This window comes from Schistocerca gregaria, chromosome 4 (genome assembly GCF_023897955.1).
Source record: "Schistocerca gregaria isolate iqSchGreg1 chromosome 4, iqSchGreg1.2, whole genome shotgun sequence".
In the NCBI taxonomy this organism is placed as follows: Eukaryota; Metazoa; Arthropoda; class Insecta; order Orthoptera; family Acrididae; genus Schistocerca; species Schistocerca gregaria.
Window position 1 is genome coordinate 48,326,965 of NC_064923.1, and position 72,089 is coordinate 48,399,053.

Here is a 72,089-nt window from a genome sequence, read left to right on the forward strand (position 1 = left end):
TAATGACATCACTTGACTAGAGTGGCCAGCATGTTCTCCAGACAAAAATCCTATCGAACATGCCTGGGATAGATTTAAAAGGGCTGTTTATGGACAACGTAACCCACAAACCACTCTGAGGGATCTACACCAAACCACCACATTGAGGAGTGTGACAATACGGACCAACAGTGCCTTGATGAACTTTTGGATAGTATGCCATGACTAATACAAGCACGCATCAACAGAAGAGAACGTGCTACTGGGTATTACAGGTTCCCGTGTGTACAGCAATTTGGACCACCACCTCTCAAGGTCTCATTGTATGGTGGTACAACATGTAATGTGTGCTTTTCATGCGCAATAAAAAGGGCGGAAATGATGTTTATCTTGATCTCTATTCCAATTTTCTGTACAAGTTCCAGAGCTCTTGGAATTGAGGTGATGCAAAACTTTTTTTGATGTGTGTATAATCTGCATCAGATCACTTTTCTTAATCTTGCATGTGGAAAGTTTCTGTCGCATTCAGAAAAGCAATCATCTGAGTAATTTCCCAGTCTCTTTGTCAGCATATACTTCACAACAGGACCATAATCATTCCTTCACTGTCAAAAAGCTGGCCACCTCACAATAACATTCAGAAAGTGTACTTTTACAACTTAAAACACTGAAAGTAGATGGTCATCATTGTATAAACTCATTCAAAACAGTTCATAAAATTGTTTTTAATCTGAAGAGAGATATGTACAATAATATGCAATAATTTACTGTATAAATTAGTACATTATATATTAAGAGTTCTCTACATTTTGTTTGATCTTTTCCTGAATGAGGTTTGCAACAGCTGCTGATGGGTCCTTTTTAAAACTGGGGTCGTGAAGCAGCCTCTTAAAACTGGCAACATCTTGTAACCTGTAAGTAAAATGTTGTAACACTATTATTACTTGAAGAGTAATATCATAGGATATACACTGTCTACTTCAAATCTCCAGAAACCAACTTCTTATCCAGAATGTATATTACATTAACTATTCAGTGGCAACCTTCACCTGCAAGCATACTTGTAACTGTGTCATCTATACCCAGTCCGTAAAAACACACACACACACACACACACACACACACACACACACACACACGGTACCAAAAAAATCACCAACAACACCTTTAGTACGTTTTGTGGTAAGTCACAATGACCAGTTTTCAAGAAAAGGAACTCCATCTTCAGAAACGCACGGCTTGGGTGCTGGAGAGCGTCGAAGCCTGAGCTAGATATGCCTGAGATAGATAAGTAATGTGGAACACCACACTACTTTAATAAACTCAATATGAGTAGCACATCGCACTGTCTACATTACAAATGGGCTTCAAACTACATACCTCCTATGTCAACACAGAGCGAGCCTACATTGGCGGTCCTGAGCCTCATGCACATGAGATAATGTGTGTGATTGTCTTTGAAGTATTTCAATAACTCTGCAGACTTGAGCAATAAGATCCTCTGCTGTTTTTCAGGTGTCGTACACCATATTCTTCACACTACACCACAGAAAATAATCAAGAGGTATCAGATCTGGTGACCATGGTGGCCATGGACCTGGTCTAACTCTACCAAGCGATTAATTGGGAGATGCAGTGCTGGGGTGATTCTGTACATCGACATCAGTGTGCGTTGAAGCTACATTGTGTTGCAGCCATATGACCATATTAATATTTAGTGGCACTACATGCAACTGCATAGGCAAAACATCTCTTATACAAATGAGGTACATCTGTCTTGTTAGCCTTTTTGGCAGCAGATATGGCTCAATGATATGGTCAATAATTATCTTGGCCAAAATATTAATACCAAACCTGTGTTACTGGTTTTGAATCAACCTTGCATGTGGATTTTCATCCAGTAAAATATGCATGTTTAATATGCTGTCTCTAGTAAACGTGCATTCATCAGTGAATAGCACCAACCAAGGGAATTGTGGCTGGAGTATGCATCATTGTAAATATCAGTGCGCAAACTGTACCTGTCGTGGGCAGTCCTCCTCCTGTAATGCCTGGACTTTCTGCAGTGATATGGATGGAGTCATTGTTCATGGACAACATGCCACTTGGTACTTTTAACTGTGTGCACCACCTGTGCCAGCTGCCTGGTGCTGGTGGTTTGGACTTCTTTGAATATTGTCAGCACATCCTACTCCAGCTGTAGTGATTGAGCCAAGAGTTGACAACCCACATCACATTTCCGCACCTACCAGGGGACAAACAGTACACTGGGGTGGGGTACATCTTTTTCGAAAGTGTTTCATGTACAATCTTGCAGCAGCTCACCAATCGCAATCCACTTTGTCTTATGCAAGCATAGCAGTTATTTCTGTAGCTGTGTACTGGTACATGTCACACTGTTGTTAATAACATTACTGCATTGGCAGACCAAACAAGGTCCACAGTAGGCTGCACACAAGGGCTGTGTGGAGGAATGTAGCACATGCGCAGAAATGTTATTAGGCTCATGTTATCCATCCACAGAACACACATGGCTAGAGTGCTGCATACTTTCTGCATTAAGACACCAAAAATAAATCAGAACAAACCATACCAAAATTAATCAGAACAAACCATCACAATCACTCATTCTCAGACTCTGACACTACCTATCACCCAAACCCTGCGTTTCCAGATACAGACTCTTTCTTGAAAACCAACCAGTTTTCCTTCCTGCGCAACATACTAAGCACTGTCAAATCCTCTAGCTTACATACATTTTAGCCTGTCCTATCTGCCTATGTGTTCACAATTTGGAGAGGGGGAGGGGGGGGGGGGGGGGGGGGAGCAAGAGGAGGCCCCTCCCTACAAGAAAATGTGCAGAGGTGTTTTTATTTATTTGTTACAGAATTTTCACAAATTTATAGCAGCGATTATCTGTGACTCCACTATACTGCAGATATAACACAGCTGAGCACAGGGCGAAGTACAGTGCCTTCAGCAATCACAATAAGTCTTATTTTTTATTGGTTGTCACATTGACGACAGGAAATTATGCCAGTTCCTAGGTACAAAAATAGTTTCAGTGTCCTTCTGCAATCAGGATTGTTGAAAATCTTTGCAGAACTGTGCCTATATAGTGACCTCAATTTTTTTCTGTCTCTCCTTTGTACAGCCCTTACTGAGCTGCAGGAAGGTAGCTGTTCGGCACCCTGATGCAGAAGATGCATAGCACACTAAATGCTTAAATGATAATTACTGATCATTTGACATACAATGATTTTTATGTAATTATTCTCAAATTTAGTTTGTGAGTTGTGACACATTTTCAAACTAACCAAATCAGTTATATCAAGAATGGCAATTTTAGAATCTTGTCCATTCTTACAAAAATGTCTATAGATACTCATCCTTTCTTCTATCAGCCCAAAATTGTTATAGACAGTTGCCTAGCAATTACCGTTATGTGGAGATCACACTCAAATTTCATTCTTCAGGTTTTAACTGATTCTGAGATATTATTTCAGTTTTGTGGTGACAACCGTGTATTAGCCGTATTTTGCATGTGCAATGCTTGCCACCAAGCCACTTATTAAACAGCAAGATGGGGAGGACCCATCCCTGCTCAACAAGGCCAATAAACTTCCATGTGTGTCAGATGGTCCTGAGGCAGCTTCACAACTAGCAAAGAGCACAGTCACAATTACATCCACCACTGAAAATGAACATCACCAGCAAAAGAAAGGAGGCATTGCTAAAAATTTCTATGGATAGTATAATGCTTGCCCTTACAATGTACTAACTGAAAGCGCACATAAAGAGAGAATCAATGAGAGATTACCTCTTATGGCTACAGGTTGGCTGATATATGTATAAACTAGATCTTCAGAACTCTTAACATTAGTGTTATGTAAATTACGTAATCGTGTTGAAAACAAATTAATGACAGCAGCAGTTACTCATTATATGATTCACAATAGGGAACTACAAAAGAAGTCATCACTGAATTGTCAAAAGAAGAAATAAAGGAGGCCTTTTGTGTCCATTGCTCAGGAGGGCATCTGTCTAATTCTACAGTGACTCCAGAGCAACGACATGAAACGACTAAACAAGTCAGACCCTACAACAAACGATGCATGTTTTACCAATGTCACAAAGTTATCACATTTTTAACAATTCAAGAGGCAATACTGAGGAAAATAGGACCCCAGTGGAGACAGTAGTGTACAAGAGTACATTTGGTACCAGTTAATATGTACAAAAGAACTCCAGTGGGAAATAACTCATGGCCAAAACAGCCCCACAGGCTTCAGAAGGGGCCAATTATTCTGAACAGCATAACAAAAGCTATTTATCATATAGTAATACACGTACTAAGATAGATAGTGGGTATTAAAACTACTACTTGAAAAGCTGTCAAGTTGCAATGAGAAATATCCTTCATTAATGGTAACTAGTTCCAGATACAACATCCTCAATCAAACCATTGCATACAAACAAATTACAATAAATATTTCAAACTTTCATTTAAAATTAACATTTACACAACCAGAGGATACAGTTAATGCTTTTATAAACAAACAGTCATGTACCTTAATCGTTAACTACTGAAATGCAATAGCCATAACCAGCAATCGTAAGTAATGTGTACATATTATCTACAACACATGAGCAATGTTACTTGTCAACTGCACCAGGACAACTGATACCTGAAAAAGCAGCTCTCAAAGGTAAGCTTGTCAGAGGTCGCTTGTCAAAGGTCGCTAAACGTGGCATGAGAACACATGCATGCCCTGAGGTACTCTCTGCTGACTTCCCTTACAATGATATTATAACATGACGTTAATCGCATAATAGATTTTTGCTTTTGAAACCTACTACCAATTACAATCTACAAATAAATCACAATTATTCATCACACACAAAATATATTACAAGCAATAGTTGGCTAGAGTTTACAGTGCCATACTATGGCACAACTGTAACCACACAATAAATGTTAAAAACAAAATGTCATTAGCAATGGGAAACAAACACAGACCTCCACATTACAGTGTAATCTGTATCCTAAATATAAGTATTATAAAAACCAAGAGTCAATTTACGTACACAGCGGCATAGTACGGCGTGACTAAACTGACGTACCAAAATGCTTAGAACTTACTAGATAAGAATGAAATCATAAAACAGCAAAAATCTTTCACTTACAAAAAGTCATTGAAATGAGCCACACCTACGGTGCCCTACAGTTTGGCATGTTCAAAATCTCAGAAATTCATTATTCATATTAAAGCTCATGATCAATCATAATTAAAGTGGGAATACTTCCTATAGTGAGTCAAGTTTATGTATGTACACCATAATGTCCTAATGATCCAGATTTAACAAAAATAAAATAACAAAATAAAACCTCCAACCACTGTTAAGCAGTGTTACATTACAATCAAAAGCAGTGGTCATACGACACAGATCTAATGAAAACTGTACATACATCCTACTTTCATTTTTTATTTTTCACTCTTTTTTTTATACAGGTACACTTGTATGCTTCTTATATGTATTCACTTGAACAGTGAGTCATCAAAAGTTCAATTTCACGTAGCTGCTCTCATGGATATGATGTACAATCAAAATTATCCTTAAAACAGATGACATTGGCCATGAGCAAAATGTAGAACAAGAACAGACTTGTAGAATAAAGCTTCCAACACGGGTAAGCAGGGCTACTACAAGAATTTTATTACACGGGTATTAAATAGCAATGGTCATACGACATGAACCTAATGGGAATTGACCATACAATCTATTTCTTTTTTACTTGTTATTTTTTCTTCTTTATTATTACATATTTCTGACTTCACCCCTCTGAACCATTATCCCCTCAATTCCTTCCAATACTAAACTGGCAATGCTTTGATGTCTCAGAATGTGTCCTATCAAATAGGGGTAACACAGAATCCATTTAATAATGAATAAGAAGAGAGGAATGCAGGTAAGCTGCTATGAACAACATAGTGAACACACTATCATACCCAAGACAGAAGCAAAGCCAACACCCACCACAGTAGTATAAGTTTATAGCCAATTAGCTACACAGGTGATGGAGAGATTTAAGAAACGTCTGATCAGATAAAAGAAATTACTCAGATAGTGAAGTTTAAGAATGAAAGTTGTATACGTGCGAGAGCCCTGGAGACACCAGATGTTTCAGATTGATTATATAATGGTAAGACAGAGATTTTGGAACTGGATTTTAAATTGTCAGACATTTCCAGTGGCAGATGTGGATTCCAACCACAATTTATTGGTTATGAATTGTATGTTAAAACTAAAGAAATTGCAAAAAGGTACGAAAGTAAGGAGGTAGGATCTGTATAAGTTGAAATAACCAGATGCTGTTGAGAGTTTCACGCTGACTAGAACGAGAGAAAGAAATACAGTACAAGATGAATGGGTAGCTTCGAGAGATGAAATAGTGAACATCACACAGGATCAAATAAGTAAACAGTCAAGGCCTAATAAAAATCTCTGGATAATACAAGAGATACTGAATTTAATTGATGAAAGAACAAAAAATTTACACTTATATAAACAAAAGACTATGGAGATGAACTAAAAGTGTTGTACATGCATGCACTCGAAATGACCACACAGCCATTCCGTATCACATGCACTCTCACATAACTAAAACCAATTAGGAGGGAAGAGAGCTAATCAAGGAATTACAACACAGAGAAAACAAAACACAGAAGAACTAAAAGAAAAGCACAGGGAAATGCGGTTGGCTGACCACTTACAAAAATCTAGGATGAGCCAGCCACCTTTTGATACATTAAGAACATCTCCCTAAAATCTTGTTAAAAATGTTGGACACTCTACAATACTTTAAAACCCTAATCACAGTTATTTGGTCATTACATAAAATAGACAGCAGATCAACCAGTACATCTACCGCAGTCCACTGATCAGCAAATAAAATGCAGTCCAGCCACTCGTCTTCCCATCGACATACAACTTTGTACCTCAACAGCAAGCTGATGACATGCAGGGGGATAGCGCACCGAAATACCAGAGGATCACGACATGCGTCCTTGGCTGTTCAATCTGCCCTGTCATTCCCCACAATTCCAATGTGCCCAGTTACCCACCAGGAAGACGTCTCCTTCCCCCAGTCATTGTAGCTGTTGGAGGGCATCATGGATATTTTGGGTTACTGTATCTGCTGGGTACAAAAGTTGGAGAGAGTAAAGGGCACTTAGAGAATCTAAGCAGACGAGAAATCTAACAGCAGGAGAATGTCTCATCTGCTCCAGTGCTTGCAAGATCGCATAAAATTCTGTGTCGAAGATGGTAAATTCTGGAGGTAGTCTGACCTTGAGGAAACGATCCGGGAAAACAACAGAGCAACCAAAGCTACATGGTCCTGGTACTCAGATAAAATACAGAGAATATCGCATTAAAAACAGAAGCAGGAGTGCTCTCTCTCCTGTACTGCACCAAATCTAAAATCACTCTGGGCCTCTCCAGTAACCAGGGTGGCAGGCAGTTAAAACCCTGGATTTGGGGTCGTACTGGCTCCACATCAAGTGACTCCAACAAATGCTGCACATGGATCCCAAATGGCATCATGGCTCGTGGACAGTTGGAAAAAGGGTGTTTCAGAGGTGCATGAGCAACAGTATGGTGTGTGGGTGATGTCGGAGCTGCAAGGAACTTACAAGCCTGACACACCATGAGGAGCTGGCGCCAGATGGTAAGTGGCCATTCCCCCGCCTCAGCACAGATACCTATATGGGACTGGTCCGATAAGCACTCGTGGCCAGCCGAATCCCCTCATGATGGACAGTGCCAATAGCATGCAAGTAAGAGAGCCTCACTGACCCATACAACGTGCAACCATAGTCCAGCCGCGAATGAACAAATGACCGATAAAACTGAAGGTGATGTGCCCTGTCCACTGCCCAAGACCTGTGGTTAAGGTACTCGATGATGTCCAGTGCCAGGGTTCTGGCTTTAAGGTCCCACAGGTGTGCTAACCACGACAACATGGAGTCAAAAATGAGACCCAGAAACTGCAACGTTTGTCTAAAATGTATGATGATGTACCCATATTCAAGGCAGGCAAATTAAAAAGACAACAAGAACGATTTAAATGATATCACACACACACACACACACACACACACACACACACACACTTATCTTCAGAAAACTGAAAACCTGTCCACTCCTCTAACTGCTGCACTGTAAATTGCAACTGAAGCCTCGTTGCAACACTGGAGGAGGAACAGAAAACAGAAAAGTCTTCTACAAATAAGGAGCACTGTACAGGACTCCTTATCAAAGATGTGATGCTGTTGATGGCTATCGCAAAGAGAGTAACACTTTAAACACTGTCCTGAGGAACACCATTCCCTTGCTCAAATCCATCACACAGTGTGTCGCCAACTCGGGTCCTAAAAAACTGCTGAGACAGAAAAGACAGTGTGAAGGCGAGGAGGTGGCCATGAAAGCCCCATTGGTGCAGTTGTGCAAGAATACAGTGTCTCCAAGTAGTATCACATTTCGGGGTGCAATCAGCCTCATGATTCCAATTGAGGAGATACTCGACCGAATAGTAATGGCTCTCGTCACAGAAAACCACCATAATGACAGAGAGAGTGGTGTGCAGACTACGTGCCCATCCTATCCGCATCCTCAGCTGAGAATGACATGGCGGTCAGGTGGTCCCGATGGGCCACTTGTGACCTGACGATGGAGTGCTAAGTAGTATCGTATGCCTTACTTATATCAAAGAATATGCTGATACAGTGATGCTTACAGAGGAAATCCTGTTTAATAGCCGCCTCTAGGAGGAGCAGATTGTCGACAGTGGACCGAAATCTTTGGAATCCACACTGGAGAGGCTAAGGAGTTGCCTGGTCTGTAACAACCAGAACAGATGATGGTTAACCATTTGCTCCAGGGTCTTTCGTACACAGTTCATTAAGCTATACTACAATAACTACTGAGCCATGTGTAGTCCTTTCATGGTTTAAGGAGAGGGATCACAAAATTGCCTCCCTCCAAGAGTTGGGGAAGTTGCCTGACTGCCATATTAGATTATAATATTCAAGGAGGATTTCATTTGGTGCCACCGGCAAATGTCAAAGTATGCAGTACTGGATTTGGTCATGACTGGGTGCAGTGTCACAAATCTCAGTCAGTGCCAATTCAAGCTCCCACATGGAGAAAGGGGAGTTGCAGGCCTCAGAACTGTTGGACCTGAAGTCCAACTTTTCTCTCTCTATAGTCACACGAAAGCGACAAAACACCGGATACTGGCTTGCATTGGCAGTAGTTTACACAAAATGTTTGGACAGCATCTAATCAATGTCTCTGGGTGTTGTTTGGAGGCACCCATGTTTCAGCACTGCTGCTATCAGTAAACGGCTGTCTTTACCAGAAATCGTCTCGCCATACTTTTATAGAAAAAGTGGAATGATTGATGGAGTCCAGGAACCATTGCCATGACCTTTTCTTACCCTTCCTAATGACACGACGAGTCTTGGCCCTTGCAACTCGAAAGGCCCTAAGTTTGTCTGCTGTCTGTCGGCATATGAAATGTCAAAGAGCCACACACCTTTCTCGGATCATGGAATGGCACTCATCTGTCCACAATGGTACTGGTCGCCTCCTAAGATGACCTTCGAAGATTAGGCGGAAAGTGGGTGTCGAGAGGCACTCTGCTTTTCTTGTACCTTCTGGATGCTCGCTCTGGAATTGTCGTTTGTCTTTCCTGGTGCAGCTGCCTGGATTGCTTTTTCCTTACTCTTTCTCTTTTGTCATGTACATGTGCATGTAGAGGTGCTTGTGGTGGATACAGGCACACTAGGCATCATCTGTGTCGAAGTGTCTGCCTTGGAAATATGTTTTAGCACCATGGAAGACTATGAGATGGTAAAGATGGGTGGGGGGATTTCATCACCTTATATATTCTTTTTTGGCTTCAGCATAGGACTCTGCTTGGTCACTTATATCCTGTATTTTGTGTTCTTCAGCAAAAACAAGGCAGTTTTGGCTCCAGACTGGGTAGTTCCCAGAGCAGTTGATGCAGATCGCCGCAGATGGGCAGTCAGTCCCAGAGTCATGAGCGGCTTTACCACTGTTCTCCCTGGTAGCTTCACCTTCACAACTTTTGGTTGTATGGCTAAAACACTGGTATTTATAGCACTGCATAGGGTTTGGAATGTAAGGCCAAAGCAACCCTGCCATAAGATGTTCAGGCATTGTCAAAGAACTGAATGTGACAATGAAAGTGGCAGTCTTTTCAGTTGCTCCATTATTCCTCTGAGTTTGTTGCATCACATCAACGATTCCCTGGGATGCCCATTCGTGCTTCAGTTCTGCTATGTCCATGTCCATGATATCTCAACATGTGACAACGCCCTTAGTGGAGTTGAGAGAGGTGTGCATCTCAACAATCACATCATAGTCACCCAGTTTCAGTGATTTCTTAGGAAGGTCTTCCTACTTTGACCTGTTAGTTTCAACCAACAATGAGCTGTTATGCAATCGTTTTATAGATTTTAATGTTTCAGCAATGCCTTCCAAACCCTTATGGATATAAAAGGGGGACACTTTTTCAAATGTCCCCTCCTTCCTCTTTACCACCAGAAACACATTGTTATTCATTACTAATGAGCCCTGTTACTGCAGTCCAAAGTATTCTTATTATCAGGAGGACTAGCCTCTCTCATTCTTTTGGATGAATGCCTGTGAAAACTCCCAGGCGGTACACCCTCCCCACTGGGAGGAGATCATGATTCCTAGGGTTCCATCTCGTTCCTACGAGCAGCTAGGGAAATAAGGGTCCACTCAGACAGAGCCACGCGTGTCTTAGTAAGCCTTATACAACTGAGGTGCGGCAGTTTGCCTAAGAGGTTGCCTGCTAATGACTGTTCCATAACAACAGCCATGCATCCCATCAGCACGCAGCACACCTTGAGATCGAGGGGCTCTTTATAGAGGTTTATCCCGTCCTCACCATCTGGGCAGTCACGCCAACATCTCTGTTCCTTGAGACACACAATGTTCCTCTGCCAAACTATGTGGTGGTTGCTGAAGCTTGCCTAGAACTTACAGTGATGGGGGACTGGTGGTGCTTACTAGTCCCCAGCTCAGGAAACCCAGGGTTACCAACCCCGTACCCAGCAAATCAATGCTGAGCCCCTGAGGGGTCTAAAAAATTAGACTGACAGATAGTGCAAAATGGCTAAGCAGGAATGGGTAGAGAACATGGAATATTTCACTAAGGGAAACACAGATACCACCTATTGGAAAATTAAAAAGGTCTTTGAGGAAAAGAGACACAGCCGTATGAATATCAAGACCTCAGGTGGAAAACCAGTCCTAAGCAAAGAAGAGACAGGTGAAAAGTGGAAGGAGTACATAGAGGGTCTATACAAGAGAGGTGAACTTGACGGTAATATTACAGAAATGGTAGAGGTCGTAGATGAAGATGAGATGGGAGATATGATACTGTGAGAAGAATTTGACAGTGCACTGAAAGACCTAAGTTGAAACAAAGCTCTGGGGGTAAACGATATGCCATCAGAATTTGTCCTTGGAAGAGTCAGACATGACAAAACTCTTCCAACTCGTGTGCAAGATGTACGAGACAGGTGAAACACCCTCAACTTCAAGAAGAATATAGTAATTCCATTGCCAAAGAAAACAGATGTTGACAGGTGTGAAATTACCGAACTATCAGTTTAATAAGTCATGGTTGCATTTTACTGATACAAATTCTTACAAAAGAATGGAAAAATTAGTAGACGTTGACCTCAGGGAAAATAAGTTTGGATTCTGAAGAAATGTGGGAACACACAAGGCAATACTGAAACTCCAACATATTGTAGAATATAGGTTAAAGAAAGGCTGGGGGGTTGGGGTTGATTTCGGGGAAGAGACCAAACAGCGAGGTCATTGGTCTCATCGGATTTGGGAAGGAAGTCAGTTGTGCCTGTCAAAGGAACCATCCCGGCATTTGCCTTAAGCAATTTAGGGAAATTACGGAAAACCTAAATCAGAATGGCTGGACATGGGATTGAACCGTTGTCTTCCTGAATGCAAGTCCAGTGTGCTAACCACTGTGCCACCTCACTCCATAAAAAAGGTAAGAAAGGCAAACCTATGTTTCTAGCATTTGTAGATTTAGAGAAAGATTTTTACGATGTTGACTGAAATACTCTTTGAAATTCTGAGGGTAGCACAGGTAAAATAAAGTGTGCGAAAGGCTATTTACAACTTACACAAAAACCAAATAGCAATTATAAGATTTGATGGGCATGAAATGGAAGCAGTGGTTGAGGCAGGTGTGTGACAGGGTTGTAGCCCAACCCCAGTGAAACTTCCAGGCAGATTAAAACTGTCTGCTGGACTGAGACTCGAACTCGGGACATTTGCCATTTGCGGGCAAGTGCTCTACCAATTGAGCTACCCAAGCACGACTCACGCCCCCTCCTCAGTTGGTAGAGCACTTGCCTGCGAAAGGCAAAGGTCCCAAGTTCGAGTCTCAGTCTGGCACACAGTTTTAATCTGCCAGGAAGTTACATATCAGCGCACACTCTGCTGCAGGGTGAAAATCTCATTCTAGGCCCAACCCCGGTGTTATTCAATCTGCACCTTGAGCAAGCAGTAAAGGAAATAAAAGAAAAATTTGGAGTGAGAATTGCAGCTCAGGGAGAAGAAATAAAAACCTTGAAGTTTTCTGATGACATCATTATTCTATCAGAGACAGCAAAAGACTTCGAAGAGCAGTTAAACGCAATGGACAGTGTATTGAAAAGAGGGTATAAGATGAACATCAACAAAAGCAAAAGAATGGTAATGGAATGTAGCCAAATTAAATTGGGTGGTGCGGAAGAATTGGATTAGAAAATGACAAACTTAAAGAAGCAGATGAGTTTTGTTATTTGGGCAGCAAAAATAAAGGGTGATGGCCAAACTAAAGAGGATATAAAATGTACACTGGCTCTGGTAAGAGAAGCATTTCTGAAGAGGAGAAATTTGTTAACACCAAATTTAGATTCAAGTTTTCAGAAATCGTTTCTGAAAGTATTTGTATGGAGTGTATCTATATATGGGAGTGAAATATGGCCGATAAACAGTTTAGACCAAAATTTCTGACCAAAACTAACTAAAAGAAGGGGCCGTTGACAAGACACATTCTGAGGCATTAGGGGATCACCAGTTTATTATTGGAGGAAGTGTAGCACGTAAAAACCATAGAGGGAGACCAAGAGATAAGTACAGTAAGCAGATTCTAAGCAGATTCAGAAGAACGGAAGTTGTAGGTGTTATATGAGGATGACTAGGCTTGCACCAGGGTAGAGTCGCACTGAGAGCTGCATCAAACCAGTGTTTGGACGGAGACCACAACAATATTTTTCACTTTTCACTTATGCAAGTATGCAGGATGACAATCCATATTTCATTTTCATATATTCTTCACAGTGAGTCATCAGAAGGCTAACTATATATACATTGGCACTTACGTACAGAAGGACATACAACACAGCTGGTCACTAAACCCAGAAGATATGGCTATGTTAGAATTCTTTTTTGAAGAAAGTGAAATATGCGCCATATTCAAATCAGACAGCTCTTTAACCAGTTTACCCACTTCTTCAATCTTACTCTTAGAGATCTCAAATTCCTCCACAGTGTTTATCTTTAAGGCCTTAGGGGCACCATGCAATCTCTTCATCATCTTATGCTAGCTAAGCGACACTCATAACACAAATGTTGACCATAACTGTTAGCAGAGGCAACATGTTCCCCAAACCTAGCTGTGAAACATCTTCCCATGACCGATGTAAAATTTATTGCAGGTTTCATACTTCAATGCAATACTTAGATGCAATATACATCATATTTCTTCACATTACTATTCCTTCCCTTCTTTCCCAATCTATTGTTTAACCTATACTTCAAAAGCCCACCCATTTGAAACACTATCTGAAATCTCTTCTGAAAAGCTAATATAATTTTTCCTGTTAGAGGCCCACAGCAGTGTAGTGTCAAAATTTTTCTCCCCTTGTGGAACTTTAGCCTGTTTATGTCTCCAATATATTTGCATGACAAGATTACTCATATAACAATTGCCCACTGCTACCTGTCTGATAATACCAAGTCGATTCTGTGCTTCATTCTCTTTAAGAAGTAGCTTGCAAAGACAGGTATCTATCACATGAAAAAAGCCTTTTTTGTGTGGCACCAGATGGTTAGAATCATTCCTAACTATTCCATCAGTGTGAGTCTGGGTTTGCAAGATGTTGTGAAACCTAATCCATATCCCTCCCTAGTCACAGTCAAATGAAAAATAAATTATTTTATTATTATTTTCCCTCTTGAGCATATATTTTATGTCAGTGTGCTGCTGGTTAAGAATAGAATGTAAGGCATATATGATTAGAAGAAAAGTGCCATTCCCATACCATTTATAAAAGAATATCTGTCACACCAACCATGGATTGTTCACGAATACCTTCATTTCCATGTCATTTATGAAAATATCAGCCAACAAAACAAAAAGGAAATTTATTATTGCAGGCCCTTCTCTCTGCTGGTAAACTTTCTCACCAAACTCAAAGAAAATTTACTCTAAACTGACTTCGAGGAGATCAAGAAATTCAACAAGTTCCCCCATACCCACAGAGGCGTTACATGTTAAGTTTTAATAAAACAATTACACGTATCTGTTACTCTTTTATTTCACCCCACAATACATTTTCAGAGCTTATGCTCTCGTCTTCAGGTGGAGCAATGATATTGCATAACATATTTGCTAGCTTCGTTATGTTTCACCTTGCTACAAAAACGTATAACAGGCTTTATTAGCATAACATGGCACTAAGATTATAAATTTTAAATGGTGAAAGAGTTACTTACAATCTGTTCCAGTGCACAGAACCCTGTGTTTCATCAAAAATGTACATTTTAACTTAAGTTTTCTCACAGAAAACAAACCAATAACCTAAACAAATGAAAGATCATAACAATGTAAAGATACAGTGTCTTGCCTCAGAGATCATTCATCACTAGCTTACACTGAGGACAACAGATGTGTTTAACAATTATAAAATTGTTTAATTCCTTACAACAATTTGTTAAAAGTATTACTACTGCAAATACATGGCGCAATGACAAATAATAGTAGCCACAAAGAATGTAGCAGATACAGCTAAGCACAAAAGGTAAATAGTTTATTAGAAAGAGAACTCAATGGCACTAAACACAGTATTTTTAAAGCCAATAACGGCAGAAAAACAGTCAAAATGATTAACAGTGAACTAACATAACACAAAGTAATGGCAAAAAAAGCAGACAAGGGCCATACATGTGACTACATGAACAAAATCATCTTGAGAAAGAAAACATTATAATTCTTTAACAAAAACAATTTTAAATAGACAAAGAAAGACCCAACAGACAAATTGCAAGCTCAGCTCAAGGTACTCTTAAAGAAAATTGACTTCTTATTTACTGAGAAGCACATATACAGACTTATATACATGAACCCAAATGCACCACAACTGAGATCACAGTTAAAGCCTCTCAAGAATGACAGAACCTGTGAGACCTAGTGTTAACTCTAGAAACAGTCTAGGCTATAGGTTGACACACAAACTAAATTAGATTCTGACGCAAAGCTACACATTTGAAATAAACTACTGCTACAGCAAGAACAAACTCGATTTATGGAACACAGTATTTTATACAGCAACACTTAAGATACAATGAAGCACAGGTTGTGTGTAGTGCTGAACACACTGACTGGACAATAGTAATGCAGGTTACAGAATAGGTCGAGCATTCACTTGTGATAACTTAAATAACACTGTTTCTTTGGTGGCTCATCAGAGCATGCCATGATTGCTGACCAAGGTGGTCTCTATAAGTGGACCTAAGAACAATCTCTGAAATCATGAGCATCATGAGTGAAGGTACATCAACTACTCTACTGGAAACAGTTATACTTTCGAACACAAGCTACTAAACACTCCTCCTATTCCTGACAAGTGTCAGATGTTATCACTTCATGTCACCAATTCATACACAAACACTGCCATGGATGAAGCAGTGGAGGTTATTTAAAAAACTTATAAAACACAAAAAGCTATCAGTAGTTGAAATAGTTGAATTCATTGATATGCTTCAACTGGTACTTAATTACAACTATTTCTCTTTCAATAACAAAGTATACAGACAACCAAATGGTCAAGCAATAGGATCCAGCATATCAGGGACCACAGCTAACATATTCATTAACCATATTGAGCAAAAATTATTCAGTAGCAACAGCCCATGTATATAAGACATTAAGTTTTACAAAAGATGGGGATAACACATTACTAATAACAGAAAGAGAAAACAAACAAGGTGTTGAAGCAATAATTCAAGCATTCAACAGCAAGCACAAGAACATTCAGTTCACATGTGAATATGAAAGTCAGAAGTCTATAGACTTTTTGGACCTCACCATCGCCAGAAAAAATATTTATATTTACAGCAAACCCAAAACTTCAGATGTAAATACCCATGCTTCTTCATGCCACCTGCACACACACAGATTGGCAGCTTACAGATCCATGTTGCACATGGCACACAAAATGCCATCAAGAAATGAAATGCTCCAAGTTTAAAGTGAAGTCATCTGACAGGTAACAGCAACAAATGGTTTTCAACCTACACTCGCAGAAAAAAATTTAGAAGAAAGTTAAGAAAGAAACAGACATAAGCATGAATGAAAACAACAAGCAGGCAGACACCAAGAAAGTACACCTTCCCTACTTTCGTACTGTTTCACAAAAAATTGCTAATGTATTGACACCATACAATGTAAGAGTTGCTTTCTCCACCAACAATAAATTAGGTAATAGACTGCCACACAATACAAAAAAACAGTGAAGATAAATTCTCCAGCTCAGGTGTATACAAAATAAAATGCAATCAATGCCCTGTATAGTACATTAGTTAGACAGCTACAAACTGGATTCACAGAACACATTAATGCATTCAGATAAATCACACTCAATAAATCTGCCTTAGCTATGCACATTCAGGTCACAGGGCATTCCTTTGATTACAGAGGAAAATCTAATAATACTTCACAAAATAAATAAAGGCCACAAACTCAGCCTTTATGAAGAACTGGAAGTTTTCATTCACAGTAGAAAACATGGACAGAACACACTGCAAGAAATAGCTGAAACAATGGCAGCGAGCTTCTTTAATAGCTTCACAGATATATTCGATGATGCACTTTTTCCACTTTCAACTTAGTGAGTGACCTTAATGAAAGATAATTCCCAAACAGCAAAAATTAGATTATGCTGATACTAAGACTGCATTTTTTTTTATTTGTGTCTTTACTGTCATTTATTTGCAACAGTAATACTTTTAACACACTGTTATAAAGAATGAAACAATTTTATAACTATCATATGTACCTACGGGCCACAATGTAAGTTAGTAATGAATGGTCTCTAAGCTAAGACACTGTATCTTTACATTGTTATGAACTTTGGTTTGTTTATGTCATTGGTTTGTGATCTGTGCAAAAAATTAAGTTAAAATCTATATTTATGATGAGCCGCAGAGTTCTGTGCTCTGCAACAGATTGTAAGTAATTCTTTCACCATTTAAAATTTATAATCTTAGTGCAATATTATGTAACAAGTGCCCGTTAATGTTTTGGTACAAAATGGAACCATAACTCACTGCGTCGAGCTAGCAAATATATAATACAATATAATTTTTCCACCTGAAGACGAATGTGTAAAATCTTCCAAACACATTGTGGAATGAAATAAAAACAGTGACTGACATAAATAATTGTTTTATTTGAACAATGGAAAATCCAGGATGGAGCATAACAATATTACAAGAAGGATAGTTGCTACTCTCCATATAGCAGAGATGCTAAGTCGCAGATAGGCAGAACGAAAAGACTGTCACAAATGACCTTTCAAGCAACAAGGTCCTTGTCAAAAATAGACAAAACACACACACACACACACACACACACACACACACACACAAGCACATTCTCTGGCAGCAAAAGCCAGACTACGAGCAGCAGGGTGGGGTTAAGGAGGAAGCTGCGGTGGTGGTTAGTGTTTAACGTCCCGCCGACAATGAGGTCATTAGAGACGGAGCGCAAGCTCAGGTTAGGGAAGGATTGAGAAGGAAATCGGCCGTGCCCTTTCAATGGAACCAGCTCGGCATTTGCCTGAAACGATTTAGGGAAATCACGGAAAACCTAAATCAGGATGGCCGGAGACGGGATTGAACCGTCGTCCTCCCGAATGCGAGTCAGGAAGCTGCGGTGGGGAGGTGGATGGGTATTAGGGCAGGCATGGGGTACGGTAAAGTGCTGGTAGTCGGAGCGTGCAGGTACAAGATGGAGAGAGGGTAGGGCAGCTAGGTGCAGTCAGGAGGTTAGATGGAGGGTGGTGGAGAGGGGGCATGGGGGGCGGGGGGTAGCAGAAAAGGAGAGAAGTAAAAAGACCAGGAGCATGTTTGGAAAAGAGGGCTGTGAAGTTCTCATATGGGTACAAGGAAGGAGCTAAATGGGTAAGAACAATGACTAATGAGGGTTAAGGCCAGGAGAGTTGTGGGAACATAGGATATATTGCAGGGAGAGTTCCCACTTGCAAATCTCGAAAAGCTGGTGTTGGTGGGAAGGATCTACATCTACATGGATACTATGGAAATCAAAATTAAGTGCCTGGCAGAGGGTTCATCGAACCACTTTCACAATTCTCTATTATTCCAATCTCGTATAGCACGCAGAAAGAGTGAACACATATATCTTTCCGTATGAGCTCTGATTTCCCCTGTTTTATCGTGGTGATCGTTCCTCCCTATGTAGGTTGGTGTCAACAAAATATTTTTGCATTCAGAGGAGAAAGTTGGTGTTTGGAATTTTGTGAGAAGATTCCGTCACAACAAAAAACGCGTTTCTTTTAATGATTTCCAGCCCAAATCCTGTATCATTTCTGTGACACTCTCTCACCTATTTCGCTATAATACAAAATGTGCTGCCTTCTTTGAACTTTTTCGAAGTACTCTGTCAGTCCTGTCTGGTAAGCATCAAACACCGCACAACAGTACTCTAATAGAGAACGGACAAGCGTAGTGTAGGCAGTCTCCTTAGTAGGTCTGTTACATTTTCTAAGAGTCCTGCCAATAAAACGCACCCTTTGGTTAGACTTCCCCACAACATCTTCTGTGTGTTCTTTCCAATTTAAGTTGTTCGTAATCATAATACCTAGGTATTTAGTTGAATTTATGGCCTTTAGATTACACTAATTTATCGTGTAACTGAAGTTTAATTAGTTCCTTTTAGCACTCATGTGGATGACCTCACACTTTTCATTATTTAGGGTCAATCGCCACTTTTTGCACCATTCAGATATCTTTTCTAAATCGTTTTGCAGTTTGTTTTGATCTTCTGATGACTTTATTAGTCGATAAATGACAGCATCATCTGCATACAACTGAAGACGGTTGCTGAGATTGTCTCCCAAATCGTTTATATAGATAAGGAACAGCAAAGGGCCTATAACACTACCTTGGGGAATGCCTGAAATCACTTCTGATTTACTCAATGACTTTCCGTCAATTACTACGAACTGTGACCTCTCTGACAAGAATTCACAAATCCAGTCACATAACTGAGACGATATTCCATAAGCACCCAATTTCACTACGAGCCGCTTGTGTGGTACAGAGTCCTGCCAATAAAATGCACCCTTTGGTTAGACTTCCCCACAAAATTCCGGAAATCCAGGAATACGGAATCGATCTGAAATCCCTTGTCAATAGCACTAAGCACTTCATGTGAATAAAGAGCTAGTTGTGTTTCACAAGAACGATGTTTTCTAAATCCATGTTGACTGTGTGTCAATAGACCGTTTCCTTCGAGGTAATTCATAATGTTCGAACACAATATATGTTCTAAAATACTGCTGCATATCGATGTTAATGATATGGGCCTGTAATTTAGTGGATTACTCCTACTACCTTTCTTGAATATTGGTGTGACCTGTGCAACTTTCCAGTCTTTGGGTACGGATCTTTCGTCGAGCGAACAGTTGTATATGATTGTTAAGTATAGAGCTAATGCATCAGCATACTCGGAAAGGAACCTAACTGGTATACAGTCTGGACCAGAAGACTTGCTTTTATTAACTGATTTGAGTTGCTTCACTACTCCAAGGATATTTACTTCTACGTTACTCATGTTGGCAGCTGTTCTCAATTAGAATTCTGGAATATTTACTTCGTCTTCTTTTGTGAAGGCATTTCGGAAGGCTGTGTTTAGTAACTCTGCTGTGGCAGCACTGTCTTCGACAGTATCTCCATTGTTCTCATGCAGAGAAGGCATTGATTGTTTCTTGCCGCTAACATACTTCACATACGACCAGTATCTCTTTGGATTTTCTGTCAGGTTTTGAGACAAAGTTTCATTGTGGAAACTGTTATAGGCATCTTGCATTGAACTCCACACTAAATTTCGAGCTTCTGTAAAGAACCGCCAATCTTGGGGATTTTGCTTCTGTTTAAATTTGGCATGTTTGTTTCGTTGTTTCTGCAACAGTGTTCTAGCCCGTTCTGTCTACCAATTAGGATCAGCTCCGTCATTTGTTAGTTTATTTGGTATAAATGTCTCAATAGCTGCCGGTACTACTTCTTTGAATTTAAGCCACATCTGGTCTACACTTATATTATTAATTTAGAATGGGTGGAGATTCTCTCTTAGGAAGGTGTCAAGTGAATTTTTATCTGCTTTTTAGAATAGGTATATTTTTTTGCTTATTTTTGAGGATTTGGTGATTGCAATATTCAATCTCGCTACGACAACTCTGAGTTCACTAATCCATCTATTAGTTTTGATGCTCGTTATTAACTCACGATTATTTGTTGCTAGGAGGTCAAGAGTGTTTTCACAACCGTTTACTATCCACGTGGGCTCATGAACTAACTGCTCAAAATAATTTTCAGAGAATACGTTCAGCACAATTTTGGATGATATTTTATGCATACCTCCAGAATTAAACATGTATTTTCTCCAACATATTGAGGATAATTTAAAGTCACCACCAACTATTATCCACCAGATGGCAAAGGCTGTGAAGGAGTCACTGAAATGTAGAATGTTGTGTTAGGCAGTGTGCTCGGCAACAGGGTAGTCCAGTAGTTTCTTGGCTACAGTTTGTTGGTAGCCATTCACATAGACAGTCAGTTTGTTGGTTGTCACGCCCACATAGAATGTAGCACAGTGGTTGCAGTTTATCTTGTAGATCACACGACTGGTTTCACAGATAGCCCTGACTTTGATGGGATAGGTGATGTTTGTGACTGGACTGTGGTATGTGGTGATGGGAGGCTGAATGGGACAGGTCTTGTATATAGGTCTATTAGGTGGATATGAGATATGAGGCAAGCAGTTGGGAGCAGGGATTGTTTAAGGATGGATGAGGATATTGTGTAGGTTCAGTGAGCAGTGGAATACCACAGTGGGATGGGCAGGAGGGATACTGGATGGGATACCTCTCATTTCAGGGCACAACGAGAAGTAGTCGAAACCCTGGTGGAGAATATAATTCAGTTGCTCCAGTTCTCAGTGGTACTCAGTCTTGAGGGGAATGCTCATCTATCGCTGGATGGTGGGACTTTGAAAAGTGGTGGGTATCTGGAAAGCTAAGGCACTGGACATCTGTTTCTGTACAACGTTGGGAGGGTAATTACAGTCTGTAAAGGCCTCACTGACACCCTTGATTTATTTCAAGAAGGCTGCTTGTCACTACAGATGTGATGGCTACAGATGGCTGGGCTGCATGGAAGGAACTTCTTGGTACTGAATTTGTGACAGCTGTCGCAGTGGAGGTATTGCTGGCGGTTGGTAGGTTTGATGTGGGCACCGGTACTGATATAACCATCTTTGAGATGGAGGTCAACATCAAGGAAGGCTTGTTGAGTTGAGTAGGACCAGGTGACGGTGTTGAGTTTTTGGAGGAATGTGTGTAGGTCCCTCGATCCAGATTATGAAGATGTCATCAATGAATGCCAGCTGCCAGAGACTGTGGTCATGTGTGTGTGAGTTGAATATCTCTCTCTCTCTCTCTCTCTCTCTCTCTCTCTCTGTCTGTCTGTGTGTGTTTCCACAAAGGTGTTGTTGGCTGAAAGCTCATTTTGTGACAGCCTTTTTGCTGTGCCTATCTGTGACTCCACATGTCCATTATATGCTGAGTAGCAACTATCCTTTCTCATAACTTTTTTTATTTGAACTATTATTGTCATCAGTGACAGTTCTTTAGGACAGTCCAACACAGACGACATAAGGTGTTAAGTTTTCTCAAATTACAGTTATAGAGTTCTCAATGGGGACGTTTGTGCTAAATTTTACAATGTCAAATGTGGCCAGTAGCATGTCACTAGTAATTTGGATTTCTTTGGTCTCATTCACAAAAATCACACTGCTTACCATGCAGTAGTTAAACTGAATCTTGGATGCAACTTTCAGCTTTCTATACAAAAGTCTGTTTAGCTCTACCATAGGAGCATTGCTCCCTTTCACTATAATACACATACTTCTGCTTTCCTTGTGTGGCATATTAGGGGCATTCAACAGAGGCATAGTAATAAATCTATGTTACTCAAATAGGAGCAATAGGAATTGGATACCTTCTACTTTCTTTTCAAGAGATACTTGGAAAAATTTAGTGGGGTCTTCATCTGCAATGTTTTTGTTATTTTCACTGATATATTGCAATACTCCTCTACAACAACTAATGTATTCCCTTTATCCACAATAATTACCATTACTTCAATCTCCTGTCATTTTCTATTAATCCTATCTGTACGTGATAATCATTAATTTCTTCCCTGCATGTACTTTACATTTGACAACAGTCTCTGAGCCCTGACAGCCACCTTTGCCTCCTCTGTACCAGTTAATCTTTCTTACACACATACAGTCTTAATTTCAGCTATTACATCCGCTACATCACTGTTAGAGACGAGGTAGCACAAGCAAACTGCATGCCTTTATTAAGTAATTCTGTTTCCTCCTCTATGAATTTTACATTGGTTGGATTTACAACCTTATCAAAAAGAGTGGACTTCCATCACCTTCTCAGTATTATTATTACTACAAGTGATCCTTTAACAAGAACAGCTCCTTGCCTAACTTGGTTACAGCCTCATCCACTTTCTTGTTAAAACACAAAATTGTACAAATGCCATTTTTAAGTGCAAGAACTCTCAAATGAAGCTTACACATGCATTTGTATGTGTGTATATTGCTGACAAAGGCCTTAATGGCCAAAAGCTATAATTGAGTGAATATTTTTTGTTGCGCCTATCGCATCTCCGCCGTATGGTGAGTGGCAACTTTCCTTCTCTAATATTGTTACATTCCATCCTAGATTTTCCATTGTTTGATCTTCGTGAGGATACGTACTCAAGTGAACGTTGTCATCCATTGTACCTATACAGCTGAAGACCCAAAATAGAAGTGAAAAATAAAAATAAAAGTAGAAAGTATGTTCAGTTTTCATTAGGTCTGTGTCACATGATTCTGCTGGAATAAAATTTCTTGTTGTAACACTGCTTAACAGTGGTTGGAAGGTTTATTTTGTTGAATCTGGATCATTAGGACATTAAGGTGTACACATGTAAATTCTATTTACTACAGGGACTGCTTTCACTTTAGTTATTACTGACTATGACTTTTAATATGAATAATGAATTTCTGGCATTTAGAACACGCCAAAATGTGGCGCTCCATGGGCACTGCTCATTTCAATAACATTTTTGTACATTATTTGATGCTTATCTAGCAAGTTTTATACATTTTGGTATGTCATTACAGTTATCCTGTAGTATGGAACTGTGTACATCAATCGGTTATTGGTTTTTGTAATACTGACATTTAGGGTTTGCCATAATGAGGCATCCCATTTTTGTTTCCCCATGCTAATGGTGTTTTGTAAATAAAAAAATTTATTATTATGTGACACTTGTTTAGAATGTTTTATACATTTGTTATGTGGTTACATTGCAGCGTAGTATGGCACTGTAAACTCTACCCAGTTACTATTTGGAAGTCGTTCTGTGGTGATGAATAATTGTGTTTCATCGGTAGATTATAATTAGTGGTAGGTTTTAAAAGCAAATATATATGATTAATGCTAAGTAGCAATACCATTGTAAGGGTAATTGACATGGCATGCCTGAGCAGACGCATATGCTCTCGTGCCACTTATAGTGACCTCTGACTATTTTACCTTTGAGCTGCTATTTCTGCATTTGTTGGTGGTCCTCATTCTGTTGACAATAAACGTTGATTGTATATAGTAGATGATCTGTGCATGTTACTTATGAATTCTAGTTATGGCTTTTAGCATATTACTGGTTGTATTGCGTTTCAATACTTACGATGAATGTATGTGACTCTTTGTCTATGTAAGTGAGAACTACGTTCTCTGTTTATGTAAATGTTAACTTTAAAAGAAAGTTTATAAGAACCATTGTAATTTGTTTATAGGTGACGGTTTGGTGATAATAATTAGTCACTGTTAATAAAGGACATTTCTCATATCAACTTTGAAAGCTTTGAAAATAGTAGTTTCAATAAAACAAAATATGTTGCTGACCTTTCTCCTGCATCGTGCGGGAGGTTCACGGACAATGGGTACACCAGATGCAAGACTGAATAACAGTAATGAAGAAAGAGTTCGTCACAGGATTGCTATGGAGCCTGGGTCTCAACAATGGCAAGATATGTTAAATCCCATTAGCAGTAACAAACACAGCCTCCCACATGTTTTATGCTCCAACTAGATACCAATAAGTGTGATATCTGAAACATGGCTGCTGCCGAACAAACAATTTCTGCCCCTGGGGTAAATGTAACTCAAGCCATCAGTGATGATGGCTATGGGGAAGTGCAGTTCTCATGAGAAAAGAAATGCCACATAAAATTCAAGAAGATGATAGACAAGTGACATCACTTCAAGCTACAGTAGTGACATTATATACAAAAGGGAATGAAATAAATCAAACAATGGAAAATCCAGGATGGACTACGATAATATTATGAAAAGAATAGTTGCTACTCATCATACAGTGGAGATTCTGAGCCACAGATGGGCACTACAAAAAGACTATCAGAAAATACGCTTTCAGCCAACAAGGTCTTCATCGGAAATAGATAATACCAAGCACACGCACACGCAAATGCTCGCATGCATGCACTAATACAAATGCATCTCACACACACATGAACACAGTCTCTGCCTGCTGAGACCAGACTGTGAGCAGCAGTGCATCATGGGAGAAACAACCAGGTGGTGGGGGCAAGGAGGAGGCTGGAGTGGGGAGAGGGAGAGATAGCAGGGTAGGGGTGGGGGTTGTTAAAGTTTTGTTTATGGGAGCATACAGGCACAAGCTGGAGAGAGGATAGAGCACCTACGTGCAGCTCGGAGGTTCGACAGAGGGCAGGGTACGAGTTGGCGAGGGGGGGGGGGGGGGGGGGGAGAAGTTTCCAGAAAAACAGAGAAGTAAAAAGACTGTGAGTGCACTGGTGAAATAGAGAGCTGTGTAGTGCTGGGATGGAAACAGGGGAGGGGCTAGTTGAGTAAGGACAATAACTAACAAAGGTTGAGACCAGGAGAGTTATTGCAGCATACAATAAATTACATGGAGAGTTCCCACCTGTTTATCTCCGAAAAGCTGGTGTCGGCACAAGCCTTGAAAAAGTCATTGAAATGAAGAATGTCATGTTGGGTGGCATGCTCACAAGTGGGTGGTCCAGCTGTTTCTTGGCCACAGTTTGTTGGTTTGGTCATTAGTGCCACAGAACCTCTCACCAGAACCCCTCTCTCCCCTCACACCCACCGTTCCCCATGCTCCTTTCTTCTACACGCTTACTTAAGTCCTAAACCCAACCACCCAGGTTGTGAACAGTTACTGTGCCCCCACTGAGAGAGTCCCTGCTCTTGTAGGCAAACATCTTCAGCCATTTCCTGCAACCTACCCTCCTATGTAGGACACCATCCATTTCATCCACTTACTCTCCACAGTCCCTTTTCCTTTATCACATGGTGCTCTGCTCAATCACTATTTATGCCACCTCCCTTACACTAACATCCTAATGCTTACTGCTTTACCACAATTGAATGCTACCTTTCCTAATGCCCAGTGGATTCCAAACCTACAACCTCCTTCTTAGTTGCCATGATCAACTATATCCACACCCACAATTACTTTTCCTTTGAAGGCATCAGCTGCAAACAAATGTGAGGTATGGCTATGGGTGCCTGCATGGCACCACCCAATGTCAATATGTCCGTGATCCATCTAGAAGCATCCTTCCGACACACCCAGAATCCCAAACCACTCACCTGGTTCAGATGCACTGATGAAGTCTTTATGATCTCGATCAAGGCTGAGGACACCCTATCCACATTACTCCAGAACCTCAACACCTTCTCCCACAATCACTTCACCTGGTCCTACTCAAACCAACAAACCACCTTCCTCGATGCTGACCTCCACCTCAAAGACGGCTACATCAGTGCCAAACCTACCAACCACCAGCAACATCTCCACTTTGACAGCAGCCACAATCTCCATACCAAGAAGTCCCTTCCAAACAGCACAGCCACCTGCAGCCGTTGCATCTGTAGTGACAAGCAGCCCTCTCAAAATATACCAAGTGTCTCACTGAGACCTTTACAGCAGTAGCCAAGAAACAGCTGGACCACAATGTTGCTGAGCTAACCACCCAACACAACATTCTTCATTTGAATGACTGCTTCACAGCCTGTGCCATCTGGTGGATCCTTGCCACCTACATCAGCTTTTCGGAGATGTGCAGATGGGAACTCTCCCTGCATTGTATCCTAAACTCCTGTAACTCTCCTGGTCTCAACCTTCATTAAGTCATTGTCCTTACCCACCTAGCCCCTTCCCTGTTCCCATTCCAGCACTACACAAACCTCTATTCCACCAAGGCTCCTACATTCTTTTTACTTCTCTCCTTTTCCCTCCCCCAACTAACCTCCTGACTCCACCTAGTTGCCCTGTCCTCTCTCCAACTCACCCCTGTGTACTCCCACAAGCAGTGTGTTACCAGTCCCTACCCCTACCCTGCTAACCTTCCCTCTCCCAACCGCAGCCTCAACGTTGCGAAGTTGCTTCTCCCGTCGCGTACTGCTGCTCGCAGTCTGGCCTCAACAGCCAAAGACTGTGGTCGTGTGTGTGTGTGTGTGTGTGTGTGTGTGTGTGTGTGTGTGTGTGTGTGTGTGTGTGTGTGTGCTATTAACAATGAAGGCATTGTTGACCAAAAGCTTGCTTTCTGGCAGTCCTTTGTTGTGCCTATCTGCGACTCAGCACCTCCACTATATGGCGAGTAGCAACTACTCTTTCCATAGTATTATGGAATGAAATGAATGTAATATCGGTTTACTGCTTGCAAAGGGAGACCTTAATTAAGCAGCAACTGAGCTGAGTATGGAATTAAATAAATGTAATATCGGTTTACTGCTTGCAAAGGGAGACCTTAATGAAGCAGCTACTGAGTTTTTTAATATGGTAGAGCATCTGAAAACAACATTAGGCGATTTTGATGTGGAACGCCCAGCTTGGGGCTCACACCCAGAAAACAGGGCCAAAAGACTGACAGCAATGATTGTCGATGAAGATAACACTATCATTTCAAACGGTGGTTCCCTGTCAAGGATAACTGCACGAAACCAATGACTGAGGGCTATAGATGTAGATGTATGTTCAGTGTCAACGAGTTTAAAATTAGACTTCACATGGAGCGTCGCAGAACTCCATTGATCTGATCATCTAGCCACTATTTTTAGATGTGACACAGGGTGCAATATATGGAGCCATATAGCCAGACTAAAAATGGAACAGTCAGAAAGCAGACTGGAAAAGCATACTGCTAGACTTTCAGAAAAGATAGACATTTTCAGAAAGTGGAGAAACAAGAACAGATCATGCAAATTGCATTGTTTTTATTGAAGAAGCTGCAACAGTATCTAGCCTTTGTTCTGATAAGTAAAACATAATCGATATGGCAGGATGAGTAATGCAACAATGCACTGGTGGAATGAAGGGAAGCACTAAAACTGTACAAAAGGCATGCTTCAGAAGAAAGGTGCGTAAACTTCAATAGACTGTAGTAGGTGACAATAAAGCAACTATTAAAAAATAGGAAGAAATCTTCATGGATAAACTTTTGTAACAACCTTAAAGACATGCCCAGTTCAACCATCTGGTAACAAATTAAGTATATGTGTAGAATTTGTATCAATAGTATAACAGTACTTCTGAATGAAGTAGTGGATTATTTCTTGAAACATTTGGCACAACACTCAATTGAACAATACCTAGATAAGGAAAGAGACCATTTTCTTAGCAACTGCCTTGTTGTTGTTGTTGTTGTTGTTGTTGTCTTCAGTCCTGAGACTGGTTTGATGCAGCTCTCCATGCTACTCTATCCTGTGCAAGCTTCTTCATCCTTTCGAATCTGCTTAGTGTATTCATCTCTTGGTCTCCCTCTACGATTTTTACCCTCCACACTGCCCTCCAATGCTAAATTTGTGATCCCTTGATGCCTCACAACATGTCTTACCAACCGGTCCCTTCTTCTTGTCAAGTTGTGCCACAAACTTCTCTTCTCCCCAATTCTATTCAATACCTCCTCATTAGTTATGTGATCTACCCATCTAATCTTCAGCATTCTTCTGTAGCACCACATTTCGAAAGCTTCTATTCTCTTCTTGTCCAAACTATTTATTGTCCATGTTTCACTTCCATACATGGCTACACTCCATACAAATACTTTCGGAAACGACTTCCTGACACTTAAATCTATACTCGATGTTAACAAATTTCTCTTCTTCAGAAACACTTTTCTTGCCATTGCCAGTCTACATTGTATATCCTCTCTACTTCGACCATCATCAGTTATTTTGCTCCCCAAATAGCAAAACTCCTTTACTACTTTAAGTTTCTAATTTCCTAATCTAATTCCCTCAGCATCACCCGATGTCCATTCTGTTCAACTGCTCTTCCAAGTCCTTAGCTGTCTCTGACAGAATTACAATGTCATCGGCGAACCTCAAAGTTTTTATTTCTTCTCCATGAATTTTAATACCTACTCCGAATTTTTCTTTTGTTTCCTTTACTGCTAGCTCAATATACAGATTGAATAACATCGGGGAGAGGCTACAACCCTGTCTCACTCCCTTCCCAACCACTGCTTCCCTTTCATGCCCCTCAACTCTTATAACTGTCATCTGGTTTCTGTACAAATTGTAAATAACCTTACGCTCCCTGTATTTTACCCCTGCCACCTTTAGAATTTGAAAGAGAGTATTCCAGTCAACATTGTCAAAAGCTTTCTCTAAATCTACAAATGCTAGAAACTTAGGTTTGCCTTTTCTTAATCTTTCTTCTAAGATAAGTAGTAAGGTTAGTATTGCCTCACGTGTTCCAACATTTCTGCGGAATCCAAACTGATCTTCCCCAAGGTCCGCTTCTACCAGTTTTTCCATTCGTCTGTAAAGAATTCGCGTTAGTATTTTGCAGCTGTGATTTATTAAACTGATAGTTCGGTAATTTTCACATCTGTCAACACCTGCTTTCTTTGGGATTGGAATTATTATATTCTTCTTGAAGTCTGAGGGTATTTCGCCTGTCTCATAAATCTTGCTCACCAGATGGTAGAGTTTTGTCAGGACTGGCTCTCCCAAGGCCGTCAGTAGTTCCAATGGAATGTTGTCTACTCCGGGGGCCTTGTTTTGACTCAGGTCTTTTAGTGCTCTGTCAAACTCTTCACGCAGTATCTTATCTCCCATTTCGGGTGATGCTGAGGGAATTAGATTAGAAAAGGAGACACTTAAAGTAGTAAAGGAGTTTTGCTATTTGGGGAGCAAAATAACTGATAATGGTCGAAGTAGAGAGGATATACAATGTAGACTGGCAATGGCAAGAAAAGTGTTTCTGAAGAAGAGAAATTTGTTAACATCGAGTATAGATTTAAGTGTCAGGAAGTCGTTTCTGAAAGTATTTGTATGGAGTGTAGCCATGTATGGAAGTGAAACATGGACGATAAATAGTTTGGACAAGAAGAGAATAGAAGCTTTCGAAATGTGGTGCTACAGAAGAATGCTGAAGATTAGATGGGTAGATCACATAACTAATGAGGAGGTATTGAATAGAATTGGGGAGAAGAGAAGTTTGTGGCACAACTTGACAAGAAGAAGGGACCGGTTGGTAAGACATGTTGTGAGGCATCAAGGAATCACAAATTTAGCATTGTAGAGCAGTGTGGAGGGTAAAAATCATAGAGGGAGACCAAGAGATGAATACACTAAGCAGATTCAGAAGGACATAGGTTGCAGCAGGTACTGGGAGATGAAGAAGCTTGCACTGGATAGAGTAGCATGGAGAACTGCATCAAACCAGTCTCAGGACTGAAGACTACAACAACAACAACCACTGCTAAAGTTATTTGCTTGAATTGTTTTATAGGATTCCGAGAATGCATTACCCCTTAGGCATCCTATACGCGACGAGTGGGCAGGACCCCACATTTGGCGACGAGTATCCTCCAAACCCAGTGCTTGACGGCCACAGACTTTTTTTTATGTGCTGGTGCTGATTTGCTTTACAGTTACTTGTCATTTTTGCTAATCAGTGTTTTCAGTTGGGCATTGAAGAAATTTTCTTTGCTTTTTTTGTCTATTTGTTGTTTCTACTATGCTGCAGAAGTTTCGCTGGGAAGCCCTTATATATCGTCCATACAGTCCCGACCTCTCACCATGCGATTTCCATAATGTTGGAGCCCTGATGAAAGACATTTGTGACCACCGATATGCTTCCTACACAGAAGCAACTGCAAGCAGTTTTCAATGAAGGCACTACTCGTATGTTCTCTCAGTGGGTTAAATGTATTAACTGTCATGGCAATTATGTTTGAAATAATGAACAGTTTATTTACCTTTTTCTGTTTGTCTCATTTTCACCTAAACATCCCTTATGCAACTTGTACAGAAACTAGATGACAGTTATACAGTTGACGGGCAAGGAAGAGAAGCAGTGACTGAGAAGGGAGTGACACAGGGTTGCTTCCATGCCTAGTGTTATTCAATCTGTTCATTGAGCATGTATTAAAAGAGATCACAGAGAAATTTGGATAAGGAATTAAAGTTGAGGGAGAAGAAATACAATCTTTTGAGCTTGCCAATGACATTATAATTCTGTTACATGACAAAGGACATGGAAGATCTGTTGAACAGAATGGACAGTGCCTTGATAAAAGGTTATAGGTGAATGTAAGCCAAAGTAAAATAATGGTAAAAGAATGTAGTCTCATTAAAACAGGTGATGCTATATGAATAAGATTATAAAAATGACACACTAATAGTTGTAGAATAGTTTGGCTATTTGGACAGCAAAATAACTTATAATGGCTGAAGTAAAGAGGATATAAAATGCAGACTGACAATAGGAAAAAAATTTCTAAAGAGAAATTTGTTAACATTTAATAAAATTTAAGTGTAAGGAAATCTTTTCTGATGATGTCTGTATGGATCGTAGTCCTGTAAGGAAGTGAAAAATGGACAATAAACAGTTTATACAAGAGCAGAATAGAAGCTTTTGAAATGTACTGCTACAGAAGAAAGTGGAAGATTACATGATTAGACTGTATAACTGATGAAGAGGTACTGATTGAATTTAAGACCAAAGACTTTGAGGGAAAATTTTATTAAAAGAAGGGACACAATGACAGGACACTTCTTGGGACATCATGAAATCGTCAGTTTGGTGCTGGAGGGAAGTGTATGGGGATAAAAACTGTAGAGGGAGAACAAGGCTCGAGTACAGTTAGAAGGTTCAAATGGGTGTAGGTAGCAGTGGTTACACAGAGATGACGAGATCTGCACAGAATAGACTAGCATGGAGAGATACATCAACTGAAGACAACAACAACAACAACAACAACAACAACAACAACAACCAAGATCCAGTTCTACGTATATCGCCATAAACTGAAAGAAATAAACTACCAAATTGCCTGCAGCACGTGAGAAAAGATGCAAAGAATAACACTACACCTTTCAACAATGATTTTATTACCTAATTTAATGCTTGTAACATATTTTAAACAAATAACACTTCACAAGTTCTAACCGAAATGCTTTAATTCTAAAAATATGAGATGCTCAGAAAAAATTATACAATGGAATTGTAAAAGAGAAATCATCCAATTATGATACCATAAACCACACCAATGGATATTGTGCAGCAGCCATCTATACAGCAGTGCCTGTAGCCAGGAGGAAAGAGTTGAAATTCTAATGTTGAAATCATTTTACTGAATGCCTCTAGAACAGTTACACGATAAGTTTTGTTTCTCCATCTGTTCCCAATCAATTTCAAAAGAGCCGAAATTGCCAATGACAGCCTTAGAGAAGTTTGCAATTTTTTTAAGTTCTGTATAACATGAAAGGCAACCAAGTTTGAAACTGCTTTGTATATTTCATGCATTTCTATTAATTTATATAGATTTCTAAATGACTATGAATTAAAATAATAATAAAAAGTGTTAGTTATGATTTGTAAAACATATTTTTGCTATCTGGCACGTACTTTATGATTTACAACAACTACCAAGTTGAGTATTATGTGGTGAACCGAGTTTCTACAGACACTGTCACAAATCATAAAATTTGGCTACCAGTACATGCCTGTAGTGAAGCCAGACTTATGGGTAGGCATCACCGAAAGCTTTCTGAAAATATTTCTATGCAAGAAATGTATTAGAAATAATGTCTTACATATTTTTCTGCCTCCATTTTAGTTTTGGAACTGATCTCTTCTTAGGTGCAGGTCTTTTTCTTTCTTTCTTTTTATGACATTCAATGGCCGGAAGAGCATCAACTAGAGGCTTTAAATCTCCTATTACTGCTCTTTTCTGACGTTGTCGTTTTTTCTTCTCCTCCATCTTCAACTTTTGAATTGCATTTATTTCTGTAACAGATTTCTTCATCAATTTCTAGAATCCCTTCAAGAAATCCAGACTACTACAAAAACCATTACTGTCAAATAGCACCATGTTTTGTCCAATAGTATGTACTGCTATCAACAAATAAACTAATAAAAAATGTGTTGGTTAACATTCAAGACTGGGTTTGCACTACTAGACTTGATATAAATTTCGAAAAGTACACTGTTCCAGCATTATCGGATTTACAAAATACAGTGTATGGGTGAACTGGAGGAAGAACAGTGCATAGCAGATCTGCTAAAATGTTTAGATTCAGCTGCTCCTACCATGAGAATAAATTTCATCTTCAAGAAATAATTTAATATATTTTGCACCTTTTTAATCATACATGTAATATGGAATAAGATTTTGGGGATATCATTTTCAACAAACTAATGATTGCACAATAGAAAGTACTTTAAACTGCATGTCAGATCCAACAGAGTACATATTGTAATGACTGTTTAAGAAGTTTGGAATATTAATTACCGCCTCACAGCACATTCATACACTGAAGAAATTTACTATCAACAATGACACTGTGTGTGTGTGCGAGCACGCGTGTGCAATACTTTGTGTTCAAAAAGTAAACTGGTAATTTTATTGTTAGGTAACATAATAAAACTGTATTTCAAACTTATTACTTACTGCTAATGAAGGTCTCATGCCTGGCAAGTCTCCTTTCTTTCTTTGATGTAATACGGTTTTTGAATTCCCTCTTGTTAACTGAGACTACACTTCTTGAGTCATCAAAACAAAGGTCCTTCTTCAAGTCTTCAAATTTAATATCCATTCCAGCAAAAATGTTATTCTCGGATAAGTTTGGAAGGGGTGTTAAAGTATCTGTGTTCTGTGGGATAGTTTCATCCTTCAGTGAGACAATGAAATTTCCAGCATCTTTTACTTCAGGCTCCTCTCTTGATAAATGAAATTTCTTCCTCAATCTTTTCACTTTACCCATTTTGAAGGCCTAAAATACAAGAAAACTGTTAGCATCACAGATATAATGTACTCTGCAATGGGTACACACATGAATAAACAGTGACAGGAATATCACTTTTGTAATGAGTGGTTTCTTCACTTTGTAAGGAAGCTGGAAAAAACTGGTACACGGGAATAGACAATAGGCAATATTCTCTGTCAAGTAGAAGTTTTTCTAACTTAATTTTATCAGTGATAGTAATAATAACAATCAAATACATGTGGATGGGTTACTACTGGTCAAATAGAAGAAGTAATAATCAACAGACAGATATAAAGAAAGAAACAGCAAATGGCTTGGAAAAAAAAGATACAAAGTACAGGATAAGAACAGAAATAAATGGAAATAAACTACAGCACTGAAGAGAACAGGGTTGTTTCCACCTATATTGTATGGACTTACTCCAATTCATAACAAGGGTTTAAGTATTACAGCCGAGAGCAAGGAATATTGGTGCTCATAGATACTACTTAACCAAACATCTTTTGTCATTTTTGAAACCATTTGTGAGAAAATGTTCATACCACATTTGCAACTTAATGGACCTCATCAAGAGATGTAGTTATCTGAGCTGTTCCAAGTTAGCTTTGATGTGGTCTATCTTTTTACAACAGCCCGACTTGTAAAGTTCTGGGACCGATTGGCAACAAATTTCAAGTACACATCACAGCCTTATTCTTAATGTTTAACAAGATACTTTTTGAAGAAAGTGATAGCTTTTCTGTGGGAAGCAGCTCTGCTCCCACTCCACCTCCTTCCAACCCTTAGTGACCATCTTATGTACGTAGGGTTTTGAGGAAAGTGTCCTGGAATCAGTAGGTCTTCAGCCAAAAGATTTTTAGCAATATGTTCACGAAACTTTTATAGTGGACACCCCTTGGAGAGAACCTGTTAATGTAGTTTTTGCACCATCTCAGCTTAATTCATAAGACCATCCTGTTTGCTATAGCAATAGAAAAATATGCTAATCTCCCACTCTATGATGTTATGATTAGACAAGACGATGGCTCTCAACGTCATTCATTTCACTGTAAGCCCAATCACATGCATTTATATTTAGTCATCCAGTTGTAATAGTCTTCTGATTTTCTGACAGAATGCATAACCTGAGCCCTCTTTAAGGAAAATTGATATTCCATTTGGTAGATCAAAAGGATGTCATCAACTAAAGAAAAAGAAAAAAATTCTGACAATGATTACAGTAAGCCAGCAAAAGCCACAGTTTAATTTTGTTTGTTGGTGACATCTCTATCAAGACAGGCAGAGTCTTATTAAAATTCAAGTGATGGTGGCTTTCTGTCCACCATCCAAGACAGAACATTCTTTATCAATGGATTACTTTTGTTGTTGCAGAAGGATGGAGTAGAAAAGGGCTGTTCAAAAAATAGCCAATATTTTTTTACTCTATACATCATGAATCATATCAAGACAAACAATCTCTGTTCGTAGGCACAAGTGATGCAGCTGCCCAATTTTTTCACACCTGCAAAAACAATCAGTAGCTGGCTAACCGTTGATAAGTGAACACATGTAAATGGTAGTCATCGGATTGTGTGCTGTAGATAAAATGACAGAAAAAGTGGAACAATGTTATTGCATCAAATTCCATTTTAAGCTTGGCAATTCTAAAGCTGAAACACTCAGCAAGATTTTAGAAGTGTTTGAGGACAAGGGGATAGCTACCAAACAGATAAAGGAATGATACACCAGTCTCAAAAATGGCTGCTTATCAGTAACGAGTGAAGCACATTCGGGTAGGTCCTAAACTTCCACAAATGAGACGAGGACACTGCCAGTACAGGAAAGACAAATCAGAATGAGAGAACTTGCAGACAAGGTTAAAATTAGTACCGGACCCATCCACTCCATTTTAACAAAACATTTGGATCTCAAGAGGATCTCAGCAAAATTTGTGCCAAAGCTGTTAATGACTGGAACAGAAGCAACTTTGTCTGGTGATCACACAGGACATGCCGGACACTGAACAGTAATGCCAACTTAACACTGGTGATTAATTTTGAGTTTATGGGCACAACCCAGTTACAAAGTTCCAGTCACTGCAATTCACCAACCCCGAGACCCAAAATGAGAGGCAGGTCTGCAGCAATGTGGAAGTTATGCTGTCCTTTTTATTTTTTACTCCAATAATATGGTTCATCACAAGTACACCCCTGAAAGTACTATTGTCAATAATGAGTACTACAAAGACGTTCTGCACTGCCTTTGTGAAGCACTGACACACAAACAGCCAGACTTAGGGACAGCAGGCAGTTGGCACCTTCACCATGATAATGCACCAACTTGTCATCCTCAATTAATTCAGACTTTTTGTCCAAACACCACATGGCTGTGGTTTGTCCACCTCCCAATTCCCCTCACCTAACAGTGCGTGACTTCTGGCTTTCCCCTAAACTAACCCTAAAAGGGACCAGATTTGAGAACAGGGAAGGCATTTTTTGTTTGTTTGTTTTGTTTTAGGGTACAGAAACAACTGGAATCATACATGCCCACATCAAAACTACAGAACATGAAAACAGAAAGGAGTTAAAAAAAATGACTACACAACAATCCCAAATGACATAAGAGAAGACATCTAAAAACAGGACGTGGAGAAAGGGCTACGAAAGACACCATACAGTAATGGAGGTCCAAAACTAAAAATTAAATGACCTTCGGCATATTGCTTTGATGGATAAAAAGTAAAATGTCATTGACAGCCTGTGCGTCATTTGCTAAAACGGCCGATAACTCAGATGGCAAACCCCAGCGGGAATGTAAACGGTTAAAAAATGGACATTCCACCAGGAAGTGGTGGACTTTTAAAACTTGGGCACAATGTGTACAAAGTGGTGAGGGAGTGCCACTTATCAAATGATGATGACTAAAATGGCAGTGCCCAATATGCAACCTAGTAAAAATGACCTTCTCTCAGCAGGAGGACCGAGAGAAGGTGGTCCAAGCCACTGGGAGAGGCATAATATTCATGAGCTTATTTCCATGGAGGGAGGACCAACGGCTATGTCAAAAGGACACCTCCTGACAGACGGCAACACAGAGATCATTGGAGGGAATAAAGGAACTAGTGGGCTGAGGTACGAAGACTGCAGCCTTGGGGCTGCAGCGTCAGTAGCCTCGTTTCCTGACAGACCAACATGACCAGGAACGCACATGATCTTCACAGTGACTCTACCAATTGTGAGGAATAGACAGTTTTCCTGGACCCATTGCACTAGCGGATGGGTGGTTTACAGCACACACAGACTTTGAAGGATGCTGAGAGAGTCTGAGCAGAGGACACAATTGAAAAGATGGAGTTGCCTGGGCCCTTTTGGCCTGCTAAAGGGCGAAGAGCTCAGCCGACATCTAAAAATGTGGGTGCCAATGATGAAGGCACACCCAAAACCATGGTCAGTCTGAGAGCCATCAGTGTACACAAAGGTGCTATCACGAAATTCCATGCAAAGGTCATGAAACTGAAGGCGACAGAGCGAGGCTGGAGTAGAATCCTCAGGAAGCGAATGAAGGCCAAGGTTAACATGGGCCACTTCATGAAGCCAAGGTGGTGAAGGGTTCACACCCACCAGGCAAGTTGCAAGTAGTGTGAAGTTAAGCTGCTGAAGCAAATGCCAAAAGCGCACTCCAGTTGGTAACGGAGAAGAGGGACACGCCCCATACTGGCAATCAATGGAATCATCAAAGAAGGAGGCATAGGATGGGTGGTTATGCAGGGCAGAAATATGGCATGCATAGCTACTGAGGAGAAACTCATGGCGCTAGCACAGTGGTAGTTAGCAGCTTCAGCATGCAGACTCTCAACCGGATTAGTGTAAAAGGTGCCAGTGGCCAAACTGATGCCACGATGGAGGATAGCATTGAGACAGTGTAAGAGGGAAGGACGTGCAGAGACAAAAACAAAGCACCCACAATCAAGTTTCAAACAGACAAGAGACCAGTAGAAATAGAAAATGGTGGTTCGATTGGCACCCAGGAAGTACCATTGACAAGTAGGACATTGAGGGACTGCTTACTGTGGCCTACCAGATAAGAAACATGGGAGGACCAAGAGAGTTTCCTATCGACCATAAGCCCCAGGAATTTCGTAGTTTCAATGAACAAGTGCAAGATGTAAAGATGATGGGAGGAACCATTTGTGTCACCAGAAAGTCATACAGACGGTTTTCTCGATGGAAAAACGAAAGCCATTGTCAATGCTCCAGGTGTAAAGACGATCAAGACAACACTGAAGGTACCATTCAGTGATACAGGTCCATGGAGAACCGCAATAGATGGCAAAATTGTCAACAAAACAGGAGCCAGAGATGCCCGGCAGGAGACAGGCCATTATAGGGTTAGTGGCGATAGCAAAGAGGATTACGGTCAGGACAGAACCCTGAGGCACACCGTTTTCATGGATAAAGGTGTCCGACAAGGCAGAACCCACAAACACCTTGAAAACTCAGTGTTTTAAAAATCCCTGAAGGAAACAGAGCAGATAGCCATGGAAGCCCCACGTGTAAAGAGTACAGACGATACCAGTTCTCCAATAGGTGTAATAGGATTTCTCCAAATAAAAAAACCATGGCCGCAGTCTGAGATTTTCACAGAAAACCATTCATGACATTGATGGACAAAGTAACAAGATGATCAACTGCAGAATGCCACACTCAAAATCCACATTGTGCAGTTGTTAGTAAATTGCATGAGGTGAGCCACCATACCAGCCGGGCATAAATCATATGTTCCATCACCTCGCAAACACAGCTGGTGAGAGAGATGGGGCAGTAGTTAGAGGGAAGGTTTTTGTCCTTACCGGGCTTAGGTATGGGTATGACGGTGGCTTCACGCCAACGTCCGGGAAATGTGCCCTCTGCCCACATGTGGTTGTACGTTGAAACACCCCCGATTAAATTCCTTCATTCAGCTTGTGTAATTTATCGAAGCCGCCAAACAGTTAATTATTATGAAACTTCCTGGCAGATTAAAACTGTGTGCCTGACCGAGACTCGAACTCGAGACCTTTGCCTTTCGCGGACAAGTGCTCTACCATCTGAGCTACCGAAGCACGACTGAAGCCTGGTACTCACAGCTTTACTTCTGCCAGTATATCGTCTCCCGAGTTCGAGTCTCGGTCGAGCACACAGTTTTAATCTGCCAGGAAGTTTCATATCAGTGCACACTCCACTGCAGAGTGAAAATCTCATTCCAGTTAATTATTATGTGCTTAATGGATGAAGGCTATTGGTTTTCCATCTGTGGTTTCGGGGGTATTTCAACCAAGTGCAGCTGTTTTGCAACTCGATAGTGGAATGATTGAAAGTTTGTCTATTATTAAGGACCACAAAGGTTGTGATATGCAAACTGTATTGTATTTTCTACGGACACACAAATTCTGAGGCAGTTGCTACCTTCACCTTACACGTCTAATTACGGCTATATCTTTTTATTGATTGCTGATTTTCAGTACTTCGTCACACACAATGCTCATGATTAACATTCACAACAATCCTCACTGCAATCCATGGTTGTTGCTGGCTGACACGGTTGACGCGAAACACGTAATTCGGCACTTGTCACTTTCTGTTTCGTATGACTCGAGAATCGGTATTAGTGAGGGTCAACCCCACGACGATCAGGGGCACATGCCCACTCGCCATACTCCGGTGAATTTTACTCAAACACCATTCTTGCTCGTCTTTCCTGCACTACTTCTCACTCGACACTTTCTAGTACTACCGCGAACTCAACAGTCGTCTCACTGCCTCCTGCATCGCTTGACAATTGACTTCTGTCTACTATCGACCTGGGCGTCGGATACTAGCAGCTATGTTCATGGGATCACGGATCCCTTACAACGTGTTAAGCAGAAAGTCCTTGCCCACAAGAGAAAAGTAGGCTACTGCAACATCTGAATATAAACAGCATCTAGCTCTGGCGCACAGGATCGGAATGAACTGTGAGCATGATCTAGCTCCCTCTTAGTAAAGGTGACATCGTAGCACTCGTGAGTCTGAGAAGAGAAGGCTATCGCCCGAGCCTCCTTCACTTGTTTCTGATGAAGGAAGGCAGGGTGATAGTGAAAGAGCTTGAAATTTCCGCAAAATGGCGGGCCAAGGTGTTGGAGATAGCCATACTGAACAAGATAACATCATCTGCTACTGTCAGGCCAGAAATTGGCAAATGGATCTTAGTTCATGAGAGCTGTCGAAAGTTGGCCCACAAGACAGAGGAAGGGGTGGAACAGTAAAAAGAACTAGTGAATGAAATCCAGCTAGCTTTTTTGCTATCCTGGAGAATGCGACTACAGTTTGCACACATCTCTTTATAATGAATGCAGTTTGCCATTGTAGGATGATGGTTAAAAATGCAGAGAGCATGTCTCCGTGCACGAATTGTGTTGTGGCATGCCTCAGTCTACCATGGGACTGGGACACAGTGTGGTAAAGAGGAAGTGCGAGGAATGGGATCTTCTGCAGCAGTAAGGATAATGTTTGTGAGTTAGCCCACCTCGTCATCAAAACTGGGGAAATCCTGTTCTTCGAAGGTCGCCAGGGAGGAGTAAAGCCACCAGACAACCTTAGTAAGTTGCCATTTGCATGTGCACTCAGGTGAGGTAGGAGTCAGCAAATGGACAGCACATGGGAAATGGTCACTTGAGTAGGTATCAGAAAGAATGGACCACTCAAGATGATGGATAAGCTAGGCCGTGCAGAAGGATAGGTCCAAATGGGAATAGGTGTACGAGGAGTCGGAAAGGAATGTGGGTGTTCCAAGCAGAAGAAGCTGAGTTAATTAAGAAGATCAGTCAAGAGGGCACCTCTCTGACAGGTTCTGAGAGTATCCCAAAGGGCATGATGCACATTAAAGTTACTGAGTAGCAGAAATGTGGGAGGTAGCTGCCCAATAAGCTGAAGGAAGTCTGCCCTGGTGACATCAAATGATGGATGGACATAAATGATACAGTGGGAGAAAGTCAGGTGAGGAAGGAAAAGGTGAACTGCAACAGCTTGAAGATGAGTAGTCAGGGAGATGGGAAGATGAGTAGTCAGGGAGATGGGTTGACTATGAATTTCATCCCATATGAGCAGCATGACACTCCCATGAGACAGAATGCCGACCTCAGGGGAAAGGTCAAAACGAACTGGGAAGAAATGTGAAAGGTCAAAGTGGTCATGACGACACAATTTTGTTTCCTGAAGGCAGAGTACAAGGGCATCAGCTTGCTTGTTCTACCAGTCTGTGTAGTCCAATGAAGAAAAATTGTTGGTGGTGAACACCGGCGACACAGAGACCGGCCAGGCTAAGCATCATGTGGCAACACCAATGGACATCTGAGTTTCCACCACTGATGGCATTGCCTGCTGGCAGTGTGGTCGGTCTTGCAATTATGATGATGACATATGATTATGTGATAATGAATTGTGCAACATACGTAGCCGATATCTGTGTTTGATGACTCAACTCATTCCAGGTGCCTAAACGAAATATCGTGCATGGTAGTAAACAATGACTGGTTGCACAGCCAAAACAACACAGATTCTTCAGTATCCTGGTAACATTTCAAGGTCCACATCTTACAAAGTGTCTGAAAAAATAATAAAGGAAATCCCAGGAATCAACATGGGACCAGGCTTTGACTCTGGCAACAACACATTTCACTATCATTTGTTAATCAGCTGCAGTGGTAACATATTGGTTTCAGCATGAGAATCAACTAACCTCTTTCATTCCAGTTCCAGGATGTAACCCACACAAGATGCCAGTGTTATGCAAGCTACTTAGCAGAAGACTGGGTAACCAATCCCAGCTAAAAACTATGTTAGCAAACCAATCAATGCTGGTGGCTTCTAGGCTTACAACCTTCATAGTTAACGTAATGTTCCCTTCAGGTAACCACATGCAAACTTTTTCACACTTCTAGTAACATGGACAAACAACAAACGGAATGTATACACCAGGTGGTAATCAGTCAACATTCACATATGTTGGGGTAAGCCCACCTATGTACTCTTTAGAGCCTATATATTCTTACAACAATAAGAAACAAATGAACTACCAGACAACCACAAACAGCATTTCCCTCCTACAACCAGGGAAACTGAAATATATTTCAGACATTCTCATGAACACACTATTCTGATACTAGCACTGCAAGAGACCATATTCATAGATGACGATGTGATGGAGTCACATGGCTATAGAATCTACAAAGGACAAACAGTTAACAGAAAGACAAAGAACATACCACACCTGGGTACAGGTCTCTTTGTCAGTAAGACAATGGAAGAACATGTGCCATATCCTTCACAGCTCTCAATAAAGCCTATACGATCATTAACTTCCATGCTCCCGCCAATGACATGGATAGGAAGGATATTAAAATAGTACAAAAACTCTGGAGAGAACTAGAAGAAACAGTGGATAAGAAGGAAACAACGGAGAAGGAGAAGAAACTCAAGAATAGCTGGACAATATCCCGTCCACAATAGAAGAAACAGGACTGGTAGACCGGTGCAGAAACTACAAGCTGCTCCCTGGATCTACAGCATTTGAACATTTTCCCACAACAGACATGGAAACAACACTACATTAAGGGAGATGCATCTCTGCTATATAGTGAATAGCAACTTTCCTTTTCATAATATTGTCACATTCCATCCTGGATTTCCCATTGTTTGAACACTAAATTAGGGGTGTTTCAAGTGGATTGTGTTGCTATTAGCAGGAAAAATGGCAATCAAATACTCAATATGAAGGTACTGAGCAGTGCCAACATTGTCTCAGATCACTATCAGTCACTGGTTAGAGGAAATTAATTCCCACTCACAAAGCACAGAAATAATAACTGCAATAAATTCACAATTCACAGATTCAATTCAGCTTGTCTGCAAGATAATGACATTCTTACCAACACATTAGCTAACAACTACAAAAAAACGATGACATGCAGCAATTGCTACTATCCCAGCGGCCAAGAAGAACAAACATCCATGGCACACAACAGTATGTGGCAAGGTGATTGAGTATCCATGCAAGTGTGGCTCAAGTGACACACCAATAAAAGGACAGTTAATCATAGAATCTTCCTAACAACCAGGAAAACCGCAGCCAGGGACATCAGAAAACCCAAGAGAGAGTATACAAGGACATCATCGAGTGGGCCTTACAGAAGACGAGCAACAGAGACCTTCACTAAACTATCCATCGGTAAGTAACTGGCCGTTTGGCCCAGACACTTCACCTCCATGGACCAGATGGGAAATTTAAACTCAGTAAGAAGGACTGCAGGGTAGCAATCTCAGAATACTTCACCAGACTCCTCAATCTGAAGAGAAGTTGTACACTGGGATTCCAACCAACTGAAGAGAAGATCCAGATGATTATTTCCCCAACTCAAATCCAACAAAGCCTCACCTCAAGTAGAAATCTGTTGACTTCCAAAAGGCCCAACTCTGTAGGCAAATATTCCCTCTTCTGCACATGAACCAAATTGGGTGTAGATAAGACCTTGAACTCTTTGAAAGAAAAACTGACCAATACGACATCTAAAGTAAAATTCACAGAAGTGTCAAGAAAATTGAAGATAAGAACTGGTGTTGGACAAGGAGGCCATATATATATAGAAATTGACATGATCAGAAACAAACATATTATTGACATCTGCAGATGATGTTTTGATAATTAGTCTTTTCAAATGTTGGCTTCATGTCAAAATGATAAATTCAATTTCTCTGCAAAATTTCAGGTAAAATAGCTGCAACTAAAGCTCTGGCGGTTACTGCAGAGAAGTTAGCATATACATTAAGAATGGCACATTGTTGTAGTTGGTTGGTTTGGAGTGAAAGGGACTAACCTGCAAGGTCATCAGTGCCTTCATCTGTTAACTGGCAAACCAGGAGTGGTCATCAAAGGAAGGATGTGAAAGGCAAATACTGGAAGGCCTTATTAAGTATAACTAACACAATAAAAAACAGAGATAAAGGCCAAGAAAAAAGACAGCAAAGACAAGATCAGGAAGACAAGGCATTAAAACTAAAAAGTGAAAAAGAATAAAGAAGATAAAAAGGTGGAAAGACCAGAGGCTGGGCCACAGAGCAAGGTCCGACAAGGGAACCCAGGAGGAGAGTGAGGGGAGGCAGTCAATGAGGCAAAAAAGCCATATCTTAAAGGGATGAATAGAAACAGCTTTTACGGGCAAAATATAACACCAGATCAGCTGCATGGCATCATCTGGTAGCACCAGAGACAGCATGTCAGGAAGATTAAGGGGTCTACTCAAATTAGAGCAGTCTATGAGTAACTAGGCCACATTCAGGCACGCTCTGCTTCAGCATCCTCACGTCAGAGAATTTGGCCATGGGTAAGCCAAGTGTTGCCAATGCAGAGTCGACAGAGGGCAGTGGATTCCCTGCGAGAAGCACGCAGGGAAGACTGCCTCATGGTTGTGATCTCCTTAATTGTCCTCACTTTGTTTGGGGAGATCAAGGCAGACCAGTCTGAGTTCAGACTTTCAGCAACTGATGGCATATAAATGTCTGAAGGTCTGCTTCTGGGACCCCAACCTCCAAATCGACATTCTGATGGCCACGTTGGCCTACAGGTCAGCTCGATCATTTTGCAAAATCTCAACACGACTGGGAGGCCAAACCAAAACAATTGGTCATCCAGCTTGTTGGAGGTCAGTGACAAGATCCTGGATAGCCACAACCAGTGAGTGAGGAGAAAAGTGCTAGTCTATAGTGTGAAAGCTGCTAAGGAGTCACTACAGATCAGGATACCCTTGCCAGTGCAAGAATGAACATGGGTAAGGGTTAGTTTAATGGCCATAAATTGAGCAGTGATGACACTGCAGCTGTTTAGCAGAGAGTGGAGTTGACAGCACTGTGCATGTGTGTTTGCAAAGCCTATTCACCAATCGACTGTTGAGCTATTGGTGAATAACACTTCTGAACTTGGATATGGCTCTAGAACAGCCAAGAGCAGGCAACAAAAAATCATGGGGTCAACAGAATCTTTTGGGCCAAACAAGACCTTGATACAAATCTGAGATTGGAATATAAGCCATCTGGACAGGTGACAGTGGAGGAAATTGTAGTTCCTAACAGGCACACTGGATGCAGGCGCATTTGTGAAATCAGTTCTGTGTCGCTGTTATGTGAGGTGGAGTTCCATTCTAAGAAAAAGAACACAGTAGTTGGGATGTTCACGGAAGCTATGAAAGCATATAGCGTAATTCAGCAGCTGTTGTTGGCACCCCATAGGTACTGGAGTAACTCCAGCCTCGATTAATAGGCTGTTTAGAGGGCTAGTTTGGGAGGCTCCTGTCGCAAGTCAGCCCCCACAATGATGAATGGGGTCCCCAGTATTCACAATGCTGAGGGTTATGCTGAACTATATGCAAGACTCCCATAATCAAGACAGAACAGAATCAGGGGTTTGTAGAGCAGCAAAAGGGTAGTGGTCTGCATCCCAGATAGTGTTACTGAGGCAGTGAAGTGTATAGAGGTGTGTCAACATTCTGCTTAGACTGGCGAAGGTAGAGGAAGCCACATCAGCCAGGAATTGAAGACCATTCCCAAAAACTGGTGCGTTTCAACTACAAGAAGTAGCTGATCGCCTAGGTAAAGCTCTGGTTGTGGGTGGGCAGTACAATGGAGACAGTAGTGCGTGACATGAGTCTTGGTGGCAGGAAACCAAAAGCCACACCTTTGTTATGGCACCCTGTAGTGACTCTCAGCAACACACATACTAGAGGAGAAATATTGAAAGCAAAACTCATCGGCATATAAGGAGGGTGATACCAAGGCACCACAGCCACCACTAGGCCACCAGAAAGAGAGGAACTCTTGGTACAGAGCCCTGAGGGACCCCGTTCTCTTAGATATGGGGTACTGAGTAAAGCACCCATTTGAATCCAGAACATATGGTGCAAAAACTAGACAAAACTCTGGAGTGGATCTCAGAGACCCCACTCACGTCGGTAAGGCTGATTGGGTCGTAACTGCCCATCTCTAGGAGAGATATGTTTCAGCATCTGGCTGTGGATGCAGTCTGTCCCTGAGGCCATGTGGGAGAATGGACTAGAGTACTGGAGAGTTCCCATTTGCTGAAAGGAGCACCAGGTGGCGGGTAGTAAAAGATAGGGGCATTCTCTCCACCTGCTGTTTAATTAGGTGAAAGGCATGGTGGTAGTTCTCAGATGCAGATGCACGAACATAATGCTCAGCAAAATGTTCAGCGATAACATCTTGATCGTTATAAATGGAACCCTCTAAGGAAATACTTGGTACACCTGCAGCGGACTGGAGGCATAGGGGCATCTGATCTTTGTCCATACTTGTGATAGAGAGGTATGTGATCCAAAGGTGGAAACATACTGCTTCATGTGTTGTTGCTTTTGTTGTTCTATGAGATAGTAGATGAGGGCACAGAACCGTTTAAAGGCAATGAGGTGCTCCTGTGAAGGGTGCTGCTTACAGTGTTGGAAAGCCCTCCTATGATCTCAATCTCTAATAGATGCAGCAGTCCCTGTGGACACCAAGGAACCATTTTCAGACAAGGAAGATGGAATGGCTTGGTCGAATGCCAAAAGAATGGCTGCCACAGTATGCTGCACAGCCGCATCCATACTGCATTGCAATGGGGAGCTAAGGATGAGCAGAGGTGAACCTATCCCAGTCTGAATTACGGAAAACCCATCTGGGTGGGCATAGACAGAATGGGAAGGACAGGAAGACTGATAAGTGGTCATTACCACACAGGCCATCCTGGACTGTACAGTAGATAGATGGTAGAAGATCAGGGCTGAAAAAAGGAAAGATCAACAGCTAAATAAGTCCTGTGTGCCACACTGAGGTGTATGAGGGCACCAAGTTCAAGAGGCATAAGACAGAACGCAGGACAGTTTTGGAGATGCCCGTCTCCAGAAGTGGTTTCCGCGTAGCCTGTTTGACAAGCCTGTCGGCAAGTTCATTGCCTGGGATTCCGACGTGTTCTGAGGTCCACGGAAACACCACTGAACAACAGGATATTCCAGGGCATAGATGGACTCCTAATTGATGCTACCAAAGGTTGGCGAGGGAAGCACTGGTCGATTGCTCACAGGTTGCTCAAGGAGTCAGTACACAGGAGAAATGACTCGCCAGGGCATGAGTGGATGTACTCAAGAGCATGAGATATGGCCACCAACTCTGCAGTGGAAACACTGCAGCCATCTGGCAAGGAGTGCTGTTCAATATGTCCTCCATGAAAAAACGCAAAGCGTAAGTGATAGTACATGTCAAGAATCAAGAAGTGATAGCAGAGAGCTGCACGACTAGTGGAGTCCTTAGGGCCATGCAAAAGCTCCAGAATAATCTGCGGCCTAGGTGTACACCATGGAGGTGTACCTCGAGGAGAGGTGGTAATGGGAAGGACTCAAATTCAAACAGAAGGGCCCGGACGCGAACCATAATCATAAGCCCTGACCTGGGGCCGCCAACACGGGAAATGAACCGCCATGGTTGGGAAAGGAGATGGTAATATGGATGCACAAGATAAATATGAATGTGTGTAACATAACTGGCGAGCAGTTGTGCACACCTAATCTTCAATTGAGGGACTCAGGCCTCCACCAGGACACTGGTCACCAGACTCATTCTAAAAGCTCCCACACTGGGCAAACACCACAGTGGTGCACAGAACAGTCATTCTTCTCCTCGCTTCATGTGTGAATGGAACAGGAAGAAACCCTAATAACTGGTACAACAGCATGTACCCTCTGCCAAGCACCTCATTGTGGTTTTGCAGAGAGTAGATGTAGATGACAATGATCTCTAATATTTCAAAGCACCAAATTTCCAAGCATATATCACTACATAACTAACAATAATCATTAGGAAAGTCACAGTAGTACATAATTAACAAACCCAGTGTTGTCATAAAATGTGCTTATACTAGGCCTTATAATTTACATGCCAATATATTTTTCAGCAAGATCTTCAATTTTTTCCATTTATTGCTCCTGTTTAAATATTTGAAATGCACTATCACAAAGAAAGGTACATTTGCTGACCATTTTTATATGATTAATAAGCTGATGCACAGTCTCAGTAAACCTTAAACCTTCTGGTTTTGTCTTTTGCACCACCAAACCGTAAACCAGACTCCCATAGTCAAGATGGGATTGAACAAGGGCTCTGTAGAGCTACAGCAAGTAGAGCGATCTGCACCCCAGTTGGTGTTGATCAGGCAGAGAAGAGCATTGAAGTCCTGCCAGCACTTCTGCTTAAGCTGAGGAAGTTGAGATAGTCAAGTCAATCGGTCGTCGAAAACGAGTCCTAAGAATCGATATGTCTACACTACAGTGAGTGGATCATCATTAAGGTAAAGTTCTGGTTCTGGGTGAATGGTACGACACAGACAGACATGCATGACACACGATTTCGCATCTGAAAACTGAAAGCCGTCGGCTAAAGCCCATGACTGCACCTTGTGAATGGTGCTCTGTAGGGGCCACTCAGCAACACCAGTACTGGAGGAGCAGTACAAAATGCAGAATTCAATCTCATACAGAGAAGGTGAGACCGACAGCCCTACAGCTGCTGCTAGACCGTTAACAGCCACTAAAAATAGAGAGACACTCAATACAAAGCCCTGCGGAATGCCATTCTCCTGAATACGGGGATGGGGGGGAACTATGGAAGGCACCAACTTGGACATGGGAAGTACACAGTGACAGGAAGTTTTGGATGCAAATTGGGAGCGAGCCCTGGAGACCTCACTCATACAATGTGGCAAGGATATGATGTCGCCAGGTCGTGTCGTACGCTTTATGCAAGTCAAGAAAGACGGCAACCAGATGTTGGCATCTGGAAAAGGCTGTCCTGAAGGCAGACTTGAGGGACACAAGATTATCCATCAGAGGTAGAGCAACCCTGGCGGAAGCCACCCTGACATGGAGCTAGTAGACCACATGACTCCAGAACCCAACCAAACTGCCGACACACCATATGTTCCAGCAGTTTACAAAGAAAGTTGGCGAGACTAATGGGCCAGTAGCTATCTACATCAAGTGGGTTTTGATCGAGTTTGAGCACCAGAATGATGGTGCTCTCCCGCCACTGTGATGGAAAGACACCATCGCACCAGATCTGGCTGAAGATGACGAGGTGACATCTCTTGTAGTCAGACGAGAGATGTTTAATCATCTGACTGTGGATCCGATCCGGCCCAGGAGCTGTGTCGGGGCAATGTGCAAGGGTGCGGAGGAGCTCTCACTCTGTAAATGGGGCGTTATAGGGTTCACTGTGGCATGTAGCAAATGAGAGGACTTTTCTTTCCATCTGCCGTTTGAGGGTGCAAAAGGCTGGGGCTAGTTCTCTGGCACAGAGGCTCGAGTATAGTACTCAGCAAAGTGCTCAACAATCGCATTTGCATCAGTAGATAATACAAGATTGATGTTAATTCCAGGGACACCTGTTGGGGTCTGGTACCCAAAAAGACATCTGATCATCCAGACTTGGGAAGCTGATGTATGGCATGCAATGGTTGACACATACCGCTCCCAACAGTCCTCTTTCCATCATTTTATAAGTTGGCGAATATGGCTACAGACCCGCTTAAAGGCTATTAGGTGCTCTAGGGAAGGGTACCACTTATGCCACTGTAGAGCTCACCAACGCTCTTTAATTGCTTCAGCGACTTCTGGCGGCCACCAAGGGACTGTCTTTTGGGGCACCCTAAAGAACAAGGGATCATGTTTTCCGCCACAGAAACAGTCGTCGTAGTGACATGCTCAACGTCAACATCGATAGCACCATGTGGGGGAAATTCAGCAGTGACAGCAAAGGTGAAGGCTTCCCAGTCTGCCTTGTTTATAGGCCATCTGGGTAGGTGCCCATGGTCATGATGCCAGGGGAATGACAGGAAGATGGGGAAGTGGTCACCACCACACAGGTCATCATGTGCTTTCCAGTGGATAGATGGGAGAAGGCCATGACTGCAAACCGAAAGATCAATGGCTGAATATGTGCCACACTGAAATGTGTGGGGGCCACCTGTATTTAAGAGGCAGAGGTCAAATTTTGGCAGTACATTTTCGACCTCCCTACCTCAAGGAAGATTGCTGATAGTTATTTCTTGTGTTGTTCATATCCTGACGGCCACAGCTTCAAGGGGAGTTTGAAGGGGCACAGGTTCACTACATATTGAGTTCAGGACATAGACACAAACTCCACCTGACACTCTATTATAGCCGCTAGAGTTCCTGTAATATCCCTTATAGCTGAGGAGGGCAGGGGTCTGCATTGCTGGGAACCAGGTTTCCTGGAGGGCAATGCAGAAAGCAGGTGTAAAGCTTAACAGTTACCATAGCTCAGCCAGGTGGTGGAAAAAACCACCACGATTCCACTGGAGGATTACGTGATCTTGAGACTGGGAAGGCATGAAACACTCAATGAGGCAGTCTACACCTTAGGGTCACCTGCTGCCACCAGATGAGTACCTGTGCCATTGACATCCACTGTGTCTGAGGGCCCAGCATACACCACAGCGAGTGAACTTCCCTGCACAACACACAGTTATGTAATATTTGGAATAGATGACAGGTCAAACGCAATAATGGGGACTGTATAATCGTTACTGGAAGGTGAATATGCCTCTGGGAATGAAGCTGGAAATCAAGACCAAAATCAGGAACCAAGTCCAGGTTATGGTCTGCACCAAAAGGGCCGGCCATCTGGCAGAAAGTCAGAGGAGATACAAGACAGTGAAGAATAGGTTTGCGGCACAGAAATAGGAAGTAGTGCAGCAAAGGTTGGGACCCCCCTTGTAGCCACGCATCTACTCACCAAAGAGTGGTGAGCCCCCTGAGGGTGGTGTTTTATCCTTCAGTCCCAAGACTGGCCTGATGACACTCTCAATGCTGGTCTACCCTGTGAAAGCCTTTTCATCACTGTACAACCAAAACAACTACATCCATTTGAACCTGCTTACTACAGTCGAGGCTTCACCTCATTACAGTTTTAGCTGATACCTTGGTGCCTCAGAATATGTTCTATCAACCAACCTCTTCTCTTAGTCAACTTGTGTCACAAATTTCTTTTTGTTTCAATTTGGTTCAGTACTTTGCCATTAGATATTCAATCTACCCATCTAATCGTCATGGATTATTTTATAGCACCACATTTCGAAAACTTCTATTATGTTTTGCCTGCCCTGCCTGTCATCCACTTTTTACTTTCATACGAGGTTGCACTCCACACAGTCAATTTCAGAGATGACTTCCTAAACTTAAATTTGAAATTGCCAAATTTATCTTTTTCAGAAATGATTTTCTTGCTATTGGTAATATGCATTTTATATCCTCTCTACTTTGGCCATTGTCATTTATTTTGTAGCCCAAATAACAAAACTAATCTCATTTCCTAATCTAATTCCTTCAGAATCACCTGATTTAATTTTACCTAAAATTCTTTGTCCTCAATTTATTTTTGTTCGTGTTCATCCTAAAACTATTTTCGAAAGGCTACCTGTTCCGTTCAACAGCTGTTTCTAGTCCTTTTTTCTCTCTTACAGAATTACAGTGTAGTCAGTAAACCCCAACAATTTTCTTTTCCTTGAACTTTCAATTCCCTTTCCAAATATCTTCTTGGTTTCTTTTAGTGCTGTTCAATGTACAGACTGAAGAACAGTGCAGATAGATTACAATGCTGTCTCACTACCTTCACAACCAGTGCTTCCCTCCAATGTCTTCCAGATCTTAGAACTGCTCTGTGAAAGAAATCGTAGGATCAGTACCGCCTCACATGTTCGAATGTTTCTTCAGAAATCAATCTGATCTTCTCTGAAGTCTTCCGTAAATAATTCATGTCAGCATAATGCAACCAATTACATTCTTTTCAAATTGTTTTGCCTGTCTCATAAATCTTGCACACCAGGTGGAGCAGTTCTGTCATGTAATTTAAAATTTTGGTTAAGTGACAACCTACAGCTGTTAAGTACTTGAGCAAATGCATAATTACTCATCAGTTGTTCATTATAAACAGTCACAGACCATCAACATAGATCACGTGAAAGCATATTTCATGTTCTTGCGGACTCATGTAACATTGTGACAACGAAAGTCAATGGTAAAGTGCAGCATTTACAATAGTTACACAGTAACTATGATATTGTGTAATTATTGGAAATGCTGCACTCTGCTATTGACTATAGACTTCCACTTTGGTAACACTGATGTTACATGAAATATGCTTTGACTTTACATCCTGTGATGATGGTCTATAACTGAAGCTGGTACACATGTAGGTTCATAATAAACAGCTGATCATTAAAAACACATTTTTCCCAAGTGCTGCTACACTGTGTTATACAAAGTATCTCAATAATTGTGAGAAAATGTTTTCTTCTCCAGGGGCCTTTTATTGCCTTCAGTCATTGTGTGGGCTGCCTTATTCTTCTCACAACATTATTTCTCTCATCTTATATACATCTACTTTCCTTCCCTTAACACAATTTTCAAGTCTGACTGATACATAAGTCAAATAGTGGAACATCAACTATGTAGGGAAACACAGACTGCTACTTACCACAAAGGAGACATTTTAAGTTACAGACAGGCACAGTTAAAAACCGTTTACATAAAGCTTTCGTCCACAGCCTTAATCAGTAAAAGAGAAACACACACCATTCATACACACAAGAAAGCACACCTCATGCACACTTGACCATCAGCTCCAGCATTCCAGTTCAAGATGCTGGAGGTGGCGGTCATGTGTGTATGAACGGTGTGTGTCTGTCTTTTGCTCACGAAAGCTGTGGCCGAAAGGATTATGTAAGTTCTTAATTGTGTGTGCCTGCAACTTAATGTGTCTCCTTTACAGTAAGTAGAAATCTAAGATACAGAAGTCATGAAGATTCAACTGTACTTCCAAAGCAGTGAAAACCATTCTGAGATAGCAGCAATAAAAATCAAAAACTCAATTACAGCTGCTGTATAGACCTCCCATTCCCCATCAGGAAATTTAGCATAATTTCTGGAGAAAATGGAATCGTTCTCAAACAAGGTAAGTTCTATTAAGTCTTCGGTATTCTGTAATGTTTACTTCCTTAGTAAATGTAAAAAGTAGACCACTGTATTGAACTTCATCAGACCATACAACTTCACTGTTACAGCAAATCTGGATTGACAGAAGCATCCGATACCATGTGACCAACAAACTGCCACCATTCAACCTAACACAGACCTCGAACTACACTGTCACCACAACCTATAGCCCAAAAACTACTAAATTCACATAATAAATACTGTTAGTGTCTGTCCTCTTTCCTTTTGTGTGTGTATGTCGTCACAAGCCACACTGTCATCATGTTATGGAACACAGCTGACATCCAGTATCCATAGAATCAATCACCCAATAAATCTTATAACAAAGACCAATCACTCAGAGATGGACCAAATATTGAGTGATATACTGAAACCCCTATTTTACATTTTCGTGCAGCCTCGTCTTTAAAAAAGGAAAAATAGAGGAACATTCAGAATCGAGGAAAATGCTAAAGCCTCCCAAAATAAGAGCAAAATCACAATTAATTGGCATGTATGTGATAAAAAAACGCAATCCTCTGCAATACTTTCTATAAAATCTGTCTAAGTGAAGAAAATGAAATGTGCGATACAATGTTTATACTATAATATGTGGTAATGAATTTCGCCAGTTCTTAAAAAATCACAGATGTGCAATAGCAAGTAAAAACTCATCAAAAAATTGAAATTGGTACCTGGGTACAAGGCAATCGAGCTATTTTCCAACATGCTATGACCACAAACTATACATTCAACACACACGTTTTTGAGATATCCTTCATGCTCACCCAGAAAAAAAGCAAAAATTGATGAATATGTTGAGTTAAACCAAAAACATCACAGCAGCTAAGGGGTTAAACAATAAAAATAGATGTGAACATCTTCTTAATGACAAAATTTGGCACCATTATTGTTACTGCTTAATGCTATTCTTATGAGCCACACTTCATATGCACACCCGCATTAAATTGTTATTTGAAGCTTGATTACAGAAACAGAAACATGAAAAAATGAGTTTACTTCCACAGCTGACATTACAACCTTGTTAGAAGTCGGCTCAGTGAATTTCTGTACACTGTCTAAAATGTAAAAGTGAAAGAAAGCTCAGGTGCTACAGATTGCAACATGCCCTCTATCACTGGTGTCAATCTTTACGGTCTACAGTGTGTGGTGTACATGGTGCAATTTTTTGTTTGTTTGTTTTAGGGAGCAAAACTGCTATGGACATTAGCGCCCGGTGTTGTACATGGTGCAAAGTGTATACATGAGTTGTGTATGTAGTTGTTGCAACTGTATCGTGTCAGATCTGAACATGAAAGTCTCTAAAAATGTGCCACTGCAAAACCCTTGTTCTATTTCCATGTGATAGCACATCATCTGCACAAGAAGTATATTTGCAGCACTTTACAAAATGCTTTCACCCCTAACTGCACTCCCATTGTTGCAGGGCCACTCCCCCTCCTTACATGTCCAGTAGGTAAGCTCATTTTACATGTGTTAGTGTGGTGACTGCACTGGCTATTGGGTGACATAACAAGTCACCATCCAACAATAGCTCACCAGCATATAAGAGTTCACTAGCCAGAAATGGGTGATGTTTCCTCTACTATGATCAAGCAAATTCTTCCACATTCAGTGTTTGAATTTTAAAAGGCTGACAATTGATACTGTTGCCGAATACAGCACATTGGAAATAGATGCGAGAAGTTGAGACCGAGTTATAAGTGGCATAAGAAAAGGTGGTGGTTGAACCTCTTTGTCATGTACTGATTCGGTCCAGAACACTTCGTGTTCACTGTCTTGTTTTTCCATTACCACTGCATCCTAGCAGTAGCTGTATCATAATTGCACAGTTAAGCTAAATGTTGGAAGTTGTGGTGGCAACACTGATCATGAATTACATCAGCATTTCCTTTCTCACATCTCAACTCACCACAACTGCCTAAAATGTTCCCTTAACTTCACCGCCATCCCTGGTACAAACCATCTGTCTTTTGTGTCACATCAAAGGTCAATAGCAAGAAAACATGATGAAGTCAAGCAGGACATCAGGTAGGAACTTAGAATCAAGGCAACCTTACTAGGAAGAAATACAAAATCAAGGAATTTTTAGCATTGATCTTATGTGATTTTCACATGGGCTATGAACTTATGGCATAGAATGTCGAAAAACGTAAAACTGGAGGGCATTTAATCGAAGTTCCACAGTACACATACATTCATGTTGTGTATAAAAGTTATACAGAATTCAATGATCATGAAGCTTGAATATTTAAGATTACTTTCAGAACTATTAAAGAACAGCATGCTCACAGTGCAGGAATTTACATAACGATAGCATAAACTACTTTAATTCATCACCAATGAGAGAAAATTGGTCTGATGATGGAAAATTCAGCACTTACAGATTCTACATAAATTCAACTACTTACTGCACAAAAGCTAAACATTGTACGGATGTCATACATACAGCAATTTGAAGAGAAACTCTGAAAGTATGGTAATCGAATTCTTGCCATACCTGTCCCAGCATGGCAACATCGATTGTGGCAGTCGCTTCCCGTATTCTCTCCTGGAGCTCTGCTACACCACATGGTAGAGGCAGTACATACACCAGATCTTTTAAGTGTCCATCATTGAATAGTCTTTAAACCCTACATTATGATTTACTGTTAAATGATGAAAACCCATACTACCCAAATCCTTACATGAAGAAAAACAATCCAACTATAGCTGACCCCTCTGCAAATACACCCACCCAGAAACCACATAACACCACCCACCCCTGGAGACAACAGCCTCCACACACATTTCCATAGGATGGTCACCCCACTCATTCTTAATCTTCTCAAACTGCAATTCATCAATTTCTCCAACTACTCCCAGCCGTCTAAATACACCTCTACCAAAAAAACCTTAGTATGTACCTCACGACAAAAAGAATACCAATCCAGGACACACCTACCAGACACACTTTTATCGTGCATGCAATAGAATAACAATAACACCAATGGCTAGTTAACAACACAATATCCTGCAAGGCTAGCCTAGATTGCTTTAACCAAGAAATCTCCTAACAGACCTCCAAACATTATCATGACGATACCCTCACACATAAAGTTCTCTGTTCAATAAACAGGACCTCTTGTTAACTGCATCGACACACCACACTGGTGACACCAAAAACACTGGGAAATTACACTGTACAACTTTAAAACAACAACCCAATAAAATCCGACAAACAAACGTTGAATTTAATGGTTAGATTACACCTAGAAATGAATGACAAAAACAAAATTTAATTCAACAAATAAATTTCAAAAATAAACTAAAAGTTCCCCCTCCCCCCAAAAAAGAAATTGTTATCCAGTAACTATTGAAATTAAATAACCAATTTACATGCCACCAAGAACCTCCAAAATCACCAAAAACTACATAGGGAAAACTCGATTGCAGCATTACCATCACTCAAAAAAAAAAAAAATAAATAAATAAATAAAATAAATGAAAAATAAAAATAATCTGACATTAGCGTGCGTCACTGCTTCCTCCAGCATGCCCTCTACAAACACACTCAGTTTCAAAGCCTCAGTGATGTCACACAAAACTACATACTTAAGTCTCTGTCACATCATCTTTATACAGATGGTTGTGGGGCATCGGCTGTTCAGTATAATATGTCAAATAAAAAAAAAAAAAATAATAAAAAAAAAAACTTTCAGCTGTCTGAATTTCCAGTTGTTAGTTTATTTGAGCAACTAATTTCAGTACTATATTACATCATTCAGACCCCCTGACTGATGTATAACAAGAATCCCATCTATGGTACAGCCAAAATAAGGGTCAGCATTCAGTGATCGTATCTATAGATTTCTTCTTAACACAGTGATGATTGAAGGGATCACCGTGTTATGAAGAAATCTACAGAAACCAGTCATTGAATGCTGGCACTTATTTCGGCTGGACCAGAAATGGGATTTCTCCTACATGTCAGTCATGGGGCCTGAAGATGGTGTAATATAGTGCTGAAGCTGACAGACCAAATAAAATAGATTGAAATTTAAATGGTGTTTTGATTTGACATTCAACACACTTAAGTCGTGAGCCAAAGCAGATACGTGGAATTGCAACCTATGATTGATCTGCAAAAAAAAAAAAAAAAAAATATACTCAGCAGGAACAGATGATATCCCACACAGAAAACCAAAACTGATTGTGCCTCTCTCTCACCCATATGAAACTGTGCACTATAATCATATGTCTTTTCTGTGAGCGTTTAAAATATCCAAGTAAAAACTACTAACAAAGCTAGTGAGAAAGGTATAATGATTATCTATCAGCCAACTACAAATCCTCCAGTTTTATCAATATACCGGATAAAGTAATCAACAAAAAGTTGATAAAGGCAGAAATCTATCCACTGAGTTAATTAAAAGGGCATTTACACTGTTTCAAAAGCAATATACACAAAAAAGAAGGAAAAAAAAAGTAAATAGCATGCACACTTTAGGATTAATCTAAAGGAATCAACAAGTTAAATTCTAACACCCTTCACGTTTCTTTCCATCAGGAACAAATTGTTACACAACCTTATTAACCATTTCGCAGACACATTTTTTGTAGCAGCAAAGCTAATTTTTTTCCCATCCTATTAGAATTGTGATCAATTGACTAGGCCTATATTTTTTTTTGACAATTTAATTTTTGTAATTTAGTACCAAAAACTATGCTGGTACACACATCACCACAGCACCTTTGTGAGGTATTAAAACTGTGGTGGTAAATTGATTTCTCACTTCCCCCTTGTGTACTGTTGTGTGCTGCCGTTACACACACAAAAAATAATGAACAGTGTTTTCTGTTTTTATTTTGTGTTTTCTTTTTACTTTTTTACAAAAATATTTGTTATCGATATTCAAGTTTACCTACCACAATGTGAAAACAATCCTTGAAACTTTATCACACAATAATGAGCTGATACAGGTCACAATAATGTATATTGCAGAGGAGAAGCAGTGTGTTCCAACAACAATAGTGATCCCTTGACAAACAAAAACTGATCATTGTAGCAGTTTTCATACACCTGGTACAGTGTACTAGCACAATGAGTCAGGCATAGACAGAGGTGGAAAGAAGTATTCCCCAAAGCTTTGGGGTACCCCTAAGTTGGTGTAAGTATGCTTCCTAAGGACCACAAATGACAGATCAATTGTGTGGAAAGTATACTTCTCAAGCCCCTTCCAGATACTATGTTGGTGGCAACAATATTCCTCAGTAATCATTAAAACACCATTGTTTGGTGGGATATATACTCCCCACAGTCCTGAAGGATATATTGCACTACAAACAGAAGTTAAAGTTGGTGCAGCGGACTGCCACTAAATGCCAGGGGCGTACAGAAGTGGTAACACATATTAAACGCACAAACAAAGCTAACACTCGATGCGCTGGCTGATGGGAGCGGCTGTAAATGGGAAATGCCTCTGAAGTTGCTCCCACAAGCCACTGCGCCAGAGTGTCAACTTTACACGTACAGTATTCCTTTAAATGCTGTACAGAAAAACATTTAGTAGGAAGTATATCTCCAACAGCCACTGAAATGGTTCATGAGATCCAAGAGAGGAGGAAGGGCAGCACTGGTTGTAAATTTTAAATCTGTTTACTGTAGAATGATTTTAGCTACTGTGTCGCTATTTTCAGTGGAATTATATCCAAGACATGATATCATAAATAAAATCACACATAGTACCCCCATAGACATCACAGATAAGAAACAATGACATTTACAGTGAGTCATCATGACTTGGATAAGACTGCACTGAAGATGGCTAAAGAGCAGTGAAATCAACCTGCAATAGACAGATTAAAAATGTACAGCTCATGCTGCCCTTCTTCCTATCTTGCATCTCTAACATTCTCCTAACAAGCTTTGCCAAATGTGAAGTCCTTTACATGTTCCTTTCAACCATTCTAAGTCAGTATTACACAGGGACCATCTCCTGCTTTTTTCGTGGTTAGTATGGGCCATATTCGTCAAATATTTTATGTTATGTAAAACAATTTTTCTTCATTTACCTTGGAGTTTTTATAATGAAATGTGCGTTAAATATGTCGCGAGCGTAGACATCGGACTACGCTACGGATAAATCTATTACCACATAAATTCATTTCGTCTTCACATATATTAGCTAAACCATCACTCATGTAGATTACCACGACGCAATCCAACTCCGACATCAAATGCTGCTACACATTGTTCTGTTAGCAGAGCAAGATTTCGACGGGAGAAAACTGTGACGAGGGCTGACAGTATGACGAAGACTGTACACGCATACACATTCACAACACAAGATTAAAAGGAAGCTTTCATGTTAACTCAGCCAGTTCATATGTCAGAAAGGTGCACGCAATATGGGAATAAAATTGTTCAAGAAGTTATAAAACATGAAACGCATTGCAAATAAAAAGGCTTCTGATAGATTTCTACTAAAATATCTACAGAAGCTCTATTATTATTCAATAACTGAGATTCTATCATATAGACAGATTGTAATCTACACTGAAACGCATTTGATCCAGTGGGTTAATTAAATACACATAATAATATGTAGCTTACATCAAAAACGCAAGTACCCACCTTCTCAGTTACAAATACGATGCTATCAAGATATCTCCAGATGCGCTTGATGGCAACGTTGTGACTGTACTTGTTTACCCTACACCTGAAGTTAGTAAACAACCTGTGAGGATATCGATACCTAAGGCCATCGATAGCGAGCGAGGATTGCAAAATCTGTGCCTTGATCAAAGATTACGTGCGTACCGAGGTGCCGTGCCCTTATTAACATCTGACTTTATTTGTATTTATGTTACTGCTAAAGTAAGATGATTGGTAAATCATAGAATTAACTGGTGAAACCTAAACTTACCATCATGTTGTGGTAAAAGTCCGAAATTTCTTACTATTTGCATAGATTTCGAACTTTTACCTAGAGACGTTCCTAAATCTTAGTATGTACCCACACCAACTGATAAAACCGTATGTATTAAGAAAAATCAGCTTGGCAATTTATTGAAATAGTTTATATGTATTGTAAATTAATCTATTTTTAACTTTCTTGCATTCCAATGTGATTATAATGAGCAATATTCCATATCACTGAAAAATATTGTACAAAATGTTAACTTGTAACATTAATTTTTGTTACACCAAGGCTGACTATTGTGGCACTTCGAATTACATAATATGGAAAACGATTTACACAAGCATTTTTTAAATTGAACACTTTTTTAAGCATTTGCACTTTTTAAACCCTTGTACTTCAACAAAAGATTGTTTGGCAACCACTTCCTATAGACTAATTTCTTCTCTTGCTACTTCTTCGCCGTTGCTAAATTTTCCTTGCACAATGTAAATTGGTTCCTAGTGTACAATGACTTCAGTTTACCAACTTTGGTACCAAGTTGATAAAATTCATCACCCTGAATATTTATCACTACAGCTATTATAGATTTTGCAATAATTTTTGCCCTGTCTACATCCGGTGCTTTAATTCTCACATTTTGTCCGAAAGAAACTATCAGCATTTTGTCACATGAGGTTGCTTTCATTTATCTTGCCTGCAATTGAAGACCTTCTTTGGCAGCTTCTCGGTTCCGCTTCACTTTATTAATACTGTTGGAAGTTGTCAGCGTCACAACCATCAGCTGGTGCTGGTGCCTAGTTGTTAACTGTCATGAAATTCGGTGTGTCTGGTGCTTCCTCACCTGCTGCAGCTGCACTTTTTACCTCCGTTCCTTCTGTTCCAGTACTTGATTCACTGGCATCAATTCATAGCCCATCATTTTCAATTTCCTGTGAGTCAGTGGAAGTTGTGTTTGACACTGTTTCCAAGTCTTCCTTTATTATCTTTTATTAAATCATGTGGAACAACTGAGGTTGCAATGCCTAATTTCATTGGAATCCCAAACATGGCTTCATATGATGAACATCTGATCCTTTCACGATAAGCCCTGTTTTTCATTGCATGCACAAACCTCGGCCCTTCAGACCATTTTGAAATTTCATTTGTTTCCATCCAAGTTGATAACGTATTTTCGAGACCTTGATTTGCTCTTTTGACTGATCTCTGAGACTGACTGTGCCTCGGCTTCTCATGGACTATCTTTATATCACTGCACAACCCACATAAACTGTGAATGACTTGGTTACAAAACTCTCTATCATTATCAGAATGAAGGATAATTGGGGAACCGAAGGTGGTAAAAATGTCTAAAAGATGATTTGCTACTCAATCACTCCTTTTCGAAGTTAGTGCACGGAGGATAACAAATTTTGTCAAATGATCTTGGTATTCCAGTATTAACTTCGACTTTTTGTCCAGGATTGCCCACTTATCGATTAAATCAGTTTGGTATCGTGAATTCATGTAGTGATAGGGTTCACTACAACACCCCTTTTCAGTGGCGGATTTAAAAATTTTGCACCCTCCCAAAAAAAAGCATGTTTTAAATAATAACTATTATCCAATAACTTCACAATTGCCGTTTTCGGTGAGAGCACTGTGAGCTGTTTCCATACTCTGTGGTTCGTTGTTCTGAAGAACGCGTCAACGATCTAGTCGGTCTCAATCAAAATGTAAGATGGTTCCTGAACTGTACTTGGTGTATGGCAGCAGATAAAAAAAAACTTAAAACTGCATTAACACATTCTTCTGTCAAAAGACAACAGAAACGAACACAAGGGAAACAACTTTCCTTTTATGGCCTAAAAATTCCGCAAGGCATGTAGGAGACAACAGATTTATGCTATACATTCACTTTTAATATGTTATTTTACACGAAAGCGTTGAAAATTAAAATAAAAAAGTTGTGTTACGATCTAAAAATGGAAGCGAATGTGTAATACATTAGAAATTACTACATACTTTTACAGAGACACATTCAAAATTAAAATTAAACTGTCGTTTTAAGATCTAATAACTTGAATGTACAGCAGATTTTTAAAAGAAAACACATTCTGCATTAATACAGAATCTATAGAAAGCACAAGAAATAAAAATAAAACAGAGATTACGGTGCACGAACTAATAAACTAAATATAGACGAACAAACACAGAACTAGGTTTGCTATTATATGATTTTACAGACTAGTATGGAAAAATAATTTTTTCTAGTCTAATAGTTAACTTGTAAAGCATTAGAGTCTGTGTAGCTAGATGCTGCATAATAAGTGTACACAATACCTTTAATACATGTCAGGGCTGGACAGCTTTGTACTACAGCTACTGCTCTCACCATAGCTCATTCTAACAGTATTAGGAAAGCTTTTACATATTTATCGACAGAACTGAACTACATTATTTATTAACACTTTTTCATCTGAGCATACTCTCCGATAACGTATATTTCCACGATAGCTACACATTTCAGCAGACGCCAAAAATACGCATCAGTTCTAATATACTACAGTATCAGTATGACTGTACAGCAGCCTGGGTCATTTTGGTATTGTTTAGTATTTTCGGGCGCCTTTGGTCACATCTGCACGTAAACGAGGTTTAGTTCCGCGTTCTGCCATCAACAGTTGTAAAATAAACAGGTAATACATAGTGTGTAAATCCAATGAATGTGCTCTACTTTATAATAAAGATCACATTACAATTTTAAAGTTTTAGAACTAATATGAATAAATAAGCAATCTAACCAGTCAGCAAATTTTGCATCTAGTTTTGACAGCAGAAAACTCGTTGATCGTATCTTCATGTCAACATTCGGAAATACGGACTGTAACCTCTCTTTTTGTAAAAATTTATTCATTTCGATCGGTATATCACTAATCTCAGAAGATTTCAAAAGTTTTCGCTAAATGTACATATTCATTAGGGAAGGAAGGCTCTAAATCTGTCGTATGACACTTTGAGTTCAGCAATATCGTTAGGTGAAGTGTTCTTAATGTTACTGAAAACTGTAAAGGAGTCCAACAGGGTTCTATAGCTTTCCTTCCTCCTCACTAATTCGGCGTACATGTTGTCGAGTACTGGGAGAAATGTTTCGAGTCTAAATTTTTCCCTTCCAGTCAGAGAAACTTCTTCAGAGTCCGCTTCTTCGTCATCATGAAGTTTGCGTTTTCGTGATCTTTTATAGGTGCATTCATGCACTATTTTAGTATCATTATTTACATTTTGCAATTTCAGATTTACACTATTAAATCTCTGCAGTATGTCTTTTCAAATTGTCATCATGAATATTGTTTCTAGTGTGGTGAGTTGATTCAGTAAAGCTGAAGCCTCGTTTTGCACTAGTGGTTTTCAAATGTATTATTGTCAAAATGTGTGAGGGCATTAATAAGGCCCTCCCAGTTTTCATATATACTTACACCCGCTTCCTCTCTTGCTGATCAACGTGTTTTTGATAAACTTTTGACGTTTTGCTTCCTGGTTTAATAAAAGAAAGAAGTTTATCCCAGTGCTGTGTAGAACCAGAGAAAGAACTGCAAAGGTTCTGCACTACATTGAAAAATGAACACGCTTCCCGACAACAGCTTGCAGCACTAGTGCCGACTAAATTCAAAGAATGTGCTGCACAATGCACATAATGCGCTTTCGGATTTCACTCTTTAATTTGTCCCTGCAAACCAGTGTAGGTTCCTGACATATTGCTTCCAGTGCTATATGACTGTTCTCTACAGTCAGTAATTTCAGTGAAATTTGTAGACAGGACTTTTAGTATGGCCTCAGATAAGTTTTCGGACTTCTATCCTGGGTTTGGTAAAAACAGACGGCAACGTTGATAATTGATCGATATGTGAAATGTTCACAGTAGAATCTACTATTATAGAGAAATATTTGGCATGTTTTATTTCACTTAAGATAATTCTTTTTATTTGTTCAGATAGAAGCTCTGTTATTTCATCACAGATCGTTGAAGAAAGATAACTAGTATATCCCTGCCCTGGATTTCCATATTGTTCAATGTGCTCTGTGAGAAAAGTATCAAATTCGGCTATAAGTTCAAGAGACATCATAAATTGACCATTATTTAATGAATGGAATCTTTCAACGTGACCACATAGGGGAAGTCCCTGACTTCTTAGTTTCTACAGTACTCCAAACATCATTCTCAACACACTGCGCCATTACATTTTTTTCTGTCTCAGCATATGACTTGAAATGGTTATCTATTGTTCTAAGTGACTTTATTCTTGTTAAGAGTGATCACTCAGAATTTTTGTGCTCAAGTGAATTCTCATGATGAGATAAAATACTGGAAATATCTTTCCAATCTGTAATACCATTAGTAGCAATTGAGGCCTTACCTCAGAACAATTTACATGGCGCACAAGAACAGCACCATTGCTACAGGAGTATACTAGAAAATCACACGAAGTTGATTCACCTTTTAAAAGTTTACAGTAAAATACATTTTTGTTCGAATATCTGGTTTTATTGGCTATTGATCTTCTTGAATTAGAAAAGTCACCGTTACAATTTTGATAATGCCACGTTGTAAGAGAATGTCGATTATTGATTCATTGACACACTGTTCTGCAGGATCATCACTAATGAGGTTATTTCCTTCTGTAATTTCTGACTCGACACTTAGTTTTTTGTGGAACTTGAAAGTAGGAACAATTTGCTTTTCTTCATGTTTTTCGTCCGAATTTACTTCTTTTACAACAGTTGCAGTGCCAGAAATATCATCTGTACTACTTGAAATCGAAGTCGAACCAGCAACGTTTTAAAGGAAAAATTAATCTACTCTGCCAAGCGTTTTCAGACCATTAGCTTCTCGTTCTCGCATTTCCGAAATGCCGCGCCACTTAATTTTGCTCGTTTGCTTTTTTCACTGTTATTCATGTTAAGATGCTTACATAATTGTCAATCAACAGTCAAAACAAAAGAAAAAAATGTGTAAAAGGAAAAAGAGAAAGACTCTATCCAGTTACAATCGTACTACACCACACATGAGCACTAAGCTTTTTACTTTAAACACGGAATATGAGCACAAAAATTTTTCCCTTAAACACGGAGCGATGAACTGATCAACTCGGACTGCTCGACGTAACTGTGCTATGAACGAACGACAATGCAGAATAACTTAATTTCATTGTCACCTGTTCCTCTGTTGGCAGTGAACAGTAGAAGCACACTTGCTGGCTGGATTTCGTCTCGTAAAGAAAACGGGATGGTTCCTTTTTTGGCCAGAATTTTAGCTGGGACGCAGATATGTTCTGAATATTCTTGACACTGTCTTTCTAATTTAAAAAGCAAATAATTTTCATAATGTCTTGCAGTAATGTGTGCTGGATCGTCTCTTATCCCACTTGTTCTTATAATATTTTAGCGGTTTCTCTTGGCAGAGAAGACAGACTACAAAGTTTAAGTAGTCTTGTTGGCAGCTCATGTGGTGTGTTGTCACGTGTGTGAACACTGCTGTTATGTCTAGATGCAATTGCCGCTTTTGTTGCAACATAAAATGATAATAACCTTTACTCAATGATAAAAAGCTTAGTGAAGAAGTTAAATATAAAATTTGCAATGCCACACACTATTCGATTGCACAGAATGGGAACTGTGATATCATGCAGGCTGCAGCACAATAAATGAGACAAACAAAAGTTGGTTTCTTCTTCTTTTTCGCCAAAAAAAGTGACTAAGTAAATAAATAAATGATTTTTTTAAACTGTTGTAAAGTGTATTTGCCGGCCGCGGTGGTCTCGCGGTTCTAGGCGCGCAGTCCGGAACCGTGCGACTGCTACGGTCGCAGGTTCGAATCCTGCCTCGGGCATGGATGTGTGTGATGTCCTTAGGTTAGTTAGGTTTAAGTAGTTCTAAGTTCTAGGGGACTGATGACCACAGCAGTTGAGTCCCATAGTGCTCAGAGCCATTTGAACCATTTGTAAAGTGTATTTCATACATTATTAGAAAGTCTGCTTATGTTCTTTTCGTATTAACGTGTGTTTAAAAATGTAAAACATTCCCAGTATCAACATGTTTTGTTAAATTGGTTCATTAAATCAAAGCTCAGATGTTGAAGCCCACAGAGCTTTCACATTCATTACAGCAATGGAGGATTGACTTGATACTTCCCCATAATTTCTACAAGAAATTTAAGTAGAATCGGGTTTTACATACAGAGGTCCACACATGTTACAGTATTTGAGAAACTGCTGATTAGTTTATCAAAGCTTTACAGGGGTTCCTGTATTTTCATGGGGAAAGTATGGTAGGGTTAAGAAGAAGACAAAAACACTCTCAGAATAAAAATGTTTCAAACATTGTAATGTAGATTGCCATCCTGACAGCTTACTTCAAAATATGGCCTATAGCAATGTGGGTCTCATGTAGTACAATAAACAGCTCATCAAAACAAATGTAATAAAGAGTTTCCTCTTTTCAAACAGGCGCCAGTGCTCTGAATTTCTCTTCACCTCTGATGTTGAGAAAGTCATGTCACTTCAAATGTCTGTAGTGAACAGACATTTTATAGGAAATGATTTTTGTATATTTTCACTTCACTTAATAGAATATTATATTGCTCAGCAGTGACATAAAAATTGTTGTCCTTGTTCTTATTCACTGATACACTTAAAAATTCGTAAAATCTGTTACACATAACATCACTCATTCTGATGCAAAGCTGCAGAAGAAACACCACTAAGATGAGTCGCGAAGATTACAGTTAATACGATGCTCAGCGCTGACTGAAGGTATGAAGTGATAAGTGGATTGAGAACTCAAAATTGCTGAACACAAAATAGGCAACAATGAAGCTTGTCTGAGCCTGCACGACGGAGGCAGGAGTTTTTGATCCACCTTTTATCAATTTGCATTGGTAAATCTTATGATTTACCAATGTTTCTTGGTAAGAGTTCGAAATATATGCATATAAAGGTAATTTTCGGCCTTTTACCACAGTGCAATGGTAAATATTAGGTTTCACCAATTAATTCTAGGTTTTCCCAAATATCTTACTTTTACAATAACCTATACATCACGAGAGGTACTTTGGCTGCGATCCTTTCTAAGATGTACTTTGATAGCCATTGTAGCAGACAGTTTAAAGCAGGAGCTGTCATCAGATCTTCAGCTGACTTAGTCATAATAATTTTGGAAACTATTGCTGCCTCTTCTTTCTTTGAGAGTTAGAAGTTACCTACTTCACACTCGTTATTTAAGTATATAAAACTAGAATCTCTCCAATGGTAAACAAATGTGCTAGTTGAAACTTCAGGTTCGAGTCTTGGTCAGGCACACAGTTTTAATCTGCCAGGAAGTTTCATATCAGGGCACACTGCGCTCCAGAATGAAAATCTCGTTCTGGAAATGCGCTAGTTGTGTGACATATGTCTTAATTTGTAGATATCAATCACACCAGGCCAGAAGTCAAAGTAAATAAATTAGTTTTGTTCTAATTTATGCGGAAAATCACAATTCACTGCCAGAAAAGTATCCTTTCTGTCCACTTGACAGCAACTGAAACTATGAGAAAAAAACCAGCTGACACATTCCTGTATCATTAATAGAATATGGGTCATCTACATAGGCTATTTACTCTAATTAACATTCTTGTTTAGAAAATAAGTCTCCTAAAACAATTAGTGTGGAATTCTCTTTTATCATTCACAAACAGTTGAGACTAAGCCACATTTTAATTCTTTTTAATGTGTGTCAGTCTTTTCTATGTTTTTTATTTGAGGTATCACGTTGTTTTACTTGCTTATCAACTTGTTTTGAATATTTACTTGAATTTACTTAGTTCACGGTTAATTTGGAAATTATAGACAATGACAATTTACTCCAGAAAGAGCGCTGTACGAAAACATGTCGTTACTGGTAGAATTTGTGATAACAAAATGACGAAATGACGATAAACGTTATGTTAGTGGTAAAGTATTGTATTTGATTGCTTTCACATTAGGTTTTTCAGGTTGTAGAAGTATGCAATTTCAGGGCAACGGCGCATTGAAGATCTATCAAAAATACGTCATCCTTTTTAGCATTTGTTAAATATTGACTGTTGATGCCCTTAGTAGATCTAAGAAGAAAATTGTCACAATTTACACCTATTCACCATTGTGTAATAGTTAAACAGGCGTGAAGACTCTGTCCGATTAGATTTATTCTTTGATTTTTGTTTAACTGCTGCAATCATTAAAATTTTGTTTAATGTGTGTGAAGGATAACGCGTTTTGTTTGAATGTGGCCATTGAGACTTACTAGTCTGTTGCAGAGGTATGTCCAATTTAAAATTCCCTGTCGCTTTGTCCAGTTGCTGATTGTAAACAAGTCTCACATATTTTATAAATTGTGGCTTTTCTGTGGGTTTTGTTTGGTGCTTCGTGGACTATACGCTGATTTCGCGTAGACCTATTGGTTGTTATCAAAGCTATCCAGATTATCGGTGTCCTGGTAGCAGTTTTTGTCTTATCTAAGAGCCCATTAGTTTGCATACAAATCTACTTCCATCTGAAATATTTGGAAGTCAAAATTAGCCTGAGCAGTTGATAAATTTCAGGTTCTCAGATTTTTGTTGTTGTGCGAAGTCTGGTTTGATGCAGCTCTCCATGGTACTCTTTCCTGTTCAATCCTCTTTATATCCGAATAACTGCTACAACAAATTCCTTCTGAATCTGTTTACTGTATTCATCTTTTGGACTCCCTTATCATTTTTACCTCCTTCCAATAAAAAATGGAGATCCCTTGATGTCTCAGAGTGTCCCATATCAACCAATCCCATCATTTCGTTAGGTTATTTCCTCCCGAATTCTATTCAGTACCTCCTTATTAGTTATGCAATCTATCCATCTAATCTTCAGCATTCTTCTGAGCAACACATTTCAAGTTTCTATTTTCTTCTTGTCTAAACTGTTCATTGTCTATGTTTCACTTCTATACATAGCTACACTCCACACAATATTTTCTGAAAGAGTTCCGAACATTTAAATATACATTTGATATTAATAAATTTCTCTTCTTCAGAAACTTGTTTATTACATTGGAAGTCTATATTTTACAACCACTCTGTATTGGCCATCATCATTTATTTTGCTGTCCAACCAGCAAAACTCATCTACTACTGTGTGTCTCGTTTACTATTCTAAATTCCCTCAGCATCACTTTATTTAAATCTACTATACTCCATTATCCTTGTTTTGTTTTTGTAGTTGTTTTTATCTCTTATCCTCCTTTCAAGACACTGTCAATTCCATTCAACTGCTTGTCCAAACCCTTTACTGTCTCTGAGAGAATTACAATATCATCAGCAAGGCTCGAAGTTTTTATTTCTTTTCACTGGATTTTAATTCCTACACCAAATTTTTCTTTGGTTTCCTTTAAGGTTTGCTCAATGTACAGATTGAATCACATCAGTGCAAGGCTGCAACCCTGTCTCACTCTTTTCTCAACAACTGCTTACCTTTGATGTTCCTCAACTATTATAGCTGCTATGTGATTTCTGTTTCTCCCTGTATTTTACCTCTGCTACCTTCAGATTTTCAACAATCAAAAGCTTTCCCAGTGTTTGGTTGCGTTTCCTTAACCTATTTGCTAGGGTAAGCCATAATATCAGTATTGTCTCATGTATTCCTACATTTCTCTGGAACACAAACTGATCTTCCCCAAGGTTGGCTTCAACCAGATTTACCATTTTTCCATACAGAATAGTGTTATTATTTTGTGGCCATGACTTATTAAACTGATAATTCAGTAATATTCACAACTGTCAGCACCTGCTTTCTTTCGAACTGGCATTATCCCATTCTTCCTGAAGTCTATTTTGCCTCTCTAATACATCTTGCACAGCAGATGGAATAGTTTTGTCATGGCTGGCTCTCCCAAGGTTATTAGTAGTTCTGATGGAATGTTATCTACTCCAGGATCCCTATTTTGAGGCCTTTTAGTGCTCTTTTAATGTCTTCTCACCGAGTCGCGTATAAGACTCTTGTGTTTATCAGGAAAGTAAGAGGTACTTTGTATGATATCTGTTGCTATCTCTATTGTGAAATTTGAATATAAGCTTTTTTGCCAAGAACTGAAAACTGAGTAAGCTCATATCCTCTAATCCTATAACTAATGTGACACTACTTTTATGAAGTCTTTCTGTGTGCTTTTAAGTACTACAGATGTAAAGGTCTGAAACTCAATCCTAGTCTCCCATAGGAATTTGTCTCCCACAGATAATTTGTTTCACCTTTTGCAAGGACATGCTTATGTGTAAAATTCTTAACTGCTCTGCAGTTTGAAATCCTTGTTAAATTGTAGATTCCCATGTAACTGACGGGGTAAGTCAGTGAAAAGTCCCAGAGGATGCCTAGAACATAGTATCTTCAGTAGGACAATTCTTAGTAAGCCTGTTGTCTTCAAACAATCCTTATTATCTGTGATAAGTGAGAAAATAAGTGCCATGGCTACTAATCTCATTCACAGCAACTTAATCTTTGTTTTTTGTTCAGATCAGTCACAATATCGAAAATACTCATTCCAGAGAGAGAATGATCTTAAACGTAAGTGATATCGAATATTGCAAAACATACTTCGATTACACTAATAGGAAAGTTCCATAATGTGTTACAAACGAGAATCTACTCCTTTAGACTCCATAACTCACGTCCCTGAGCACTCCACCATAATAAAAACATTGTAACATTACAGGACATATTGGGACATATTGAAGTATTCGATACTGTAGACTTTTAGGGGATGTCGATACAGATATGCAAAATGTAAAGGGAAACTTTGGTGATGTTTAAATATTGTACTGTGTCAATATTAGGACATTTTGCACAGAAAGAACAAAAATAGAATTAATGTAAATATATATTAGTGTTAGTAACCTATTTTCATTCAATTTTGTAATTATATTTCATTTTGTAAAAGAAAGACTCACTGTTTGCTGTAGCTCTGATTAATCGTATAAATTATCAGTTTTGAGCTAAATTATTTCGTATAATATGGACAAGATACTTTTAAAAACTCACCAGCTAAAGAGAAAGTCTGTAAATGAACGTTTAATGCACACTTCTGGAACTTTCTATGGAGAAATTCTATATTATGATCGCAAAAATACGAAAACTTGTGAAAATTGTTTCATAACCTAATTTCGAAAGACGATTTGTATCAAGAAATATTGCTAAAAAGATTTATTTACGTTTTGAAACACGATTTAAATCATTTTACATATAAATAGTTGTTCTAAATCACTCAAGAAATATCCAGAATCAAATGTCAAGATATTTCTGGAAACATCGGTACAAATCTGGTGAAGGTTATCCAGAAGCTGGTAGAAAAATGTTATAAAATCTATTTGGAAATTATGCTTGTAAGAATTTATATGTACTGATCCTTTTACTTACTTTAATCTGTACTAAAATTCTGTAATGTCTAATTTAGTTTTAAGTCGTGAATTGCTATCGTATTGTAAACAAAACATTGTCAAAGACTCTCATTGTTTGGAAAGATATTAATACACCTAGGAGTTGTCAGTTGCCAGTTCGGATATGCAGTGCGGTTAGCTCGGAGAGTCAGTTGTTGAGTCTGTGGAGTCTGTCAGTTCTGTTTGTAAATAAACGTCTGTAATGAAGAATTACTTGTTGTCGTCAATATGAACTCAAGACCTTTCGCACGAAGCAGACACCTCCTAATGCAACGTTTTAATTTGGTTGAGGAAGCTGGCATCGCTATAAGTGCAAACAAATTGAAGTGGAACGTTTTAATTTGGTGTTGAGGAGCTGAAATGTTATAACATACAAATTTCAACAATAGTGTCGTTAATCTGCAGAAGGGTTTTACCGTTTATGTGTCATTAACTGGCATTTAATTATAACAAATCGTACCAAGACTGGCGTGTTTGTGACAAATATTCAATACACATTGCCTTGAAACAGCGCACCATCATCACACACTAGGTACAGTACGAAAACTACGAAAGACGACGAACTACAATAAGCATCTCGAAGG

General features: G+C 39.9%; 1 protein-coding gene across 1 annotated transcript; it reads right to left on the minus strand.

Moving 5' to 3' along the window:
• Positions 1-684: 684 nt before the first annotated feature.
• Positions 685-59,881, minus strand: LOC126266798 (ribosome biogenesis protein SLX9 homolog). The gene is made up of 4 exons (XM_049971341.1): positions 59,768-59,881; positions 33,734-34,055; positions 32,877-33,069; positions 685-891 (listed from the first exon to the last, which is right to left on the minus strand). The coding sequence occupies exons 2-4, from the start codon at positions 34,044-34,046 to the stop codon at positions 771-773; spliced, it is 627 nt and encodes a 208-aa protein (XP_049827298.1). The 5' UTR covers positions 34,047-34,055; positions 59,768-59,881; the 3' UTR covers positions 685-770.
• Positions 59,882-72,089: the final 12,208 nt, after the last annotated feature.

Coding starts and splice junctions, on each gene's coding strand:
- LOC126266798 (XM_049971341.1), bottom strand. CDS start 34,046: ATGGGTAAAGTGAAAAGATTGAGGAAGAAATTTCATTTATCAAGAGAG. Junction 33,070..33,733: donor GCATGAGACCTTCATTAGCA/GTAAGTAATAAG, acceptor AATCTGTTACAG/AAATAAATGCAATTCAAAAG. Junction 892..32,876: donor AAATGGAGGCAGAAAAATAT/GTAAGACATTAT, acceptor TTTTACTTACAG/GTTACAAGATGTTGCCAGTT.